Raw genomic sequence first — 72,089 nt, 5'->3', positions numbered from 1 at the left:
TTTTTAAACAGTAGACATCACCTCTGTTTATTAATGTATTTATTTATTTTGCTTGTGGAGTCTCTTTGAACATAATGCCACTCTTTTGGCTGATAAAAGCAGTCAGTATTGTCAAATTTGCAGTCAACAGCCACATCTCGTAAACAAAAAGAAATCTGGATGTGATTAGTTGTTGTATGGTGGCAATGAAGGGGGTGGGGATTAAAAGAGTTGTGAAGACTTTGGAAAGGAGGGTGATCGCTGGTATTTGATTTCATCTCACCACTGCAAGAACATACATTGAAGATTTATTGTCAGTTTTTTTTGTTTTTTTTTCCTGTTTTTCTGGGATCCAAGATGGCCATGACAGCTGTAGTTTATTCAGTGTTCACAAGAGACTACATGTAAAGCCAAGGCTTTAACCCTCCCCAGCTCCCATCATAGGATGGTTGAAGCATGCTGTTCATCCACACAGCCAGAGTGTATAATTTTGGCATCTACCTTAAATTAAAAGCTTTCTGTCTTTGGGCTTTTACCCATTGCTGTATTGCCCTGCAGGTGAAAATGTTATACATTGTCACAGGACCAGGGGATGGGAAAACTAACTCAGGTCAAAACCAAGGAAATCAAATGAACCAAGATACCAAAGCCCAATATGTTAACCAGTCTTGAAGTTAGAATACTAAGTAAAGAAACTTGCCATTTTAGCGCCCTTTTTGAAGTTCCAAAGCATGTTGCCATCTTATACGCCCCCTCGTTGATGATGTTACTTCATGTTACTTCTGTGTGTTACATGGTAGCAACGGACAGAGTTACTATCCACAAGATAGCTCCCAAAGTTACCATGAAATGAAGATACCCATGATAAACATTATGGCTGCAAAACAATAAAAAATAAAATGATAAAACCTAATATGAAAATAAACATAATACAGAAAAAAAAAACAAATTCATAACAGTTGCATTTTTTTGTCCATTTGTGCCTAATTTTGTCTGTTTCTGATATTTTTAGCACTCTGTTTTGGGTTAATGTTTATATGTATTGCTCACAAGCTGACTGTGCAGTGTTAGTTAGGTGAAGCAAGTCCTTGAAAACTCGGTTTAAGTTTACAAGATTTTACCTATCACTTTTCATATAAGTGTTAGTGATTTAATGTTAATGATGCTGTTGTGATCCTTAATTTTAATAAATGCATAAAATCTTTTCTGATTATTTTCCTAGAAATGTATATACAGAATCTGGAGTTTCCACATGCAAAGAGTTCAAATATTTGGTCAGAAATGGTAAATAATACTGTATTTGAGTAATGGGGGGTGGCAGTACACACTTTGGTTGTTATTAATGATGTCCTTATGTTTGAACATCTGAGTGTTGTCTTGCTGAAGCTGTCCAGACTTTGAACATTTTTCCAAACTAATCCACCTGGGAACATCTGAAGAGCATGAATTATGTGCTGTGCTCCAGTTATGCCAGGGACTCTTGTTGTGACAATGATGACAATGATAAAGATACTCGTCTCTACAGCTGCTTGTACATTCCAAGTAACACCAATATACAAAGCTAAGTACAGTGCCTTTTTTGTAATATTGCTTTTTTTGCCCTCCATTTCCTGTTTTAAGGCGTGTGTGTGTGTGTGTGTCTGTGTGTGTGTGTGTGTGTATGTATGTTTGTTTATGCTAGTATTTCATTTTAGATAAACTATTTTTTCAGGTACCAGTAAATTTTTCAGGTTCCAGTAAAATATAAAAATGAATCATTTTAAAGTATTGTTTAGAAAGATCACAACCATAAGGTGCTTTATTCAGCAATATACAGTACCAAATGATGGTGCTAAGTCATTGAACACATTTTTGAAGAGAACATATTTTTTTTTACCAGTACTGCAAAAATGGCACCACCAAAGCAAAAAGGTCTTGTGAAGACAGACGTGATCAAAGTGTTGCTTTACCATTTCTTCCTGTTAGGGTGAAAGGAAAATCCTAGGGCTTTTCACAGAAATAATGGATGTTTGTTATGTTTTTGAATTGCTGGATTATCTTCTTAGAAGTCTCAAATTCTTTAGTACATAAGCAAGAGGGAATTAATCCCACACTTGTAGTTAACGCTCCCTTTTTCCATTGTCAGGAAAATGTTATATATTTTCCTACTTTTTTTAAATGTTATCAATATATAATTGATACTGTATATATTATTGTTATCAAAGGGGCATGATTGTGTCTTCATTTTGTGACTTTATATACCTACTAGCAGATTACCCAGTGGCTTCGCTCACTGAGTGGAAGGGAAAAATTTGTGGCTCTAACGAGGCAACGGCATTAATGACCCAATTCTATGATAGATTTGCTCCTGCACTGTAAATGTTGGCATAAAGCCAGACTCCTCGGTAGCAGGCATGGTGCCAAACGATGTCATCTGAAAACACGAATTGTATTTTCTAATGTTCTGCAAAAATTTTGAATGTGGATTTGTGCCAGAAATAAGAGACAACGATGGTTCAGGTGCATGGCTTAAAGGTTTCAACTTGCCGTCTGAACAACACATCCCACATGATTCAAATGTAACCCTCTGTGCTTGGCAGTACTCACTCCATTTCTCCTATTGTAACTTTTGGATGTAGGCAATAATCTTTTTCAATGTTATAATTGAATCTCTCCATATACAGACCCTGATGCCTGTGTGACATGGTAGCCCGTGAATACTGCATCCGTCAAATTCGATTCTGTTCAGCACGTTGTTCGGGTGTTTGTGAGGCCCTTAATTGTGATTGTCATATACGTTTATCAGCGCGCCTTCTCTTTCGATCTGCTTCTGTCTCACTTTGTTTGTGTAACCTGACTGTTATGTTCATACGTAAGCACGTTGTTCGGGTATTTGTGAGGCCGTCAATTGTGATTGTCGTATACATTGATCAGCGAGCCTGCGAGCCTTCTCGCTCGATCTGCTTCTGTCTCACTTTCTCTGTGTACTGTAACCTGACTGTTGTGGTTATACGTAATTTCCATTTCAAATGCGAGTGCATTATAATATGTTCTGTGGTCAGGTAATTTCCGTTTCAAACGCAAAAAAAATGTTATATATACTCAGCAAAAAAAGAAACGTCCCTTTTTCAGGACTGTGTATTTCAACAATAATGTTTTAAAATCCAAATAACTTTACAGATCTTCATTGTAAAGGGTTTAAACAATGTTTTCCACGCATGTTCAATTAACCATAATCAATTAATTAACATGCACCTGTGGAATGGTTGTTAAGACCTTAACAGCTTACAGAAAGTAGGCATTTAAGGTCACAGTTCTAAAAACGCAGGACACTAAAGAGACTTGTCTACCGACTGTGAAAAACACCCAAAGAAAGATGCCCAGGGTCCCTGCTCATCTGCGTGAACGTGCATTAGGCATGCTGCAGGGAGGCATGAGGACTGCTGATGTGGCTAGGGCAATAAATTGCCATGTCCGCACTGTGAGACGCCTAAGACAGTGCTACAGGGAGACAGGAAGGACAACTGATCATCCTTGCAGTGGAAGAGCCCGGATCTCAATCCCATTGAGCACGTCTGGGACCTGTTGGATCGCAGGGTGAGGGCTAGGGCCATTCCCCCCAGAAATGTCCAGGAACTTGCAGGTGCCTTGGTGGAAGAGTAGGGTAACATCTCACAGCAAGAACTGACAAATCTGGTCCAGTCCATGAGGAGGAGATGCACTGCAGTACTTCGAGCAGCTCGTGGTCACACCAGATCCTGACTGGTACTTTTGATTTTGAGCCTCCCTTCATTCAGGGACACATTGTGAAACATTTTTAGTTTATGTCTTATGGTGTTGACTCTTTTAGTGTTCATACAAATATTTACACATTAAGTTTACTGAAAGTAAAAACAGTTGAAATTCAGAGGACATTTCTTTTTTTGCTGAGTATATATAGATGAAGGCTTAGATTGTTTCGATTTTTTTCAAAGGTGTCACTAATTTGTTGTAAAGGTCGGGCCATGTGTTTCTTATTTTGTTTAATGTCATAACATTCACTTCACAAATGGTGGCTTACACAATAACACCATCTAAACTTTAGGACTTTTTGTAGAGAAGAACTAGTGCTCAAACAATCAAAAATATTTATTTGCAAAAATCTCCAATTTTGAGTTTTATTTGATTTAGATTAAAATTCTAGTTTTGTGTTTTGGATTTGTTAAATAGATACAATGATCTCCTTTGTTAAAGACCTGACACTTTTGCACATTTCTGCCACTCTTCTATTTAAAGTTTGTCCACTTGGACATGGTGCTATGTAGATAGAGAAATATTATTTTCTTTTGGTTGAGTACTTCTTTGCAAACAGATATTTAATTAGACCATGCTAGCATTAATAAAAAAAAAATACTGAATAATAATTATTTACATTGTGTCATTCTCATTATGAATATTAAGATTCCAGTAGGAAGAAATGGCAACAAAAAAATATGTGAATGGACTGGGAATAATGATAAAACAAAAGTCAAAATGTGCAGATCTTTAAAGCCTGAAAGTCAGACTTAAAACTGCAGTACACAAAACACCAAAAAATCATAAGTCAAGAAAAGAATTAAAATAAATAAAATTCTATAAATAAACTTTTAATACAAGCATTTTAGATGTTTTAATCTTCAAAGTGCATCACCTACTTAAATAGAAGCAACCTACTGACAACACACACCACAACCTGTCACCAACTACAATACACAAAAAGGTAGAATCTAAAATGGTGACTAGAAAAATATAAAAAATTACAGACAGATGTAATATTACAAAGAAAAAATGAACCCCAAAATGAAAACTAAACATGGGGAAAAAAAACACAATTTCATAGCAATGAATAGGAATATGTGGCAAATAAGATTTAATATATCAACACATAAGATACCTTTCTAATCTTACTATTGAAAGAAAATAAAATAGATCAATCATTAATTATTAAACAAAATAAATTTATTTTTGGAAATTATTGATCAATGCTCATGAGAAAAAGAAAATAAATTCATAATAGGCTTGACATCCTAACAGTTCTAAGAGGAAGTTACAACTTCATTGGATCAATCACTTACTCCACCTGAACAATTGGCACTATAAAATCAAGGTATGCAAAATCTCCAGATCCAAATAGATACTCAGCAAAATGTTATATTTTATATCAAATCTAGGACAATATCTAAATAGGTTTTTCAGGGAAAAAAACAGACTTTAAATCTTATAGTCCCATTTTGGCTTTAAATACTGAAGCCAAGGGTTTTAGCAAATGCCTCTGCCATCTTTCTGAAAAAAGTGTCAGGGTCTGCTGTGGCTTTTTACCTGGATTTTTGTTTCCTACCTTTTTGTATTTTGTTTTCTTTTACTTTTCTATAACGATTGTATAATTTTCACTAATTGTTTTATCATGGTTAATTATTGCCTTTCAGTTTACTTTTATTATATGTCCTAATTATATTTTGCATATGGTAAATTATGATACTTAGTTTCTGGCCAGGACGTGGAGTGAAACCTCTCATTAGTTAATAGCCTTCAGAAGCTGTAATTAGGTTTCACGGAAGTACCTTGTAGAAATATTAACCACCTTGATGACACTGCTAAGTTGTAGTAGCATTTTCCTAGTGTAGTGTTTGTCTGATCCCTTTAGCATTGATTGGTGTGGTTAGCTTGGACGTTTTCTAACCATTTAGTCTCGGCTCTTTGTGATTTTTTGTTCATTTTGTGTTTATGATTGGGATTTCAGAGTCTGAATTTTAGCTTAGTAATGGTAAGGTATATTGATATTTTTTTCTTCCATTTCTTAATATTTTGGTGTTTTGCCTTTGGCATTTTCGATTATTAATAGGTAATATATTATTGGATTTACTTTTGTTAGTTACTTTTTCTTTTGGATTTATATTGTACCTTTTGAATTAGTTTCTTCTTATTTTTGTGTATGAAAAAAATACAATTTTTTTTTTCAAAATTGTTCCTTTCCATGTGTGGTGAGTCACTACAAAAAGTATTTAGAATCTGTTGTTTCTCAAAAATTATGAGAAGGCCTTTCATACACTTGAGGTGTGGGTTTGACTTAAAAATTATGACCTGGGTATAGATACCTCATGGTATCGGATGTTTTTGATATAATTTGTGTGGTGTAAGACAGGGTATCCTGTCATCTAGCCTTTTCATTAATGGAACTGCACTTTCTTTTACGTTATGTTTAGATTTGGCAAATTCAAAGGGGAAGCCCAAGACTAATGGTTTGCTTGTAGGCATACTGTAAGTGTGGGCCAATTAAGTCCATTTTTGGGCTTGCTTGGAGGCTGAAGCCTATCCCAACGGGATGCAAGGCAGGAAGCATCATTTGATAGGGCACCAGTTCATCAGTTCACCAGGGCTTACTCATACACAAATCGATATTCATCAACTAACCTAACATACATCTTTGGGATGTAGCAGAAACACCCACACAGACACCAGAGGTCAACATTTTATACTAGTGCTCCGATTTTTCTGTGTATTTGCGCACAGTTATGCATATATTTGTGAAATGGTCAAGTGTCTAGCTTGGCTTCCTCAGCACTTCACAGGCTGTATTGAACTCCTAGCCAGACCCATCTGTATTTAGTGTACAAAGTATGTTTGTGTTTAAGTAAAGTTTCTCCAGGTACTTTAGTCTTCTCCAAATGTCTTAGGTTTAACCTGGTAAGGTGTAAGGTAGTTTTGTTCTGTGTGGGCTGTGATGTGTACTATTCTGGCTTGGTTGTGATCTTTTGCCCAATATTTTTTCAGTTCCCAGTAATTCTCCAAATTAGACAGTACACTCAAAAATGGGCAGGTAAATTTTGAAGTAGGGATCTAAAATGTCATTGTGGGTCCCACATAGATTCAAATTGAAAAGGTAAGGCATCATCTAAAACACAAAAGTCAGCCCTTGAAGAAAGTAAAGTGAATGAAAAAATGAATGCGTCTGAATTATGGAGTAAGTAGATTACTGAGCCCACTGTCAACTGTTACAAACCAGTGAAGATTTTCTGGAGGTTTTGAATATCACAGAATCTAGTTCTATGTTTATTGTTGTAATTTTTTATCTCTAGATCAATTTCAAATTTTATTCACATTATATTTCTATTTTATCACATGACCATTTTGTTTTCCATGGGCACCACCATTTTGCCATCTTGTTGCCTCAACATAACACATTGCTGCTAGGCATCAGGTTTGCAGAAAGTGCACCACATGCAGTGCATCATCCAAAATTGTGGAATTTGTATAATAAACTACAAGTGTGCTTATAACTTTTTTGGGGTTCTGATTTCATGCAGTTATCCATTAGACAGATTTACAGTATTTTCTGTTTTTTACCCCTGCTACATAATAGGTTTTGCCAAATTTATCCCATGGTGGGACTGCATATCTGGCAATAGACCTGAAGGTGTCCCCTAGCGTGCATGCATGTGTATTGCACTGCTTGTACTGAATTTCTAAACAAACAGTAGGAAGTAGACGGATTTTTATTATGAGAGTCTGTGCAACAATATGTGGTGGTAAAATAAAAACATGCTGTAATGTTAGAGAGAGTGTCTATGAAATAGATGAATTCACAAATATGAGTGCCATCACAAAGTTTTCCTTCATCATGTGATTGTGTGTGTTTGCATTTGCTATATTCCAGCAAAGAAAGCATGTTAAACTTAAGTGCATTGCTTATAACCCACTTATTATGTTAATGTTCTTATTACCATGAAGAGAAATAAACAGGCTGGAAAATACCAACAGTCACTGCTGAATTGACATGCAGCCTCCAATGAGCAAAACTTGGCAAAGTTAAAAGAAAAACGGCAACTCAATAAACGCATTAACAAAATGATTTTTGCTGTCATGTCGTCGGCATTGGTTGCCTTCCATTTTGAGAGAGGTATGATTTAAAAAGAGGCAAGAATAATAAACAATCACCTTTAAATACAAGAAGTCATTTCTGCTAGTAATCAATAAGCCTAAATATGGATTAAGTGGGGAGGAAAAAGGGTGGATGGATTATTTTCGAAACATGGATGAATGGATAGATTTAAGACACTTTACCTCTGTTTTTGATCTAGAATTTATACTTCAGTATCAGATGGAATAAAATAATAATTATTAAACCATTTTCCAAGACACATTTCGTGAGATGATGTGTCCACAGTGCATTTTCATTTAAGGTGGGGTTGGGTTCTTATACATTTCAACATTAATTTTACATTCACTCTGCATTTCTGAGTAGTTGATATAAATGACAGTTGGTCACATTCTCTTGTAGCACATTTACAAATAAATAAAGTTCATGTATAAAACTAGTAAGAGAGGAGAGTTAGTACAGTATTTGAATAATAGCATTAAAAAAAAAAACAAAACACTAGCTTCACTGTTCCTTCCTGGGCCACCAGCCAGTAACTTCTAAGGCTGTTCTCTTTGGTCTACACAGAAAGAACAGTCTTTCACCCCCTCATTTATATTCTGGTACAAACGATTGTATTTAATATAACTTCTTCAGTTGACTTAATATTTTCAGTGAGTTACCTTTGGTATTACTTCATGAATATTGTCCAAACAATTACAAAGATTAGCTTGGCATTTATAACTCAGCAAAGGAGTTTGGAAACATGCAACATGTTACCAAAAGTGGAAGCCATGCAGGTAGAACCAGAGATCGCAGCTTCCTCTGGTTCCTAAATTCCTAAATTTCTTCTATAAGAACCGTCAGTATGAAAACTGCCTTAAACTAACTTGTCCACTCAAGGGAGCTAAAGGCCCAGCAGTGCAGGGGCACCAGAAAACACTAGGGGGAGATCTAGTCTGCTGTTTCTGGAGTAAATACTATACAGTATATGACTGTGCTGATCCTGGGGTTTACAAGCAAAGTGGGTGTGACAGACAGAGAGATGGTAAATAAGAAATACTTACTTGTGAAATGTTGGTGGGCAATTAATTAAGACCCCCTCCTGGATAGAGAGTGGTTCATGCCTATTTACGTATGCCCAGTAGGATTGTGAGGTTGTATAATTGTCACTTCACTTGTGTTTTCTTACACTTCTTATTTTCTTTCCCAGTCCCTGATTTGTGTTATTTTTAGTTAATAAAGATAACACTCTTTTTTGGTTGGCAGGACTGAGCTGTGTCTGGAGTGGAGATGGCAGGAAGTGATGGGGAAGATGGAAGTGGACATGAGATTGAAGTTCGGAACGGGACTGGGTTGGAAGACGGGAGCTGGTGGGTTATCTGGTGATGAGGACTGTGGAAGAGGAAACAAGAATATCAGGTAATGTTGAGCTTTGAAGGATGTCCAGTAGCTGGTATTAATCCAAATAAACTAACTAAAGATTTGAAAAAGGCATTAGAGAACACTGAGTGGGCCAGGCTGCTGAGAGATGGAGATCTATTGTTGTTTTGTAAAGACAGCAAGCATTGTGAGAAAACTCTTGGATTAAAACTGTAGGGGGCAGCAGAGTGATGCCAAAGAGATAGATGGAAACTTGATAACTTTGGGGGGTTATATTGGGTGTGCCTTTAGATGTGACCATAGATCAGATTAAAAATAGATTAGTGGGTGGAAAAGGCTGTCAAAGCCAAATGTTTGAAATGATTCTGTGAAGAAGTTAAAACAGATAGTCTATCAGTGTTAAATGGCAAATAGTTTCTGGATCGGTTAGCTTAGGATGTTTCAGTTATATGGTTCATGCTTATATGCTGCTCCCTCTACGTTTTTTTTTTTAAGTCAAAACTTTGGTCACATTGCACTGTAGTTGATATTCTGGGGAATTATGCTTATGGTAATTGAAGAGAAGATGTCAGGTCTAAATATATAAATCATGGAGCAGAACATATGGGATCTGTTGATAAATAGTGAAGGGATAGATCCGAAATGTCAAATGAATAATTGTATGACAAAAAATTTGTTGAAGTTGGGTAAACTGAAATTTTTATATTCATGGCAGATATGGTTAATTGTACTTTTGAAATTATGAGTAGAAAAAATAAGATTATATTGTGGTCAGCAGAAAAATATTTGGATATTAAAGAGTTGACTTGTGGAGTTATAAATGAGATGTTACTAAAGAATATGCAAGTTTATAAGGAGGATTGCTAATGGTGTTTGTCATATTACACTGGAGTGCAAGAAGCTTGTTGGCTAATGGTCAGGAATTCAAGAAATTTATTGATGGTTTGCCAAATGTACCAGATGTAATATGTGTTCATCCATCCATCCTTTATCCAACCTGCTTTATACTAACTACAGGGTCACGGGGGTCTGCTGGAACCAATCCCAACCAACACAGGGCGCAAGGCAGGAAACAAACCCCAGGCAGGGTGCCAGGCCACCGCAGAATATGTGTTCAGGAAATGTGAGTAAAACAATGTTTAAGTTTTAAGATACAATGTTACATTGATATAAGAAGGGATTGGGTTAAGTGTAATAGGAGAGAAAGTAGCAGCTTTTGTTCAATTAAATATTGCATGTAGGGTTGTAGAAAAATGCACAACATGAGTCAATTGTAGTAGTAGTTTGGGACAAGGATAGCACCTTAAAGGTAATACATTTTTATAATACTTATGAAAAGTTGACATCAGAAATATTAGATGGTGTGGCTGTAATCAGCTCAAACAAGGTAGTATAGGGTGAAGATTTTAATGCACACAGTACTGTATATTGTGGGTCTGTAATAATACCAGTTTGCTGTAATAATACTGATAGAAATGGGAAAGTGCTAGAGTAGTATTTGTTAGATAAACATTTTTTTGTTGATGGAGGGGGTACACATTTTATTGTTTCTAATAATTCAGTGTCTGCAATGGACTTTCCTTTGGTCTCACGAGAATGTTGCCTGTAAGTGTGATTGGGATATTATAAACAAAACTACAGTGGGAAGTGATCACTTTCCTATTAAATATAATATAGGGCTGAGAGTTCAGAGGAGAAGGCATATTTCTAGTCTAAGATGGAATGTTAGAAAGGCAGACTGAAATACATTTGGGGAGGTGAGTGACAGTATTTCTGCAGATCAACCGAACACCAAAAACATAAATGTGTATAATGGTACCCTAAGTACAATTTTCAATATTTATTTATATACTTTATTAATCTTCATGGGAAAATTGTCTTTTTGTGTGGCCTTGGGGCTCAGAGTGCAGGGTCAGCCATTTTACAGTGTCCATGGAGTAATTTTCAGGTTGAGGGCCTTGCTTCAGGTGATAAATAAATAATCAATTTTTAGACCTTGTGGTGGGAAAGGCTGTTCCATGCTGGATGGATGAAAGCAAAATAGCAGTTAAGGAGTGTAAAACAGCAATCCTGAAGGATAGAGGGAATTATACATACACTGTATATCATTGATACAGTATAAGCAAGCTTAAGGCATGGTGGGAAAGGTGGTGAGAAGTGCAAAGAAAACATAATGGAAGGTACAGTATATCATGATGGAATTATTAAAGAAATTCAAGATGGGGAAATTTGGGGTATAATAAGAAAAATGAATTGAGACTGTGGGCCTACTGGAGATGGAGAAGATGTGGTAGTTACAGACTTTGGAAAACTAGCGAAAACATTTGTCAAGATTGAAAGTTCTGGTGATTTAAGTACAGAGGAGAAAGCGAGATCACAGAGAAAAAATCTTGACCAGTAATCATCATATTCAGTAACTGAGGAAAAAGAATATTCTGATTCAACATTAGAAGCTGAATTTTCCTTGGATAAAGGAAGTTATTAAAGTTGTGGGACAATATCTGTTATTGTATGCTGTCGTATTTGTCGGATTCTAAACTTAAACTGATATTCAAATTTTTAATAAGATTTTGATTGAAAGGCAATTGCCACTTGAATGGAAATTAGAAATAGTTGTGCCCATTTTGAAACCTGGCAAGTATCAATTGAACCCCTCTAGTTATAGACCCATCTCTTTGATGTCTCATCTTTGTAAAACAACAGAGAGGATAGTAATAGCACAACCTTCTTACTTTTTGGAAATTTGGGGGAAATGAGTTCAATATCAGTGTGGCTTTCAGAAGGGAAGAATAACCATGGATTCAGTCCTGGGATTGGAGTCAGAGATTCATAAGACTTATATTAATAAAGAATCAATTGTGGCAGTATATTTTAAATATTTAGAAAGCTTATAATATGCTATGGATACAAAGGCTGCTGCTTAAACCAGAATGTTTAATTGGTTACAAGATTTTCTCTATGGAAGGAAGATTCAAGTTAAGAGTTGGTAGTGTGAGACTGAAGGAAGAAGGCAAGCAGAAGGAGGCAGTGGGATGTTCTGGACCAGTGGTGTAGTGGTGTCTAGAGTGGGTATACTGTAAATTTAGCCCCAAAATTTTTTAGCGGCCTACACAGTACAAGAAAAAAGTGCCCCGTTATTAATAGTGACAGTCTTACCTATTTAGTTCCCACTACAAAGGGACAGTACTATTTACATCTGCTGCCTAACTTCATTCACTTCAAGGATCATTATGAGAACAACAAACCAGAGATGCAAATTTTGCAGATCTGTCTTGTTCATAGATTACAGAGTGATTCAACTGCATAATGCACACATTTTCTTAATCCATGGGGAAAGTAGATTCTTTTGTAAACAGTGTCTTAGAATATCTAATCTGCAACAGATAGTGAAGGCCAGAGAGTTACACAATTATAAAATTAAAATGATTTGTCAATGGCAGTATGTGAAAATTACTGGTGGTGCAGAGGCCCATTTCATTAATAGTAGATACATTTAACATGAAGCCAATGCCTTTTCAGTCAGAGATACATTTATTTTTACAAAATTTAAACAGCCGATTTTCAAAATTAAATACTTGGATTTGACCATTCTGAATATTCATTAACTATGACAACAGAGAGCAATAACAAGTAATGTAATTTTTCATACTTTGGCAATGCATCCTTGTTCCTGTTTCACCCAGTGTAAAAAAGAAAAACACCCATCATACTCTTTTCAAGTAAATTCAAAACCCAATCCTAAAACTGAGAATAAAATAAAGAATTTGGGTTGGATATCAAACATATTTAGTGGATACCTATGTGTACAAAAATATCACATTATATTATATAACAATACATTCACAATAATGTGTTGCAAAATTACAATACATTAGGACCTCGGTTCACGACCATAATTCGTTCCAAAACTCTGGTCGTAAACCGATTTGGTCGTGAACCAAAGCAATTTCCCCCATAGGACAGTATGTAAATACAATTAATCCGTTCTGTATGTAAATATATATATTTTTAAGCACAAATATAGTTAATTAAACCATAGAATGCACAGCATAATAGTAAACTAAATGTAAAAACATTGAATAACACTGAGAAAACCTTGAACAACAGAGAAAACTAACACTGCAATAATTTGCGTTATAGCGCTACCAACCGCCGGCTAAAAGCACTTTTTAAATGAGTTTTAAGCACAGGGAAAAAAATTAACATTTGAAAAAATCCGGAATTTAATAAACCGCCAAGAAAAATAACATTGCAACAATGCACGCTACGAACAGATCGCTGGAAACAGAAGTGAAAACAAAATCAAGCCCAGTGCATTCTTTAACTGCCTTCCTACCTTAATGCATCCAGCTCTCTCTCGCCCTGCCTGTGTGTTTGCATCTCGGGCTGCCTCTGTGTGTGTGTGTGCGCCTCTCTGCGCTGCCTGTGTGTGTGCGCACGTGCGCATTTCTGCGCTGCCTGTGTGTGTGTGCACGTGCGCCTCTCTGCGCTGCCTGTGTGTTTGGTCGTAAACCGAGTTGTACGTGTACCAAGACGTTTGTGAACCGAGGTTCCACTATATGTAGTTAATAATACACAAATATATATACTAGAAATACAGAGTGCAGCAGAAATAACTCCCACATTTCTAAAAATCACTGTGGGGTTCCCAAAGTAGGTAGAGGGCTGCGTTCCGTTCCATTAGGTACGGTACATAATAAAGTTGTCAGTCGTCACCATACTGTGGTCGGGTGAGCATCGAGGCTTTGTAGTGGAGGCTTTTTAAAAAATGGTGAATCTGTGTCGTCTATAGGCATCATTGGGTCTTATTTTTTTGAAGAGGGTGGAGTCACAGTTACTGTGAATTCCAATCGATACTGCGACATCTTGGAGAATTTTCTAAGCCCGAAAATTGAAGAGTATGGGGAAGAACACAACCTAGAGGACATCTGGTTCCAACAGGATGGAGCTACGGCCCATACAGCATATACAGCATTATATATATATATATATATATATATATATATATATATATATATATATATATATATATATATTCCACCTCATTCATGAAGATGAATGTGATATACTTTCTCAATACAATGAAGGGTATCTAAATAAGTGCTTAAATTTTTGGCTCAAGAGAATTAACACCAGGTACTTAGATAAGTAGTGGTATACTTATATAAACATCAAATAACAAATTACAGATAAGAACGCAAGATTTATAGTCAATACAGATTTGCAAACCTGTCCACAGCTTGTCTAGACTTGCACAGTATTCTCCAGACAGACTTGCTTTCCACAGGCGTTTTCACCTGTTAATCTGTCTATACTCAAAAATAAGCACTGATGTAATGAAATATCTGCGTTTTAAAATGCAACCAACTGGAATTTGTTGACAGCTAGCAGCTTTGATGCTAATGAAAGTCAGTGAAGCTAACTTAACACTAGCCACAGCATGAGCAAATTGGAACAACATAAAATAAACAAAACTAAATAAAAAAGCTTCTAGTTAATGCTGTAGAAATGCTGCATTAACATAATTTACAAATCTTGCTATTATAAAGTACTCACCATGGTTGACGTGTTCCTCCATTAAATTTGCAACCTCAATTGGAGATTTAGTGCCTCCACTGTCAGCACCACCTCCGACTGGGGTTGGGGACTGAGAGGCTGTGGGCGTTGGGCTGTGGCTACGTGTCCGGCTGCATAGTAGCAATAATGTAGCTTCATGAGGTCGTTTGTTCTGAAAGCTAATTTTTTTTTGTATGGCTCGCTTCATTTTCACTATTAACTTGGTTATATTAACTTTTCACGTGAGGACGTATTTTGATGTGTAATAATGGACCGACAGGAAGGTGGCGGCAAAGGATATTTTTCCCGGTTTAGCAATGGAACGGCATGTTCCGGCCTACTCTGCCTCTGATTGGCATAATTCGTTTGCCCTAACCAATCGTTAGTTCTCCCAAAACGTAACCAAAACAGACGACAATGGCAGAAAAAAATCAACGTGCCTGCAGCACATAAATGCGTATCAGTGTGTCAATGTGGATGTAGACTGTCACAGTGTGTGGACTGAAAAGCGGCGTATACCCGCATATACCCTGTATTACACTGCAGCGTATACACTGTGACGTCCTAATAAGAAGTGGGTATACGCCGTATAACTGTGTATACCCTGGACTACACTACTGCTCTGAACAATGTTCTGCTAGGAAACCTTCTGTCCTAGCATTCATGAGGATGTTACTTTGACATGTACCACCTTCCTAAAGATTGTTGCACACCACATACACTTCTTCATGGCAATGGTATTCCATGATGGCAGTGGCCTCTTTTAGCAGGATAATGCACCCAGATACACTGTAAAAATTGTTCAAGAATGGTTTGAGAAACATGGCAAAGAGTTCAAAATGTTGACATGGCCTTTAAATTCCTCAGGTCTCAATCTGATCGAGCATCATGTGGAGTGCTTTGATGGGTCTGAGATGGTTTGGTGGCACAATGGGGACCTACACAATATTAGGCAGGTGATTGTAATGTTGTGGCTGATCAATGTAAACATAAAAAACATAATGCAACTGCTCCAACATCTGTATGTTGTATTAACCAACTGGCCATTATTTAAAGACTAACCCTGATTTCTGATGTCAGTTGGATTCATAACCAAAGGAGCTGCCCCAGTAATACGGAACACATATAGGTACAGTATTTGTATTTGTTAGTCCTGCTTAATGTATTTCCCTTTTCTTGTGGGATTATGAAATTTCCAGTTTGTTCAAAGAAAACTCTGATTTGCATCTTTAAGGAGTCGATGTTAGCATAGAAATGGACCAATTAGTGAAAGTTCTAGCAACCCAGAATTAGATATATAACCAAGGGCTGGTAACAGAGGAGTAGCGTAGTCCAATAAAGGGAAGCTGTTTACGGTGATTAAAAATCTTTCCAGGAGCTGAAACTGCAACTTTCTCTCAAGATAGCTTTGGAGGCCTGTAGACACTATGGTAGAAACTGATAGTTTTTGAACTTCTGTAATCAGTTGCTACATGACACTTTCATGCTTCTCTGTCAAGTGACAATGTTGGAACCCTCAGGACCAAAATGTTTTCTAACTACTAGAATGTTTAATAGTGTATAGTTTTGCCCTTAGTGTATGTATTGCTTGCTTTGGGGGAATAAGCTTGCAACACACATATTAACCTATTTGTAACAGTTATATGATTTTGAGAATACTGTACTGTGATTTTTGAATAATTTGATTGCATGCTAGATTATGTATTGCTAATAAGTCAGTGTTCTGCCAGAGTGGAATTTGGCAGGAAATTTTTGAATAAAAGATTTTGAAATGAAAAGAGAAACGTTTAGGTGGAAAACTTATCAAAGCCAAAGGGTTAATCAAGATATCATAGCCCTGAAATAGTTTTCTTGCTAGTAATGCAATGAAAGAATTTTTTAAAAATAAATCTAAAATTTCTGATGTCAGGACTAGTGTGCTGCACTTTTAAATATTGTTTGGGCCATTGGCATAACTATAGGTAGTATGGGCAAGGCAATTAGACCAGGGCCAATGGGGCTGGGGGGCCTGTGGTAACAACATGGTTGATGTTCTATATGTTGAATTGAAAAAGGTTAATGGTGCTATCATTCCAAAACTCCACAAAACTTACTGATGTTCACAAAACTTTTATGTAGCTTATGCACTTGACCTACAGTATGTCATTGCTGGTGGCAATTTTTTAAGTAGATTAAATTTAATTTGGCATGGTGGTGCGTAGGTGGGGGTGGGTTTTAATCTATTTTTTGCACTAGGCCCTATCAATTTCTAGTTGTGCCTGGGTGCTGATGTCACAAGATGCAACTCCCTGTTGTCAGGTAAAAAATACTTCCCTGTGGAAAATGGACAAGTAATTATGAAATGAAATATAAGAATGGATCCTTGACACTCAAAAACCTTGCGTCATAACACTAAGCAAAAATCAGTGTTGCTCATTGGACTCTGAACAGCTTTTTAGATTATTTGTTGCTTCCAAGTGGAAAGGCAGTTCCTAAATGTGCTGTTCTAGGTTTTTGTGATAGTTCATCAGAGGTACAAGATCTCTTCTGTGTTTTAAGATCTCCATCTTGAGATTGTAGTGAACATTCTGCTATATAGTAATTCATTAATTCTTAAAAGTAAACAAGAAGCAAAACCATTTGTAGCAATGTATATAAAAAAATTAAAATCAGTTCTAAAGTCCCAAAGTTAATTGGAGTCAAAAATTTTGATTTAGGAAGAGATTGTAGATTTAAATTTAAAAATCACTTGTAAAATTTCCAGTTATTTTATAATCCTAGAAGTGGGATGGTATGGCACTTCTCATTTCTAGCAATATTCGAGCGTACTAGCACGCACTATCCATTTCTAATCACAAGCTCTTGGATCTCCTGTATACTAATTGTGTTACCCAAAACACTCATTGATCCAATGTTAAAGTATTGCAGCACTGAGACACACACACACCCAGACACACATGCCCAAACACACACTTTTTGAACACAAAAATCTTAAGCAGGGGATACCAAATTACACATATTCACTTTAAACATGGTGGTGTTAACAGTAAAGGATGACTCATTTTTATTCAGTAGTTCTTAGTCTGCAATCATACATTGTGTAGTTTATTGTTAAGAAATCAATACATTTATTGTTTCTGATATAATGTGGAACAATGACAAATTGTTTTCATTTTTTAATTAATCTGATTGTAAATATTTTCACCTGTTAATAACATAATACCATCCTGAAACCTGCTTAATCCAATTCAGGGTTGAGGGGAACTAGAAACAACCCAGGCAGCATTGGGCATAAACCAGGGGCAGCCCTGGACTGGTGGAAGGGGAGGTGGCAGCCTTCTGTCTGTGACTTTAATCACATTTGAGTGGAGCTGTGTCATCTGAAACCTGTCTCAGTTATTGGCAAGCTGATCTTCATTGGCATTAGCCCAATACCTCAGATTCAAAGTATTATCATATTTACAGTAAATGCCTTACTGTTCTGGATTTTAACTGAGCGTGTATTGTCAAGAGCAGAGGCATATCAAATGTTATCGAATAATGACCTGAAAAATTTTCAATAAGAGGAGAGAGAGTGGCATTGTGAACATAGACTCTATAATTCATATGAAGCACAGTATTGTGGAACAGTCCTAGGCTCCTTGACAAATTATTTTTATGCTAGTTACCTGGGCAGTAAGTGTTCATTTGCTTGTGAAAAGACTACAGTATATAACATTAGGATAATATAAATCAATTTTGTTACAATAAAAAGTAGCAAAAAGTTATTATTTTGTGTGGAAGCCATTAATTGATATCTTATAAGATGACCAGCACAACACAGGTTTGGTTCCCAAACCACTCCTTCATGAAGCCCAGCTATTCTATGTATTTGTGAAATTTCACTAACAACACACCTGGACTCAAAGTAATGAGGTAATGATCAGCTGCACCAGATGTGTTAGTGGTGCAGTTGAATAAATAAATACTTGTACTGGATAGTAAGCACAAAGAAAAAGGTTTGGAAATGGCTAAGCTAAGCTAACACACTTTCACGGACATAAACTTCATAGCTTTGTGTCAACAAGTCCGCAGCAGTGAGAAATGGCACACTAAACCAGATATTTAAGATGTGGTGTTCATTCTATCCTAAAGAAATTTGTAATAAATTGGCAAGTTGAAATTAGAAAAAAAAATGCAGTGGCAGTTTGAATCCAATGAACACTACTTAAAGGTCACTATTTAAAATGGAAAATCCAGTGAGGCCCTTGCTCGGCACCTGGCACCAAAGGACACAACTAAACTGTTGTTTAGTTTAGTTTAGTTTAGTTTAGGTCAGTTTTGCATTGCCAATCCACCTAACCTGCATGTCTTTGTGGGAGTAAACCTGATCACCCAGAGCAAATTTATGCAGACATGGGGAGAACATGCAAACTTCACACAGTGAGCACCCAGGACACAAGCCCCCCATCTCCTCATTGTGAGGCAGCAGCGCCACCCCTATTAAATATCACAGTCCCATTAATTAGGTATGACCGCATGCCAACTTTACCAGTCAATTTCACATGTGCCCGTATTGGGATTGGCAAAACTCTACTGCAATTTAACAAAGCTCTTTTTTTAAAACTATGAATTTACGTGGCCCAAAGCAATTTGGCCCTTTTGTGGTGCCCTTTAAGTATCACAGTACAAGCAATTCATTAGGTGTGAGAGTGTGCCAACGTTGCCAATCAATCTGATCCATGTACTCACATTGGGCGAAGGGAAGCTCAACTGCAATTTAACAAAAGCATCTTTCTTGTAACAAAACTGAAAATGACCCATGCAGGTCCAAAATAAGGACTATTTAAAATAGCTGATCAATTTTAATGATACTAGTTAATATATGTATTGTTAAATATTTTATCTTGTTGAATAAGTTATTGATTTGCACAAGCTGTGCGAATAACAGCTGGCAGCTAAGAATCAAGTACTCGTAGCAGCCAGCCAAATAAGCAGCTAACTTCAGCTTCATGTTTGCAGGCTTAAGTGCAAATACTGTTAAAAAGTACATTTTTTAGCTGTTTTAATTTGCCACTTCTATCCACTCCTCTTCCTGCTTGCCACTGGCCGAACCTCACCAGACCCTGAGTTACCTTTTTGTCACCCCTTCTATTGCCACTCAAAATTATCTCCGATGAAGTTTCCACATGGAACCGATAGAGCTGATCTGCAACACTGTGCATATGTAAAACCAGTAAGTTTTGTTTGCAAAACCGATAGTGTCCATCTAAACCAGCCTGTTACACTCACGAAAACGGCATAGTGCACACATAAAACCAGCATAAGACTCGCATGTACTCAACCTAATGCATACTTAAACATGTTCATGAAACCGGAATATTACCTACATAAACCAATGTACTGCGGAGGCCAGTAACATAATCACCTGAACCAGCGATACCTCATTGCAAATATAAACAGTTTATATGCACACCAGTATTATACATAAACCAAAAATGTACAGGCACGAACTAGTACAGTATTGTTCACATGCAAATGTAAATCGATGAAAAATAATCATAAAATAATAGTGTGAACATGTAAACTGATAGATTATACACACAATTACATGATTTATAGCCTGTTTGGTCCCTCATATCTCAATCTAAGTTCAGGTGCAAGTTCAAATTTAAGTTTATTTCCACATGTAAAATGAAATTCTTTTTTTGTATGATGATAAATATGCCACTTTCCGAAATCAAACATCTTTGAGATAAGGCGGAATGGGTGGCTAGCAGCATGAATGAAAAATCTGTTCTTAAGTTAACATGGACCAAAACTCTTTCTAAGGTTCTTCTGGAGGTAAACTGGGGATTCCACTTGATATGAGCTAGGCATGCCTAATAAAGTGTCCACTAAGTGTGATCTTAATGTACAGTACATAAGTTACCATATAATAGAACTGTTATATGTAAATATTACATTAAAAACACAAGGAGTTACTTCAGTTTCACACGTCTGAATATGAAATCATCCATCCATCCATCATGTAACCCGCTATATCCTAACTAAAGGGTCACGGGGGTCTGCTGGAGCCAATCCGAGCCAACACAGGGCGCAAGGCAGGAAACAAACCCCAGGCTGGGCACCAGCCCACTGCAGGGCACACACACACTCTAGGGACAATTTAGAATCGCCAATGCACCTAACCTGCATGTCTGTGGACTGGACTGTGGGAGGAAACCGGAGCACCCGGAGGAAACCCACGCAGGCACGGGGAGAACATGCAAACTCCACGCAGGGAGGACCCGGGAAGCAAACCCAGGTCTCCTAACTGCGAGGCAGTAGTGCTACCCACTGCGACACCCTGAATAAGAAATCAGTTTATTTTAATATTGTTTTTTGCTATAATTTGGCATTGTTAAAGATGTAAATGCACTATAAGCATTAGTTTGTAAAAAGTCAGGGATTTACTGTATATAAAAGTGTTCACAGATAAGAGGCCGGAGTCCCAAGTGAATACCACAAGCAAATGTTTGATCTGTAATTGTCATATTTGATATTGATATTTATTTTAATAATATGAAATAATAATAATTCTATAGATGTATAAAACGCTTTTCATGCTCTTCCCTTTTGTTGTAAAAACCTACTAGAGGTGGTAGTAGCAGTAGTACTATCACATATACTGAGGATAATATTACAATAAACTGACAGAGACTGATTTGATCAGTTACTACTCAAAATAGAAACATAAATATTAAGCAATCTGAGTTTAGTATTCACATCAACAGTTGCAACTAACATCTATGAAGCACCACTTGAAGAAGTCCCTTTAGTCTTAATTTCAGATAGCAGTAATTTTGACAGTTCTAAGCTTGAAATACTCCCTCTAGTGGCTAAGGCTGAAATGGATTAGAATATTGTCCTTATTCCTCCTGAAGAATCACCGAAAAGGCAGCAACCAGAAGGTACAGTATGTTTATAGATAATTTCCTAGTCATTTTGAATCCAATGGCTATCCCTGTTTCACATTTATACTAATTATACATGGAAAAAGAATTGCTGGATGGCAATATGGTGCAGTTGTTAAGTGCTACTGCCAGAGATTCAGGCTCAAATCCTAGTGTGGGCAGCCGGTGGAGTTTGTATGCTTTCTCCAGACTTGTGTATTAGGTGGATTAGTGACTTGAAATTGGACTGATGTCAGTTAGCGGGCATGCGTGTGCCCTGCAATGGCCTGGTGCCTCAGTGTGAACTTGAACTTGATTACTAGGCAACAAGGTTGATAGGATTTTGTCATGGTGTTTCATCTATACAATATTAGAATATATAGAATTAAACAAAACAATATACAATATAAGACACTATCACAACATATACAGTAAACAAAGGTACATAAAACAATATACTTGTAGTAAATTAGTTAGGTAAGTCCTATATGTACAGGTCAATTTATTTCAGGAAAAGATTAACCATATTGACTATGGTACTCAGTGTCTAGTAGTTTTTGCCTTTAGTGACTGGTAATGTTTCCCCAATCGTAATAACAGAAAAAAGATGGTTGGCTGGGTGAACATAGTCTTTACTTATAATTCCAGCATGTTTCCTGACCTGTGATGCATACAGGACCTCAATGGAGTCCAGTTTCAGGCTTACATTTGTTTCTGCTGTCCAAATAACATGCTGTAGTTTATGTTGAATCGCCACACCAGACTGGTATGGAGTAAATGAGGATACTTTTAATAACAGCTGTATAAAACTGTACCATCATTGACTGGGATGGGTTAAAGTTTTACGTTGATGCTGCTAAGCAGTTATGTCTTTTTCCCAGTTCAGACTATGAGTGATAGTTGTGTCAAGAAATTAAAATGATTCCATCCATTGACGTAGTGAGGAGTATCTCTTAAAATCAACAGCCATTTATACTGTTTTCTGGGGATTCAAATTAAGGCTGTTGAGGGTGCAACCAACTGGCCAGCTGATCCACCTCCCTCTGATATGGCACTTTGTCCCCTATTTGTGGTCAGACCAATCAGGGTGTTGCCATCAGCAGTTTAACAGATGGGTCACGGGAACTGCAGTTATTTGTGTACAAAGACGAATGAAGAGCAGACAGAACACAGCCCTGAGGGAACCCAGTGCTCAGGGTCAGGGGCCCTGTCTGATATTCATTTATCTTCACTGTCTCATGTCTGTTTCTTAGAAAGTCAGAGATCCACAGACATGTGTTGGTTCTTGCCTTGCACATAGGAAAACAACTGCTATGCACAAGTGTTTTGAACAGTAAGTCACACGGCACGTCACATATCAAGGTCTTTACTTTGCCACTATAAATAGCAATTTAGCTCTCTTTTTTAAAAGAAACTGGACTCAATTGGCTTCCATGTGTAAGTCTCTTGTTGTTGGCGTCCTTCTTCATTTTTTGCAGTTTGTATTTAATTCATAATTTTAAAAACAACTCACCAAAACTCCCATGCATTTAAAAGTCCGTAAGATCCCCATGGTATGTAATGTTTCTGTCTCACCACCTGGAGACACTATTTTTTAAAATAAAAAAAATAAAAAAATTTAAAGTCTTCAAAATGTAACCCACCTGGCCTTTTGAAATAGAACATGTTTATTTTCTTGAACTCTTTATTAGGAAGAAGAAAAATGTATAAAATGAATTACATTTTCATAAATACAAGTGGAAACCAAAAAAATTATATTGCTAGTGCAAACTATGTGACAACACTAAGACAAGCAATTTTCTAAAACATCAACAGTCAGTCATTTTCGAACCTGCTTATTCCTGAACAGGGTTACAGTCAAATCAACATTATATACATATTGAAGAAAAAAAATTACTTATGTCATGAAATCTTACTATAAAAAACACAAGTAAAAAGTTTCAAAGACATAACAAAAAAAAAAAAAAAATAAATGTTATATTTATGTGATGGTATTTTTTTAGAAATTCTTTACCTTGTAAATCCGAAATTGTTTTATGAGATGTAAATATCCATGGCAAAACAAAATGGTGTGGTTTTTTTTTTTTTATTTGACAATTGAAGCCACCATGTGTTAAATGTCAAACCTAAACAAATAAAAGCCAATTTTGTTATGTGTGTAGTTTATTACATCTTGATAATGACTACTAAAATGTTATGGATGGTAAAAGTTCTAAAAATAACAGGAATTTGTCAGGCAGTAATTAATAGAAGGTGTAATCACGAGCTTGGAAACCTGCACAGTTGGCTGCAGTCTCTACTTAGGGAGGGAAAGAGCTGTGTATTTTTGTAATTGTATTTCGCTTTTATTTTTTAAGCTCTGTCCAACATAACCAGACTAAATGGTTTTCTTTGTCCTGCTTTGAAGCTCTTTGCTTGCAGTTTCACTGCTTTTAATTAGATAGTGCTTTATAAAATGCCTGCACTGCCATTTTCTTGTAAGCGACTTGCTTGCAATAATAACATTGACTTGTTAGTAATGCCAGCATGAGGTGTTTACCCAATGTAAAATATGTACATTGGCCTAGTTAGCTGCTCATTAAATAAAGTGGAGGCAAGGCAGCTATTCCAGTTCCCAAAAGAACTAGTAAAATGTAATCTCCAATGAAACCAGTGATGAAATGCATTCCTGGGTGTCCAAGAGGTTAAATGCAGCTCATTGCAAGAAAAAGAGAAAAACTATTACCACCTTTCAATTGAGTAAACAGTGTCATTAATGGATTAAGGACATGTTTGAAAAAATGCAAATATTATAAGAATTTTGATCTTGTTATTTTCCAGTTTAAGACCAAGAATAATTGATAAAATGTTACCATTTCCAGTTATGTATGAACATAACTGTAAAACTGAAGTCAAGCTCACAAAAATCCACTAGAGCTACATGTAACTTATATAAACATTTAAATGTGACTTCTATTCTCAATCCAAACAAAGGAGGAAACTTGAGCACGGGTGGTATACAACATGGCCAAGTGACACTTCAATGTAAAGGGAGAACTACAGTGAAGCAGTTGTGTGACAAAACAGTCAAAAGTGCGCTCCTCTGATTGAAATTGCAAATTTTTAGAACAGGAAATATGCAGTAGCATTGATTGTTGTTGCTTTAATGTTATTTTTCCAGTTCCCTATAAACAGTACACTTTATGCCTCTAATGCATTATGAATAGGCTACATCTATCTATCTATACAAATTACATAATATAAAATTGCTAAAAGTCTGTCTGTCGGGCAAAAGCTCTTACTTCTGGCACTTGAAGCTTCATTTTTGGTCTCAATTGTCATATTTATGCCATGACATGTGCAACATGACCGTTGAATTGGGCTTCTCACAGTCAGAGGTGTGGCAGTACACCTAGACTGACAGAAAACTCACTGTTGTGCATGCAAGTGACTTAGCTGACATGATAACAATGGCGAAGTGATCACGCTACACGTCTGGCATAAAGACAAAACAGAGGTGAAGATACGCGGCATACACAAGGCATTGCTGGCAGGAACCATAATGAATTCAGCCACTTTGGGTCTTTCTCACTGCAAGTGACAGTACTTGTAATAATAATAATAATAATAATAATAATAATTCTTTGCATTTACATAGCGCTTTTCTCACTACTCAAAGCACTAAGCAATTGCAGGTTAAGGGCCTTGCTCAAGGGCCCAACAGAGCAGAGTCTCTTTTGGCATTTACAGGATTCGAACCGGCAACCTTCCGATTGCCAGTGCAGATCACTACCTCAGAGCCACCACTGTCATGGTATGCACCATGACAAAAAGGAAATGCATAGCGACATGGCCATACTCAACTCCAAAAGGCTCATTGCGCAAACTGTGCTGCAGTGTTATTTGGTGAGTGTCAAATAGAGGATACAAACTTCACTGCAAAACTAAGTGATGCACACCATTATGCCTAGAAGAGGCACTACACCCGTGACTGCTGCTGTGATGCACACTGTACATGCTGTCAGACGTGCAAATGGGAGACAGTTTAAATGCTTGAATAATAATATTTCTCCACCAGACTAGGGGTTGGCGCTGTACTCTAAATCTTTCTCCCCTTTCCCTCTGCAGATCAACAGAAGCACTTCTTTTTCTGCTTCAGCCATCCCTGCCTCCAAATGACATCACTTCTGCTTCCAGTCCCTCTGAATCCACCTCTTTCTGTCAGCCTGCTTTGTAACCACGTTTTGCCTATATAGTATTAAGTGAAGGATCAGCCTCAACTTCCACATGATGTGCAAGAATAAAGGATTTAGAATTTATAGTCAATACCAATAGCTCCTTAGCTTTTTCATCCATGGGATCCTCTATTAAAACTCCATGACATGGGTTATCTATGTTCAGATGAGTTGAGGATGAAAAAGAAAAACACCACATACAAATACCCGATTTTCATGGCCTGAATAAACTGATCTCTCCTTATTTCCTTACAAAAGTACAGGATTTGAAGAACACATACAACCCTTACATCCAGGCTTTTAAAAATACAAGTTAAAGAAAAAGAAAAAATACAATCACTGACTGAAGGTAAACAAGTTCAAAAGCTGAAATAGTACTTCCTCACTGCTTTTACACAAGACAAATGTCATTATAATGCACAACACTTTGTACATCTTAAGAACACTACTTAACTACTAAAAGACTTTGTAACTTACACTATTTACAACACATATACAATATGAACAGCTCCTTACTTTTTGCATCCATGGGAGCCTCTGTTGATAAATCCCAAGATGTGGTGCCCTTTACACAAGTCAAACAATGTTATAATGTTCCAATGACACCTATCCATTTTAAGCCCTCTTGTCAATACAATTGTTTTCCATTCCCTTTTTATATGACGACTTGTGGCCCTAGTGTTCCACTAGTAACCTAAATAAAAAGAAAAAGCACAGCACTCAAACATTGCTGCTGTATAAACTGTATATTTTATCAGCTAAAACAAATGGCGGCGTCATTACTGGGGAGGAGTCTTTTTGCTCATCAGTTAGTAATCGGTGTCCTCACTTCCTTACCCATAGTTGTTAAATATGTATGACCATCCCACGCAGCTTTGCCCGCGTATTAGTGAAACAGAACAGTGAGGAGGGCCCCACCCAGCTCACTACACCTGATGTCGCTTTTTCCCCCTCCCCACGGCCTGCAGCCTCCATCTCGGATTACTGCAAATATAATCGCTCCAGCAAGCAAACTATGATTCTTAGTGCAATGAAAGAAGTCACAAAATGAACTGGAATGTTCAAGCAAATTATAGAAAAGATCTAAAACCGTTAAGTAGTTCTTTCATTCGCTAAACTAAGCGGAATTAAGGTTATGCGCCAAGGCAGACACGTGAGTGAGGAGGGCCCTGTCCCGAGTTTCTCTTGGATTCGCACTAATAAATAGGTACCACAAGCAAACTATGATACTTAGCTCAATGAGAAAGTTGCAAAATCAATGGAATGTTCAATTATAGAAAAAAAAAACCCGGATTTAAATCTGTTAAGTAGTTCTCTCATGAAAAGTGGACAGACATACAAACGGGTCTAAAAAAACTATAAGAAATTTCATGCTTGGACCATGAAATTTTTTAAACCATTTCTTAGCGAGCACCTATGGGCCAAGGGCAACCTACATTCCAAATTTCAAGTCTCAAATCCTCATGGTTTGGGAGATTTCATGATGAGCGTGTCAATTGTATTTGGCTTTATATATATATATATATATATAAAAACACACATACAGTGGGATGCAAAAGTTTGGGCAACCTTGTTAATAGTCATTATTTTCCTGTATAAATCGTTGGTTGTTACGATAAAAAATGTCAGTTAAATATATCATATAGGAAACACACACAGTGATATTTGAGAAGTTAAATGAAGTTTATTGGATTTACAGAAAGTGTGCAATAATTGTTCAAACAAAATCAGGCAGGTGCATAAATTTGGGCACCACAAAAAAGAAATGAAATCAATATTTAGTAGATCCGCCTTTTTCAGAAATTACAGCCTCTAAACGCTTCCTGTAGGTTCCAATGAGAGTCTGGATTGTGGTTGAAGGTATTTTGGACCATTCCTCTTTACAAAACATCTCTAGTTCATTCAGGTTTGATGGCTTCCGAGCATGGACAGCTCTCTTTAACTCACACCACAGATTTTCAATTATATTCAGGCCTGATTTTGTTTTGTTGGCACCCTGCCCAGGATTGGATCCTGCCTTGTGCCCTGTGTTGGCTCGGATTGGCTCCAGCAGACCCCCGTGACCCTGTGTTCGGATTCAGCGGGTTGGAAAATGGATGGATGGATGGATAGATTACAATCTGTCTTGGAAATTACTGGGTTGCCCTGTCATGTGAATGAGCAAAGCCAAGTAAATTCTGAGCATTCTCTCAGCAAAAAGAAGCTTGGATCATATCCAGCATCTTTATCAACCTTAGTTGTCTTTCCACACAAATTACACTATCAACACATACCCACCAAAAAGAATCAAAGTTAATGTTTAGTAAGATCCCATTTAATCTTTTTTGACTTTACATGTATACAGCAAATGTATATCAGATAACAGTATATAAAAAACAAAAAGGAACAAAAAAAAAAAAAAAATCAGCAGCAAAGAGACAGATTAAAGGCCTTCAAATAAATTTTACAGTTAACAATTAGTCTGTAATTTTAGAAGTATATCTCAAAAAATACATCTGTTATTAATACTCAAATACAAATGATTAAAAATGTATTTTGTTACTACTACAATAACATACCATAAGTTCATATTTTTCCAAGTAATCCTATTTCAAAGCCAAATAAATTAATTTTAATTAAAATATACAATTGAATATATGGTACATTTTGATTAAAAATAGAACTACACATTGCATTATATGAAAAATTATTACAAAAAAAATGGAGTGAAATGCAGTCATAACTACTTAACTTTACATCTTGATAAGGGCACTTCTTTAATAAGGTATTCTTTTAAAATATTTAAGAACTGCACTGCTGTAATAAAAGTTCCAAGCATAATTAGTGTTCAGTAAACAAGAAATTTCACATAACTGTTTGCTAGGGTTACAGAGTTACTTGAAAATTATTTTGAAATGCCCACCATGATTCTCAAAAGGGAGGTGCAATTTATAAAAATTAAGGACACTTATGTAACAAATTATGTAAACAAAGAGAACCATTGTGCTTTCCATTTTGGGTCAAAAGCCAGGTGAAATGAAATGTCTTACAGTATCATCAGATATAACACAAATAAAAAACAGCCTATGCCAAACAGTTGCTAAGCAAAACCTTTTTCATGCCAACCTATTTCAATCTCTAGTGATAATAATTACTAACAGTTCTATCCAAGGCCCTACTCAAGTGAAACTGACCTCAATTTGCTGTACTATTTGTAAGATAGGGTCTATAAATGGTGGACTTTAAAAAAAATGTTTTTATGGAATGCAATTTTACAAGGGCTTTTATAAATAAAATGACAAAGCTTACCCTTGAAAGAAATTAACCATACACATGAACAAAACCATAAAATGTGACAATATGTCCCTTATATGGATATGGAAGATTTCTTAGCCACCATCTTGTGAACAGTTTATTCCCAAGAGTTTCCCATGGATTAAGACTATGTTATGCAGAATTACATTTCTGAAAACTGTTCTTTTTCATGAACTAAAGACATCCAAAAGCTAAAAACACAAACTGATTTTGTCAGTAAATATTTTAAGGTAGTGAAATTAATAGTCTACATAAGTGAAGAAATGCTATTGAAGTACATTTAAGGATGTCATAAGCTTACCATTTTCGATAGCTTCCTTCATACCATTTTTGTATTTACTACAATTTTATTCTTAAAACATTCAGACATTTTAACAACATGAACATAGTACATAACATGGACATCTCCTTGAAAGGAATCTTAAAATCTGTTTGAATTCATTTGTAATTCAATCACAACATGACTTTAAATTTGATATTACAAGTGAAAAAAAAATTCCAACTACAAACCCTTTCTGTGTCAGTGTAATTTGACATTTCACACCTCTGTGCCAGAAAAAACCAGGAGCTCCCAAATCTAATATGGAAACCAAATGTTATTGCACTACCCAAATTGTGCTCATACAGTAGCCTTTGTGTTGGTTCACTGTTTTGATCGACGACCTAAGTGAACAGATTCTACTTCACTGTTGGTCATCTTCGCCAGGAAGGGTGAAAAGGAGGAGCGCACAGTGCGGTTCATAAGTGGTTGCTGTGGACGAAAGTTATTAACCATGCTCTTTTGTTCTTGCTCATCTGCAGATGTGAAGAGCAGACTTCTAAATACTGCCAACTGCAAATGAGACAGTAAGAAATTCATCTTAAGAAAAGCTCTCAGTCAAGGTACAGGATGTCAAAAATGAATAGTTTAAATACAAGAAATATGCTTCAAGTAACTGCATAAACACTTACATGAAAAATCATAAATAAAACTGAAAATTCATGCATGAAGAACCATGAAGTACATGGTTGTTTATGGGGAGTTCAGATTTCTGCATCTTATTCTTTATTTACCAAGAATGTTGTGGTAACAGAGTCAAGCAGGTTTAATTACTGTAATGTTAGTAAGGTTTTAAAAAGATTTCCGATTCTAATTTGCAAACCTTTTAGTTTCTACTATGTGAACTGGGTTAATTAATACAGGTATATGCTTTATACCAAGGGTCCTCAATCACAGTCCTGGAAGACCGCAGTGGCTGCAGGTTTTTGTTCTAACCTGGTTGCTTAATTAGAAAGCAATTTTTGCCAATAATTTAATTTCATGGCTTTTTAGTGCTTTAACTCTGCTATGTCAGGTAATTCTCACATCCTAATTTTTTTCCCCCCTTTCTAAGGATATCATCCAAATGATTTGAAAGCTAAAATGGATAAGTAATTCTCAGTCCTTCCAGTATTTAATTAAACCCAATAGTGCATGATAAATACACACAGGTGTAAATGGTAACAAGCTAAATGGAGAAATGCTGGTCTCTTTTGTCATTTGCATGTTATTGCTAATTAGGAGCAATTAAAAACCAAGAATACAGCTGTTTAAGACTAAAATAAGCAATAAGGGTTCAAAATCTTAACATGCGAGACAACTGAAGTGAAGCAGAAGTGTTAATTGAGCAATAAGTGCTTCGTTTTAAGCAGTTGGGCTGGAGCAAAAACCTGCAGCCACTGCGGCCCTTCAGGACCGTGATTGAGGACCACTGCTTTATACAGACATCATCTATTCTGTTTGATAATGCCTATCCTCATTGAGTTAATGTAGTTAGCGGTCATTCCCACTTGAACCTTCCATAAACCACACAGATTCTTGAAACTAGTTTTGTTACTTTTCACCAGAAGGCAATAATATTGCTGTTATTGGTGACATCTACATATATAGCAATTGTTTTTAAAACTTGAAAACAAAATAACCAGTGGTGCTTAAACTGACAGCCCAAGTTTTAAGGTAACATGATAGCCTAAAATAAATTTGACTGCACATAGACTAAAAGCCATGTATATTTGCTTTTGCAGTTTGATCAAAAACAAGATAAACAGTGCCGTAAACTATAACTCAGAAGAATATGCACAATATTTTGATATCAAACTTCCAGTAACTTTAATCTTAATTTTACATTAGTAGCTGTTTTCTGTCTCCAAAATAGTAACATACCTACAATTAAAAAAAATGCATTGGCTGTCCTTTTCACAATTGAAAATTTAATTATTCTCCCGTATACCCTTAAACTGACTCAAGCAGTTTTCCTTCAAATACTTGATTCTATTGGTCTTTTAATATGTAAAAAATACTATATAAATAATAACTGATGTACTGTAAATTTAAAATTATACATCATTAACACATCATTAATGTTTTTGATGATCCTGTGAAATTCTCTTAGAACTGAGACAGTTACTTCAACAATGGATGTTAACTCCGGTAACACAGTACGGACACATAACAGTTTTCCTTTGAATGCTATACTAAGTAAAAGTTGGCTTTTTCCTGACAAATCTAAATATTTAAGTTGACAACCCTGTTTAATGATTTACTTTATTAATAAAATTTATCAAAATAGCCTGGAGCAGAATAGACAAAGGATTTTTCACTTTTGCTTGCAACCTCACAAGCAGCAAAGAAATTACAGAGTGTTCTGTCAAAAAGCCTTTACCGTATTTGAACTCTGTGTCTATTTAGAATTGATGGAAAATATTAATGATTACTGAAGAAACTTCTGAAGACTTAACAAAATAATTTTTTGAAAGTTGAGATGAATTTACTATTATTGGAGCTCACAGACAGTCCATTTTCTTGAAAAATTCCTTGCTGCCTTCAAATTCATTCCTGACCTGAAATACATGTCTATCTAATTTTAACTTCAACAGGATCTATCCTTCTTCTTTGTTTAGACCTACATCCACAAATGATAATTCCAGTGGATGCAGAACTCTTAAAGAAAAATTACTTTATCTCCTCTTTTTCCATCTACAGTCTGGACTGTCTTCCCCTGGCTAGGAAGTCCTTCAGGAATGCCCTGTCTCAGCTCTCCTCCAGAGTCTTACATTGAAAATGTAAGAATTTAAACCAATTTCCAAAATAACTTCTTACCAAATCAGAATTTTTCATAGGATTTGGAGAAGGCCTATAAATATTTTGGGCACTTCAAACCATAGTAAAAATATAAAAAAACAGAAGTTCAGAATGTCACCCTCACCCACGTATTTTACCACATATACATAATTCTTAGAATACTACCAATAAATTGTTTCTGTTCCTTTCTTCCATTTATCTTACAAGGAAATTAAAGATAATAGTATGGAGAAGAAATAATAATATTAAACTTTCAGTATTAAAACACATCTAATTTTAATGAAAAATATACTATACTCAAATATTGTCCATCTAAAAGTAGAAAGGTACAATCTCACTTATTTTATTTCTTTGTCAAGATAATCTCCATTTGACTCCTGTCAATACTATGGAAAAGCTTTAAACATTGGGAAACTTAACGGGGGAAAAAAAACAGACATATTGCAAGTAATTACTGTCTGCCCTAATGGAACTGAAAAAGCACCAGCATCACCAACCTGATCATGACTGACTTCTATTGGTCTTTTTTTGATAATCCAAGAAACAGACTCTGTCAGTGGTGGGGTAGTAAGCGATCCCTCATATGTCCAGTAATCAGGGCAAGTAGGCAACATGCAGGTCGGGTCGAAGTTTGTGAATTCTACAACACTATCCTGAAAAAAGGAACAAGCATCGGAGTATACAACACACAAATTTATATTTAACAAAATACTTTAAATTCTCCTAGAACCGTATAATGGTTTAAGATAAACAGATTTTTGTAACAAAATTATCAAGAATACCCTACTCTTTATAATGTGCATACAAATTCCTTTTCGCTAGGGTGAAAATTTACTAAAGATGACATGTACTGAATAAATAAAATACTGTTGTTCTTGCCACCCGTTTTAAAATATAATCTGGTGTTAACAGCACATAAAAATATTTTATCGAAAGAAATTTTCTGTATAGTTAAGCATAAGTACAGCTGATGCAAAAGAATGCCTTGTGTCTGAATCTCAAAAATAATCTAAAAGGAACACTTGCATTCTGAATGTAATCTATGTCTAAAAGCTCAAAAGCTGTCAAAGGTGTATTTATTTAATAGTCTGCTTTTTTTTAGTTTTTACATTATAGTAAATGCTATTTTACACTGAGCAGATATGTACTTTTCATTTCCATATGTCTTCATTGTCATCTTACTTTGTGTCTAACAGCAGGCAATGCATCCACCAACTTCTGCAGCCCCTCGTGCCTCTTTCCAACCTGCAATAATATAACATTTTAAAACATTTAAAGACCCAATTCTGTTAATCCTATAATATAATAAATATGATTATAATATACTGCAAATTCAAATATTCCTTATAATACTCTATTATTCACTTTAGAAATATGTGAATAAAGTTACCTCCAATTCCACCTAAGCTTTAAAGCACTTGTGGTGGATTGCCGGCATTTTACTCCGGCCCTCACCCCCAGGCCACCAGGAGGAGCTCTCCTGACAGCATGATCATACTCCAAATTCCAGCAGGGCATCATGGACTATGTAGTGTTTATACACAGCCCTGCTGGATACCTTGGGGGCCACCAGGCGTCGCTGTAGGGGGGCTCGTAGGCTCTTATGTGCCCTATGACCCGGGAGTGCGTCATGGTCACGCGACAGGAAGAAACGACGTGCTCCCGGGTTGAAGAAAAGGACTGTTTACCCTGACCCAGAAGGAATAAGGAACTATGGACTGATTGGGCAGGAACACCTCCGGGTCAGGGGCTATAAAAGGACTATGGGCCAGTCCAGACACTGAGCTGAGCTGGGAGGTAGGAGGGCGAAGTGTCTGGGCGAGGAGGAGAGAATATTGTAGTGTGGTTTTGTGATTTATGAGTGCAGAGTGCTTGGTGCACATTGTTATTATAATAAATAATAACTGTGGACTTTTTACCTGGTGTTTGGAGTGGTACCTGAGGGTGTTAGAGGTGGACCACGCCTCTATCTGCTACACACTGTAAAAGAAATCTACAAAAATACACTCTCGTTTGTCCTATTGTAATGGCTGTAGCTGTCATGCCACAAGAAGCTGCAAGAGTATGCCATTAATAACAAAGGACAAGGGTTGATCAAGCAATTGGCATTGCTTATGATGATTGTTCTTGATTACCACAACTCTGATAATTGCCCATGACTCTCCGGGGAGGAAGCTCTGTAAATCTTCCTCCATCCATTCTTGAAAAAGAGAAGCTTCCCCCAATTCTGATGAATGGCCGTGTCTCTAAAGGGGATCTGCACTGTCAATCAGCCAGGAATTCAATAAGGAATAAAAATTATGAAGTTCTAGAATACACCTCAGTAGCCTTTTTTTGGAACTTGACATCAAAATATATTATGTCTCAATGGAGTAAGGTGCTTATTATTTTACATTCAGCTCGTGTCAGTTTCATTGCTTCAAACCCTCATAGGCCTACATTTGCATTATTGTGTAAATGTAAAATATGTATTTCAAACATAATACAATTTAAATTATAAATAAATGCATACCTTCAAAAAAACAGCTAAGACTGCCAAACCATTGCTCTCCATAATAGCTTCTTCAAATTTAGTATATTTCGCAGCATTCCAGTGAACTAAATGAAGCTGAAATTGACACCAACAGAATTTCATGTATAATACTATAATTCAAAATCCAGAAAAGATGTTACGGATTAATTATTCAAATACAAACCATTTCTAAAAAAAATCTACCCACAGATACTATAATGTAACGATAAGCAGCACATATGTTTTGCTTTCCTTAGAACAACTGGAAAAATTATTTAAAACAGTACAAAGTGAACAGTTTTGTAATGGCTCCACATTTCCAAGACTTTCTAAAAAATTATCAAATTACCATTTTACTTAAAAGTAGGTACCCTCATTATACAGGGGATTCTACCATAATTAAACACCACATTATGCAGAAGCAGCATGGCTGAAAGGGTTGCAGGAGAAAAAAAAAAATCTGACTACCTAATTTTATCCATACTTTAAATCAGACTCACCCAATCTTTAAAATGTATGAAAATGAAAACAAATACTGATATTCACTTAGAAAATATAGGTTAGAAGAGAAGTTTGATAAAGAAGTTAAAACCATTTAGTCTATCAATCTTATTTAGTTTTATAAAAACTGCTCCAACATTGTATATCCAGATACTTTTGAAAATTCTTATGGTTTCTGCTTTGAATACATATTGGTAGTTTCCTTTAGATTTCAACAACTCTAGATTAGGTCACTATGCACTCTATAATTGGCACAGCTTCTAGTGCTATTTTTTCCTGCGGCATGGTGAACTGAACTGCTCATGTCTTCCACATGCTATCTCATTACTTACTTCATTATGCAGCCTAAGTAGAAATATCTTATTATATTTTAAAAACTTTAGAAAATAATTCAACATTTTAACAATTTTAACATAATCTTTGTCAAAATCAATTTCATTAATGGAAAATAGAAAAATGCAACAATTCAAGCACAAATCCCCAACAGACGTCACAGATGACCTCATCTTTTTTCATGTCCGACCCTGACATGAAGCCCTTATTCAGCAAGGCATTTAAAACCGGCTTGAGGCTGAAGAGGAAAATTTAGTTAGTATTTGTACTCCTGAGAACTTAATTCATAGCATCCATCACCAAATGCTCCATATAAAACATACATTTCAGTTAATTTAGTGCTATTTAAAGCTTAACTATCATACGTTGCTTAGCAGGGCAAAAATGTATCAAATATGTAAATTGATTTGATGAATCGGAGAAACAACACAGGGGAAGTTAATCCATTTTAGGGAATGTTTTGATTTCCACTGTGGTCAATGTCTGTGGGCATTCCACATTCTTCTGTACCTACGTAGGGTATACTCTTCATACTTAGTTTTCCAGGTGGCACAGTGGTGCGGTAGTAGCGCTGCTGCCTCGCAGTTAGGAGACCTGGGTTCGCTTCCCTGGTCCTCCCTGCGTGAAGTTTCCATGTTCTCCCCGTGTCTAAGTTGGTTTCCTCCGGTTTCCTACCACAGTCCAAAGACATGCAAATTAGGTGCATTGGCGATCCTAAATTGTCCCTAGTGTGTGCGTGGTGTATGTGTGTGCGTGTCCTGTGGTGGACTGGCGCCCTGCCTGGGATTTGTTCCTGCCTTGCGCCCTGTGCTGGCTGGGATTGGCTCCAGCAGACCCCCCTTGACCCTGTGTTAGGATATAGAGGGTTGGACACTGACTGACTTAGTTTTCCTCCCACATCTCAAAGTCATGCAGGATTAAGTCAACACTCTAATAAAGCCTTGTATGGATAAGAATAGATATATGTATGGGTGTATTATGTATTGAGACGGCATTCTGTCCAGGGTGCTGTGTCTTGATATGCATCTAATGCTGCTTTAACTAAATTAAGCAATTTCAGGGAATGGATGGATATATGAATCTTGATGCTAACAATTCAAATGGCAATCAATAGAATCAGAATGTTTAAACATTTTAATGCAGGAGCAACAATTAAAAAAATAAATAAATAAAAACTGAGAGGCCTGTTGGGTTTTTAAGTCAAAATTTGAAAAACAAGCTAGATAGAGTTAGAAAGAGACTTTTCAAATGACAAGAACCTGAAAAGCTAAACAAAAAGTTTCCCAGTACAAAGGCCAGAATCAGAAAATACCAACTATCAAACAGGTTCATTCATTGTGCATTGAACAGACAAAAATTATGGAGTACTGGATGAACAGCCATATAATCCAGCAGCAGAAACCTAAAGATATGCCCCAATTTCCTACGGTCCAGCAGCCATACCACCTTTACTTCAAAACAGGTCATCTACCTGAAGCTAAGCATGTTCCAGCCAGGCCAGTACTTGGACAGGAGACCATGCAGGTTAGGCTATTTGGTGATATTTGGTGAGGTAGATGTGTGTGCAGTCTTTTGGATAAGACACAAAACCGAGGTCTTGACTCTATGTGGTCATTAACACTAGAATCCCTGAAGCCTACGAAAAAATTAAATCCCGGCCCACCTTAAATACCTTTCGCACCTCTCCATTACCATCTTTTGTTTTGTAAATGCATCAATCAGCACAAGCAGCAAGCATCCTGTTGTCCAATCCCCTGCCTTGATGGAGCTCAACTTGGGCAAAAAGCTCTCCCAGCTCAAGCCAATGCTCCTTATCTGTGTGCGAGGTTCCTGGAGTTGTATAGGGTAAATAATACAGTATATCGTTATTTGTTATAAAAGACGCTGATGGACAGGTGGACCAGGATTACAAGTTTTTTCGTAGGCTTCAAGGATTCTAGTGTTAAAGATCTCTGGGCCTCTTTCGAAAAGAGTACGGTTTATCCCAATGTCCTGGATAAATTGTCCATCATGGTTTTGGTTGGTTTTGTTCCCCTTATCTTCCCCTGTCTCTATATGTCTATTTGTCTTACCATTTCACTGCCTACTATCTAATGTGTTGTGTGCGTACTAGCACAATATTGAGAACTGGGGCGGAGTGGTGGCTCTGAGCCTAGGGATCTGCATTGGCAACTGGAAGGTTGCCGGTTCGAATCCCATAACTGCCAAAAGGGACTCTTCTCTGTTGGGCCCTAGAGCAAGGTCCTTAACCTGCAATTGCTGAGCGCTTTGAGTTGTGGGAAATGTGCTATAATAATGCAAAGAATTATTATTATTAATATTAAATACAAAATGTATGTTTGTAAAGTGTTTTGATGTGTAAGGAGTTAACACCTGTTGCAAGAAAAAGTGCTACTAAAAAACTTCCATTCATGCCTGCATCTTTTCAGAGAAAGTTTCTCACTTTGAAACTCACCAGCCTCAAAGCTAAACACACTAAATACTGCCAGAACCAAAGTTTCTTATGATGCTGAGCACAAGCCCACCAGATTGTTAAACATCTTCAAGGTATCCTGAAAAGCCTCCAACTTCTAGCACTGCTAATAAGGAAAGAACACTTCCACACAGACCACCCTGAATCCAAGTTTTGTTTGTTAACCTTTTGGCAACCCACACACCTCAACATCAAGTGCAACATTTTTAATTGTTACAGCTGAAAATCCCTCCTTAGTGAAACTGTGGCACAGAAAGATTATAGTATATCCAGTTCATTGTTATAATAGTGTGAAGGAAGATTCCTTGAATCAGTGTGTATAAGTAGCTAACTTACTGAATTAGTCTGTCTTTATTTTCTCAAATCCAAGGTAAGAACTACAATTTGTGTGGCTTATTAAAACATTTTGTAAGGATTTCTTATATGTAAATATTACTTTTACTTTTGCTAGATTGTAAATCTCCCCTACAATTATGGAAGAGATTGAAAACATAGAAAATATACTTAAATTTGGAGTATTTATTACATTAAAGCTACAATGAACATCGATTTACAATAAAACAGAGTAGGCCTGAACCATGTGGCAGCAGACTCTGGACAAACCAGCATATTAATTCTGTTAGACCTCAGTGCAGCATTTGGCACTGTCAGACATGACATTCTACTGTCCAGAATGGAGAACATGCTGGGTATCTCTGGCACTGCCCTCCAGTGGTTCAAGTCCTATCTGACTGATAGGCAAGAGTTTGTTAATCTTGGCAACAGCAGGTCCAGCATAGTGCCAGTCATACAAGGAGCTCCTCGGGGCTCTGTCCTCAGTCCTCTGCTTTTCTGTATTTATATGCTTCCCCTTGGCCATATTATTCGTAGCTTTGGACTGGGTTATCATTTTTATGCAGACGATACTCAACTCTTTCAATATTAAAAGTGGAACTTCAGAGCTTTCTCAGCTCACAACTTGCCTCAGTGGAATTAAAACTTGGATGGAGCAGAACTCTTTAAAATTAAATTGCAACAAAACTGAACTCCTGCAAATTGGCACTAAAGTGCAACTTATTTCATCAGACCTGCCTCTACTGCAAAGAATCTTGGTGTCATTTTTGATTTCTCCCTTTCTTATTCCGCCCAAATAAATCACATTAAGAAACATTCTTACTTTCACTTCCGTAACCTATCACGTGTTCGCTCCTTTCTTTCCTTTTCTAATGCCGAGAAACTTGTCCATGCTTTTATCACATCCTGCATCGATTATTGTAACTCCCTACTGGCAGGTGCTCCTTCTAATCTTATATCACAGCTCCATCTTATTCAAAACTCGGCTGCAAGAGTCCTTATATGGGCCAGCAGCAGCGAGCACATAACACCCATCCTGCTTCGCCTTCACTGGCTCCCTGTGTCTTACAGAATTGAATATAAAAATTCTACTAATAACCTACAAAGCCTTAAACGACCTTGCGCCAAACTACATCAGTGACCTTTTCCATCACTGTGTGCCTGTCTGCCCACTAAAGTCCTCTGATTCTGGTAATCTTGTTGTACCCCACACTAATCTACACTCCATGGGTGACAGGGCTTTCAGCTGTATAGTGCCCACGCTCTGGAATGACCTACTGAAATTAATTAGATCAGTTGACTCCATGAATTCTTTTAAAAAAAAAACAACTCAAAACTGTTCAGGAAGGCTTTTAGCTCTACCTGACTTTATTACCCCTCTCTCAGTTTACCTCTATGTCAGTTTGCTCATGTAACCTGTATGTGTGTGTGTGTGTGTGCTAGACCATCAATTATATTGTCCATTAGGATTTTTTCTCTGAATTTACTATGTTACTCTTGTCTATTTATTTACCTGGTTTAGTACAATGCTATGTACTGTATGCCCTGCTGTTTTTTCTTAAACTCTGAAGTGCCTCGAGCATGTAAAAGGTGCTATATCAATAAAATGTAGTATTATTATTATTATTGTTTATTGTTATAATCCAAGGACACGGGTAAAGAATTTAAATTGACAATAATAATAATAATAGGGAAAAAAAAAATCATAAACCAAATACATACACAGAAAAAAAAACTATGTATTAAATGGCTGCATGAAAATATTTCTATATCTGTCAAGTCCAAAAATGATAATTATAGCATTCTTGTTTAGCTGTTTTTTAAAACAGCCTACAGTCTGCTGTGTTCTTATGCTCTCTGGTAGGGCATTCCAGAGCCATGGAGCAGCAGCTGCAAAGGCTCGGCCACCCATTGTATGAAGTTTGGTCATCGGGGGGAGAAGGCAGTAGGTTTTTGCAAAACGGAGGTTTCTTGCATGAGATTGTAGTATAAGGAGTTTCTTCAGATATTGTGGAGCATTTTCATAGATACACTGGTGAGTAAACAAACAGAGTTTGTATTCAATACGAAAGTGGATAGGGAGGCAATGAAGTGACCAAAGGATTGGTAAAATGTGTCCATATTTCCGCACCCTCATCAGGATTCTTGCAGCAATATTTTGAATTTGTTGGAGCTTTTGAAGGCTCTTGCTGGGGATCCCAATAAGGAGTGCATTACAATAATCCAGCCTGGATGAAACAAAGGCATGGACCAGCTTTTCAGCATCACAGAGGGAAAGGTAGGGACGGAGTTTGGCTATGTTTCAGAATGCAATTTTACAAAGGTGATGGACATGTGTATTAAATGACAGATGGGAGTCTAACTTCTTTAATTACTTCTTTTATTGATGCTGCATTTGGACATAGCAAGGCAAGTCATTACTTCACACAACCAACCAAGAGTCTCAAAGTCATTCCTGTGATTACATTTTATATTCAAATTAATAATAGACATCCTTAGGTTTCACAAAATAACTGAACTAAATTTAAGTCAATTTAACGCCACTTAAGCACTTTTGGAATGTCCAGACTGTGGCTGTACAAGGAGTCTTTCTAGTGCAAGACTTTCAAATTTGGGATAGTCTCAATTATTTATGAATCCTTTCTGGGGTACACTAGCTATTCCGTCTCAAACTGATGATAAAAATGGAATTAAAACAAATGGCAAAGAGTAGGAAAATGAGTTTGCAACCTATCACAACCTAAAGACAGTTTCTTAAAGTGATTCACTTTCCTTATTACAAATAGTGTATTCTGCATTTGTTATATTCATGTCAGAAAATGTGTGTACAAGTTCTGAAACTATTTAATTTGCAATGCCCTGTTCGTTGGCTTTGTCTGTTAATGTGCAAAAGGTGGTAGTGTAATAAAGTATCTTACATATTATTGTAAAGTAATGACAGCACAAAAGTAATTGTCAGAAAAAGCTACTGGCAACTCACCTCTGCAGGGTAGACTTTGCTATCTACTGTATGCTCAGATCCCCACAAATTATTCTCCCCCCAGTGAAAATGAAACTGGCTAAGCCTATAGTGATCCACCAGTGGTCCGCCACAGATTCCTGAAATAAGAAAAAAAAAAAATAAACAAACAAAATTATATATATATATATATATATATATATATATATATATATATATATATATATATATATATATATATATAAAAATGGGGGTGGCTACGGAAATTGAACTTAGGTGTGATACACCACAGTTAGGTTATTTTTTAACAAGAGGGCAATTACTTGTATAGTGGTGTGAAAAACTATTTGCCCCCTTCCTGATTTCTTATTCTTTTGCATGTTTGTCACACAAAATGTTTCTGATCATCAAACACATTTAACCATTAGTCAAATATAACACAAGTAAACACAAAATGCAGTTTTTAAATGATGGTTATTATTTAGGGAGAAAAAAATCCAAACCTACATATATAATTAATCACATCATACTTTTGAAACTATTTGATTTTTTTTCCCCCCAAACAAGGGAAACTAAGGGACTTCCATTTCTTTCAGTCCATAGAAACTGACACAGCCTTTTAATGTGCCCTTAGCAGTGTCTTACTATGTGAAGGCATATGGGGTGAGGAACCTTCACACACATACAGTTTTCAATTAGATGAGCTCACTTTCAAAAAATCTGTTTCAACACCAAGGTGGCATAAAAGAAAAGGTACAAAGTTAAAGAATTCACCACAACATAAAACTACATTCATGCCCTAGTATTTGTTTACCATGGCTCAATTTAGCAGAACTCCTTTCAATGGATTAAATAATGAAGATGTTTAAAGTATTGATAAAGAATACTTTATAACACCAGTTAATTCTGTGGGGCATCAACCACCTTTTTAAATAAACTACGCACTTCTCAGATAGTGTATCAGAGTAATGCTGGTATTTTATTTTAAAAAAAGCTAGTAGTGTACTTTTTTCTTTTTTTAAGTTGAACTAGGTTCAATCCCCTGTCTAGGAATAGATGCAAACAGACAGTACAGTAGGTACAATCTTATTGCGTCTTTATGAGTTTTCCTCCCACATTCTAAAGAAGTGCATGTAACTTAACTATTGACCATAAACTAGCCTGATGTGAGCTATATGGACTGGTACCTTTGCCCCAGTTTGTTTCTTGCCTTGTATCCAGTATTTCTGGGATAGTCACTGGCACCATCGTCTTGCCACGCTGACCTGAGTAAGTGGGTAAGAAAGTAAATCGATTGATGGATGGATTACTACATGATATGCACATGCCACATGTTTTTTTCCATTCAAACATAATGCTACCTTCCTTCCACAATGTCTAGCAATGCTTATGATAAGCCATTATAGACAATGGAAAAATTCACATTCATACACCCAAAACTGAAGGATGGATTGCACTAAATCTAGAAGTCACAGCTATGTAGACAACACAAGTTTTGGTTACAACAATTTGAATCCTAATTAAAATGAATAAACTACTAACCAGTGGTCACTTCAGGGGAAGACAAGTGGGATAGCATGTTTGTATAGCTTACAGCTTTTCTGTAAATTTCCTTTTAAAAATGGCAACCAGAAATGGGAATATGTTTGTTTGATGCATTTTGGGACAACTCCAATTTTACTAAAATGTCTGGTTAGAAACACAGACACCTCCATATCAATTGCATCTACATCTCTAATGGCTACATGCACTGATGTTTGAAATGCTCTGCCTTCACATCACAATTGCTGTAAATATGCCCACTTAGCCCATTAAATACAGACTCAAACTATTTTGTAACTGCAGATTACTCACTGAAAGCCTTAACTACAGTCTAGAATGTCTGTGAAAAGAAAATGCATCGATCATAGACAACACCAGTAAACAGATTACTAAGAAATGAAAGCATGTGTTGAACTTTCTCCTACAAGTAGCTACTAACTGGGCCATTTCAATAATCAAAATGTCATGTTATTATTTAAATCATCAAACACAGCTTCAAACTGTATTAACAACAGAGTCAGAGATATAATTTTTTTCATACTCTAACAATCTCATTGCAATATTCCCAGCTTTTACATCTTAACTTGAGACAAATAGATTTGATGGAAATACAGGGTGGTCCAGATCTAATTATGCAGATCCAGACCATCTGGATGACTTTGATTCATGCGGGGACGATTCCAGTTCGGCGCGAAGGTGATTCTTCATGTCGTCAATTCACACACTTCTTGATGGTCTAGGATTTTTCGGGCGATTTTCTATGTAATAAACTTAATAAGTTATAGCTTAATGAAAATTGCATAATTAGATCTGGACCACCCTATAGATGTTTTGGTAACATGAAAAGCCTTCCTTTTTTAGGATTAAATGTAAGCTCAAGATTTGACTACTACTACTAAGATCTGTGCAGAACTTTTTTAAAACCTGTCAGGATCTAATCAATAACATTTTAGAATAAGCTTTTAAAGCACTGAGGAAAAAGATTCTCTTCCCATTTCTTTTTCTTTTCCATTTATCTTTATTCACTTATTCATCTATTTACTTATTTTCACTAGCTTTAAGTTTTACTCTGCTGGCCATGCTCTCTTTCTCAGGGGTGGGGGTTGATTTTTTTTCGGTCCTATTTTTGTAAAAATTGATCTATTTGTATGGAATGTTGTGTGATTACAATAAAATCAATAAAATAAATTAAAAAAAAACAATAATAATGCTAAGCTGCTGGCAAAATGTCTTGCCCAGTATTCTCAAACGTTTATCCTCAAAATTAATTCAACCTGATCATTCCTGTTACCCATTTCCTGAAGCTACTTGCCGCCTGCTTCACACTGTTGATGCAGCCCCAACTTTGTTGTCTCCAGCTGCCCTTCACTCACTAAATGCAGAGAGGTCTTCTCACTGTATGAATTCAGTCTTTCTTTGAGTAGTTTTGGTGTAATGGTTTTCTGAAGGAATTCATTTAATATAATCAAGACTCTTTAGTCTCCTCCTTTCAGCAATTATGTTTACCAATTCCAATATCTCCCAAGCATTTCACATTTATAAAGGATGCCAGGACATAAAAACTAAATACTGCAATAAAGTTTCACTAGACGCTATTGCTTTGAAACCCTACAGGTAGAAGCTATCGACAAGGGACTACTTTTTTTTTTTTATTCATTTTATTACAATCAATACATAGCAATCAAGTTTTTACAAAAAAAAAAAAAGAATTATGTTATTAAACTACTTTTAATATACTGTAATGCTATGAAATGTGGCAACACTCGCATATTACAGCGCAGAGGGCCTAGTAGCTCTTTTTTCACTACAGATACTTTGCTGAGGCAGCTCAACTCCTAGCTAATTTTACTAAACATTTAAAATACAAGTGAAACACCACTTATACATTTAACATATATTGTAATTAGTATTATAATAATGTGCGATTTTCACTGTCCTAAGATGGACAGGCCTCAAAATACCAGATAACCAAGAAATTCACTGTAACATACTGTTACATAAAACCTCTGTAAACTCTTTTTGTAACCTTGAATCTAAAGTTGAATGTGTCATTAGCTTTTAGAAATGTGATAAAGCCTTTATAGTACATGCTTCCAATGTTTCTAAGAATTATGTAAACAGTTTATTATACTTGAAATTTGCAGTCCTTTCTGTAAATTCTGACAGACACAAGGTTTTGCACAGAATGGAGGGGTATAATTGAAAAATCCTTAACATTAACAGAATAGAAAATTGTAAAGCTAAGAAAATAGTGTTCTTTGTATTTTTAAAACCTTTATATAATAAGGGCAATGATATCTTGATTATTTTTCTTAAGTGATACCAACCCATCTCCTTTCTAACTTTGATTTTACATGTCTAACAAAGCTACGTTTTAAATACGATTTTGGGTGTTTAGGGGAAATAAAATCACTAGCTGTCTTAAGCAAAATTAAAAAAAAAAAAAATCAATCAGTACAAAAAGCATCAAAAGAAATAGGTTTCTCCAAAAAATAAAAAAGGTTTAATGATTATTTTACATACATAGAGAGATACCCACTATGACATTAGGAGCCATCCATCCATCACTTTATTCTCAAAAAGCATCTCACTATGAGATTACATGGATCATAATAAAGCTGTGTATCACTTACAGAATTGGAGTATAGGATTGTTTAGCTTATTATGTGTGTGATCTTGGTGAGCAGCACCGGTGTTCAATTACTAATATGGAAATGATAGTAAGGGTACACTTACTTTCGCAAATCTTCTGCAGGTTGGCTTCTTTTTGATTACAAATTGAATTCTAACTACCTCTCGTACTTAAATGTTTCTAGACTCCAGTTATCTAGTGACACAGTACAATTAAACCCAAGTCACCATTATAGCTTAGTTACCACTGCAAGGTCAGAACGCATAATAGACAGCGCCATCATTTTCTTTCCCCAGCTCCAGACAAGGCACTTTCTGCTACTAACAATCACGCTGTCTAACAGAAAATATAACAGGGAGCATGCCTTGTGCAGTCCATGCTGAAGCAGGGTAAAGAATATTCTGGAGATGGTGGTTTGGGACAGGCTTTAACTTTGTCCTCTGCTTTCTTGCATCTGTTCCATTCTGCCATTTCTGTTTTAAGTGCTGAAATAAACTGGATGTGCCGACACTTTTAACTACTATTGTTTTTTACATACTTTTCATTTTACTTTAGTTTGCTCTACATCCAATCTTTCAAATCTGAATCCGTTGCAGACAGCCAACATAATTTAACAGCCTTTTTTGAAATGAGCACATTTGGCAGAGAAGCACCACTTGTCATATCCTTCACATTAATATTGTAATGTTGCACTGACAGCTCGCTGTGCAGGAATTAAAGTTGCTAATTGCATGTTATATTGTGTTTTTGCTGAGATATCTAAAATGAGCAATTCTGACACCGAAAAGACTTTTTAAAATTATGAATATAGAGCTGTTACAACAAAAAACAAACTCTGATATACGACACCAAATAAAAACAGTAAAACACAAAAACTTTAAAAGTTGCAAATGAACAAAGTTTATAAGTTACTTTGGACTTCTTCTTGATAAAATCTAACATGAGTGTAAGTACAGAGACATATTATGATGGAGTGACAAGCAGACATTTGGAAGATCTTGATGGGAAAAGACTAGAAAGCTCTGCTTTACGTAGGCCAACATTTGTTCATCAAACACGCTGTGCAATGCCTCTTTTCACAGTAGAGCCTTTAATAATCAAACTAGCAGGCTGATAACATCCTAACTGCGCCCAAGCTTTTCAATTAAGTTAAGAGTTCACACATGTTGATCTTTAAAAATGTAGACTAGAACATTATCTAATTTAGTGAGTCAGCCTCACTGATATGTCTCCAAATGAATATTATCAACTAGCAAATAAAACCTAATATGTAACAGCTTATTTGTGATAACTGAATCTAATCATGGCTAACAGTGCCTTTGGAGAATATTTCTTTTTGTAGACAAAAAGCTTTTAGTGGATGGATTCAAAAAAATGAAACAGAGGACTTCTGACACATATAATACAATGGTCCTTTATCTGAGCTATGGCTTCTGTACTAGAAGCATTTAAGTTTTTGGCGTACAAAAAACTATGCAATCATATATAATATCACACACATGCACTTGAGAGGTAGTAAATGGGTTCAAATTGGAGTATTAACAAATAGGACCAGGGGTTGGTGCTGAACTTCCAAGGAAAAGACTAGCTAAATCCGTCACTTCCACCTGTTCCTGACCTCACTTCCGGGCCCCTACTGATGACATTACACCACTTCCTTTCCTGCAAACATGCCCTACCTGCTTTCCCCGCTATAAATGTCTGCCGTTTACCGGGGCCGGCTCTACGCTGGGGCAAGAGGGGGCAATACTCCCTTAAATCAAACTTTTAGAAGTTGAGAAAGAAAATAGATTACCCACAAACTGAATATGGACAAGATTTACTACAGTAGCTGAAAAATCCACTGGAAATGGCACAAATGAGATGATAGGTTTCACCTCTTGTTTGCTCTTTCCCTCCGTGCTCTGTTTGTCCGCAGCTCTCACAGCAGTCAGCACAGATCCCCCACTCACCCTCCCCCCAGCTAAACATCCAATCACTGTCAGTATGCAAATGATCCAGTGTCAGATTTCTCAGTAGGCTGGGCAGAGCAAAATGAGCTGCGCAACAGCGGGAGGCTTTGAGGAAGCTGCAAATCTCGGTCGTCAAAATCATAACGACTCGTGAGATAATTAACAATTAAAAAATACATCTACATTTGTACAGTCAATAGGGGACTAGTCCATTGTTCTTCTCACAGTTTCAGTCTGGCAGAGAAGTGTTTCTTTCTCGATCTTACAAGCACCACTGTGAGCCTGTCTGCTGCACAGAGCCGACTGGAGGACCTGTGTCTGTCTGTCAGACCCCGATACAAAGCCTCGCCCCAGCTTTCAACTCTGCACTCAACAGTTTTCTCGTTTCATATACTGATGTAATCACACAGATTTTAGTAAAGCTTATTCACTTTCCACCCCAGCTTCCAGCAGCTCACAAAGGGAAAGTTAATGCTGTGAGATGCATCCTTTTTTCCAAGCTTTTAAAAAGTGTGGCGCTGCTGCTGCCTGTACCAATGGCAATAACAATGATGCTGCTGCTGGTACATCAGAGACAGCAGCTAGCATGTCTACTCCTGTGGCATCAACAGTCACTGCTTCTCCTGTACCTCTGCCAACTATTGCTGCCCCAAAGCAACCCGCTCAGCTACCCAGTGACTTAAATGGCAATACACCATCCCAGCCAATACTGGGTAGTTACCCCAAACGTGTATTTGGTGGTACAACATTAAGATTATTCAATCCTGCCTGGTACCGCACACGACCATGGCTGGAGTACTCTGTTGTGAGGGACGCATGCTTCTGTTTCCCCTGTCGGAAATATGGCAGCACTGTTAATGAGAGGGATGTAGTTTTTACCTTAACTGGTTTTAACAACTGGAAAGCAGCACTTGATCGAGACAAGGGGCTACAGAGGCATGTGTCCAGCCACAACCATGTGCATGCTTCAACAATCTGGACTGAGCATAAAAGCAGAGAGGCCACAGGGGAGACAGTGGATTCAATGTTGGTTGGTAAAAAACAACTTGAAAAAAACCATTACTATGTCAAGAGTATCGGTAGTGCTATAAGGTTTCTCTGTGTAAATGAGTTGGGGCTCCGTGGGACGACAGAAACCTTGAGACATGATGCAGCGGGCAATGATGATGACATTGCTTCAGGCATTTTTCTAAAACTGATGGAATATACCTTAGAGAAGGACAAGAAGCTAGCAAGCATTGCTAAGGGTATCCCAAAAAATGCAAAATATACATCTAAGGATATCGAAAATGAAATTATCCAAACACTGGCTGACATGGTGCTTGGAGAGGTCAGGAAAAAATATGAAAGTGCTGATTCTGCAGGGTTTTGCCTCAAAAGTGATGGGACCAGGGATAGGTGCAATGTGGAAGATGTGTCTGTGATAATACAGTTTGTCAGAAATTCCATGCCAGAGGAGCATCTTATTGGGTTGCTTAACTTGCAACAACTTGATGCAGAGAACATCACCTCTGAGATCCTGTTCCACCTTTCTGATGCTGGCTACAATGCTGACAGTATACAGTACTTAGCCAGTGTTATGATGGGGTTAGAGGTGGTGTACAAGCTTTACTCCAAAACAGGCTTGACAGATATGTCCCATACATCCACTGCTGCAACCACCAACTGTACTTAGTGGTTGTGCATGGCATGCAGAGTGAGCCGTGTGCAAAAAGATTTTTTAGCCTATCTAGTTCACTCTACAACTTTTTTCACCACCACTATGTGCTCAATAAACACGAAGCACCTTGTCTAAAAAGGCTGCTTGAGATCAGATGGACAAGCCACTATGAGGTGACAAGGTGCACTGTGGACATATATAGGACTTGTATTGAAGTGACATTCGGCATCTGTCAAGCGTTGAAAGCATACAACCGGTTTCATCGATAACTTCACATCCAGCTTTTGAGAGTTTAAACATTCATAAATATCAAAGTGTCCACTACTGAAATCGTCACCTGTGAATCTAAGATGTTTAAGAGGCATTGGCGGTTGTCAAAAGGTGTAAAATATTTGGCCATTTCGGTACAGTTGAAAGCGACAACCGAACAATTCAGCGGCAGCCATCAACTCACATGCAGAAGCATAGGTGAAGGGCTTAAGCATTTCACTCTTATAGTGCTCCGGTGTAGTACAATTATCTCCTGTACCGTCATCAGTCCACAACTTGAACCTGTCCCAGTCATTCAATACATAAGACACAATGTTCCTCTGGATATCAAGAGTGAGTCTGATATGGCTGTGCAATATGTAACAAAGAGAATGGAAAAGGCAGGTGCCATCTCCAGGCATGGAAACCACTCGGTAAGTGACAGTTCTTTGATCTATGGTGATCACCTCAATAGACATGTTAATGGGGGTACGGTTGAAACGATAAAGGAAATGGGTACCTGAACAATGTAAAGTAAGTCTAAAATACCTACACAATAACTATAATCGTAATAAATGAACAATAAAACAGCAGAGAAGCCGTGGATTAAATAAAAAGGCTGCAGTTATCAGCAGGGAGACGTGAATCCCGTGGCGAAGCAAGGAAGGGAATGTACAGACTGGAGCGACGGACGGCCTTATATAGGCAGGCAGCCAACAATGTGGGAGGCGTTGGGATGGGGACCCAACGCCTCACACGTGACCAAGCTGCAGGCTATGGACGTATATATGTACGTAAGTAGGATTCAGTTAGCGTTGGGAACCCATGTACCAAATTTCTTGAAGATGGGCCCATAAGTAACAAAGACCATTGGAAAGTTCAATATGGCAGCCGACAGTGGTGTCATACCACCGAAATAAGCACGTACATTGGTTTCAGTTAGCGCAGGGAAGCCGCCCACCAAATTTCGTGAAGATGGGGCCATAAATAGGAAAGGTCAACATGGCGGACGTTGTCGACCATTACGTGTAGAATTTCGAAATGAAACCTGCTTAACTTTTGTAAGTAAGCTGTAAGGAATAAGCTGCCAAATTTCAGCCTTCTACCTAGACAGGAAGTTGGAGAATTAGTGATGATAGTGAGTGAGTGAGTGCTTTGTCTTTTATTAGTATAGATATAGCATGTGAAATGTTCAACTTTGAAATAGATCCAAGTTTAAAATAAGCAGTATATCCACATTCACTTTCGTTTAAATGAGAATATTTCTTGAATTCTACTTGGACTTTATTTTTTAGCTTTATATTTCAATATTTTGAATTCATGGTCAAAGTAATAATACACTTGGACATATAGCACTTTCCAACTTAATAGAACTTTTAACAAATGATACCTACTGGTTTGTAAGTGTTATACTGAAGATGAGAGAAACAGGACTGCTGTATGATTTATAACTGATAGCCTATTTTTATAGTTTGCTACTGCAGACACTTCTGTTGAGTGGAATATAGCTTGAAATAATCCTAAAAATAAAATAAACAGAGTGCTGTGTCATTGTAAGATTTTTTTCTCTTATTTTTAACATATTTAAATATGTAAGAAGTAGTTGACCCTCAGGTATTTCACCTCATCAAATCTGGCCACCCTTAAAAAAGTTTGGGCATCCACGCTCTAAGGAGGGCAAAAAAAAAGACAGAAAATGACATGTTATAAGGAAGCAAAGAGAAATGTACTACAAAAGCAGTTGTGAAAGAGTAAGTCGTCAAAACGACCAGAGTATACTACAGAATGAGAAAAGAAAGAGAATAAATAAAAGACTAATTGCTGAAAGGAACATTATGGTTGATAGTAATAGGATTAAGGACAGTTGAAAGAAAAACATGAAGAAGTTGCTGAATGAAGAGAACAAATGAAAAAATTGTTTATTGTGAGAAAATAGGAAAACAGATTTGTATGTTTTCAAAAGAGGTAGTTGCAAAAACACTGAAAAAATTAAGCAAAGCTGCTGGCGCAACTGGATAGTGCTGGAAACATTGAAGGCAGCAGAAAGTGCTGGAGGTGAAAAACATATGCAAATAAGCTCATTCCAGTATACAAAAGAAATGTTGATACATTGTAGTGTGGGTCATATAGTGTGATCAAGCTTTTGGAGCAGATAATGAAGGTGGCAGAGAGAGTGCTAGAGAAAAGAAAAGGGGATCATGTGAAAGTTAGCAAAATGCAGTTTAGTTTTATGCCTAGGAGGTGTAGAACAGACACAATCTTTGTAATCCAACAAATAGAGGAAAAGCATCAGGCAAATAGAACTTGCATTTGACAAGATACCACAGTGAGAAGTGGAGAGTTTACCATTAAGAAAGTTAGAACAAATGGTTAGTGTCTGCAATGATGTCAATGTAAGGGAGCACAAACAGTGGTCATAACATCAGAGTGAAAGTTTTGAGGTGGAATTCAGGTTGCATCACCCATCCATTCTGTGCCCATTGTGTTTTGTGATAGTGATAGAGGTGACCAGAAAAGTGAATGAAGGGTAGAAGTGGGAGCTGTCGTACAACAATAACCTTTGTGGAGCACTGCCGGCTTTTCATGCCGGTCCTCACCTCCAGGCCGCCAGGAGGAGCTCTCCCGACAGCAGGATAGTGCCCCGAAGTCCAGCAGGGCCTCATGGACTTTGTAGTATTTATACACAGCCCTGCTGAATACCTTGGGGGCCACCAGGAGTCGCTGTGGGGGCTTATGGGCTCTTTTGTGCCGTATGACCCGGGAGTACGTCACGGTCATGTGACATGAAGGAACGACGTGCTCCCGGGTTGAAAAAAAGGATCGTTTGCCCAGACCCGGAAGGAAAAAGGAACTGTGGACTGTTGGGACAGGAACACCTCCGGGTCAGGGGCTATAAAAGGACGATGCCTCAGTCCAGACACTGAGCTGAGCTGGGAGGTAGGAGGGCGAAGTGTCTGGGCGAGGAGGAAAGAGAATAGTGTTGCTGTGTTGGATTTATTTGTAATTTATGAGTGTAGAGTGGAGGGTGCTTTGTGCACTGTATAATAATAAAAAGAATAGTTATTATACTTTCACCTGGTGTTCAGAGTGGTACCTGAGGGTGTTAGAGGTGGAACACGCCTCTATCTGCTACACCTTGTATTAATGGCCAAAATTATATGAAATTGAACGATAACATACTGAAATAAAGAGCTAGTTTGGCAATAAATGGCCTCAAGGTAAATGCAGGAAAGGTTTGTAGGTATGGAAAGTTGGGTGCATGGCCACTCAGTCTCATTAATATCATGAAGCATTACAATAATGAACACCCGGCTAAAATATCTATACTATGTTTTAATTTAATATGTAAAATTTGCATTTTGAAAAATGCAAGATCATTTTTGAGGCAGAAAGGAAAACGGAAAACTAAATAAGATAATCAAAATTTGTGGTAATGCTTTCTTAGTTCAGATACTGCAAAAATGCATTAATTTACTCTTCTGTGACAAGACCTTAAAAAAACAGACTTCCTTTTGTGTTAATAACACAAAGCATAAGTAAAGTGAGCATTTATTTGAGCAATGTGGCCTACTAAAATAAACCCCTGCTCATCATTCCAAATTAAAGTGACAAATATTTCTCTTGAATTTGCATACTGTAGTATAAGATCTAAATCCTTCATAATCATTAGTCATTTTACCAGTGTATCAAAGGCACTGAATATGCCACACTGCACAGAGATGAATAACCTATTTACTTTCTAACCATAATCATGACCAAAAAGGCCATTGTTATAATTTGGTAACATAGTAGTACATTGTTGCAATAACTAAAGTGTTACCATTTTTTTTTTTTTCCCATTGAACATGGCTTCAATGAAAGATAAATTTCAGATTAAACTGGACAGAAATAGTATTACAGGAACAGAATTTATATGAAGAAAAATATCAGTATAAAGTGATTTTAGTTAGTATTTCAACACCTTCTTATATATATTGCTGTTTTTTTTAAGAATAAAAGAAAAAGATTAACCTTGCATTGAAACAAAAATTAATTCAGTGCCTAAATTTAATACATTTACTAAAAGTTAGAAAAGTTAACATCTGTTATGAAGCACTATAATTTTAAATCTATGACAAATTACAAACAATCAATCAACAAGCCATTCTAAGCAATAGTTGTATTAAAGCTTCAACTAGCCTCCAATTAAATTGAGGCTGTCATGAAGATTAGGTAGACATTGAAATCTACGATCAGGAAAAAGGTACCTCTTCCATATGCAAGAATCATTAGCTAAAACAAATAAATATAAATGTTCCCTCACTTGATTTATTAGTGGAGTCCTCATATTCTACAAGGAAGGAATATCCATTGTTCCATATTTGACGACAAGTTCTGCCATCATATCGTATACTGAGGGGCTGCAGAGTGGGATCAAAGATGCTGTCTCTCAAGTGGATATTGATTGGTGACTGACGGTTTCCCCCAGGTGCCTCAACAGGAGTTTGCCATAGTGGGTGCACTAGAAAAGTAAAGAAAAATTGAATAAAACTATATAATTAAAGCTATAAAAATGAATCTTCGAGTGTTTTTTAAATGTTGATTGATGAAAAGCGCCCACGCTTTTATTTTAAAAGTGATGTATGAGAGACTTTGTTTTTACTTTTTAGTACACTTTATATATATTTTCAACTTTTTAGTCTTGGGTTTGTTTTAGTATAATTTTGTAATCAATATTTTAACACTTCCTTTAATATTTCTATCCATTACCAATGCCATCTATTGGTGAAATCTTGAACTATTCTTCATAAGAATATTTCATTTTTTAATTAACATGGATTAATCGATCAATTAGTGAAACTGATTATTGATTCAGGTATTGTAATCGGAAGTGAGTAAATGAGCAAAATTTCAACTCATTTGGACAATAGGAAGTGGGTTAAATATCGATTACAACATTTGTACCAGACAACAAAGAGGTGAAGTTAAAATAAGCATGGTAATAATAATAATTATAATAATAACAATAATAAAAATTTAATCACAGATTTTCAGGTAGAATAAAAAGGACCAGGCTATTTTCCATGGCGTTTCCAAAAGCACATCTTGTGGTCATCTGCTCCAACAGAGAAGTGGAACTAATTGCTGCAGATGATTAAATAGCCCAACCAGTGAAGCTTAATACCACAACCAGAAGAATCCAGTCACAGCAGTCTGTAAATGGAAGACTGGTTTTAATATTGTGAAAAGAAGCCCAGTCTCCAAGTGGTAACCCATCAGGTCGTGAAGGATGCTGAATTGTGTAAAATGTTGTTAAATGGCTTAAAACATATTACACTGGTCATGCTATTTTATGGTGTCATTAGGTGCTTTCCAGAACACTAATGACAGGTGCAAGAACCATCCTACAACCATCAATGACAATTTATTCCTTTTTTCTTTAATTTTATTGTAATCCATACAAAGCAATCAAGTTTTTACAAAAAGAAAAATTGAGTTAAGAACAGATTGATCCCCACCCCTGAGAGAGAGAGACCAAGCCAAACGGCGTAAAATTTAAGGCTTGTAAACATACCTAAATGAATAAATTCTCTGTGCTTCATGACCTTATTTTAAAATGTTACTGATTAGATCCTGTCACTTTTTGAAAAAAGTCTGTACGGATCCTCTAACTGAGGATTTGATTTTTTCCAATTTCAAATAATATAACACATCGCTTCCCACTGACTTAAAGAGGAGAGTTTGGGTTCTTCCAGTTTCAGAATCAGTCTGCGTGCCAGAAGTGTAGTGAATGCAATCACAATTTGTTTGTCCTTCTCCACTTTAAGACCCTCTGGAAGAACCCCAAACACAGCTGTTAATGGGTTAGGAGGGATTGTGAGTCCAAGGCTGTCTGAAAGGTAATTAAAAATGTTGGTCCAGAATGATGTTAATTTGGTGCAGGACCAAAACATGTGACCCAGTGAGGCTGGGACTTGGTTGCAACGTTCGCAGGTTGGATCTTGCCCTGGAAACATTTTGGAGAGTTTTAGTTGAGACAGATGTGCTCGATATATAATTTTGAGTTGTATAATTGTATACTTTGTGCATATGGAGTTCGAGTGAATTCTCTGCATTGCTATTTTCCACTCCTTTTCTGATATATTAAATGAGAGATCTTTTTCCCAGTGTCCTCTTGGATCTTTGAAAGGGAGGGATTGTAAAATGATTTTATATATTGTAGAGATGGAGTCTAAGTCCTTGAGATTGAGCAATATTTTTCCAGCATGGATGGAGGAAGATGAAGAAAATCTGGAAGGTTCTGTTTAACAAAGTTACTGATTTGAAGATAGTGAAAGAAATGTGTAGCTGGAATGTTAAATTTGGAATGTAATTGTTCATAGGATGTAAAGACGTTGTCTATATAAAAGATCTCTAAGCAAGTTAATTCCAAATTTTTTCCAGATATTAAAAACTGCATATGTTTGTGAAGGTTGAAAGAGGTGGTTCTCTTGTAGAGGTGCCACAGATCGAAGCTTCTCCGTCTTAAAATGCTTTCTCTTTTGGTTCCAGATTCTAAGTGAGTGGAGCACAATTGGGTTATTTGTATATTGCCGATAACATGTATTTATTGGAGCACAGAGCAAGGAATACAAAGAAGTACTGCAGGATTTTACTTCTATTGCAGTCCATGCCTGTGTATGTTCTTCTATTTGTGTCCAGGTTCTTATTGCCTGTATATTTGCTGCCCAGAAATAAAACTGGAAGTTAGGTAGACTTAGGAAATGACATTATATTCCTAGCAGTGTATACAGTACATATGGCCAACAAGTACTATGTAATACATGTTTGGTTATTCTTGATATGTAAAATCACATCATGTCAGCATGGTGTACTTGATAATTTGCTTTTTACAGCAAGCTCAAATCAGTAAAACTCTAGGGGTGGGTATAAGATTAATGGTCAGGCAGACCTAACCATCTGTATACCTAGACAAGATGACCTAGCAGGCCAGTTTTAACCATAATGGAACACTTCTTTTGAGTGCTTGTTTTGTTGTCACATAATTTTTCTTTCATATTTAACAAACATTACCTTTTATTTTAAAATTTACATTTAATCACCCCCCCCCCAAGAAAAAAAAACACAATATTTTAGGTTTATCTAGAACAAATAGCTCCAGGTACTGCATGAAGATACTCCATTTTATCCATTATTCAACATTATCTACTCTAGCATCATAACACATTTTATAGGGTCATTATTGGTAAATGTATAGTGAAATTCTTACTAGTTAAAGAAAAGGTTTTCTCAGTATTTCAGTTTCACTATATTTAAAGAAATGAAACAAACACAAATTGAAGGTGTGTCTTCTGATTTTTAGGCAGTAAACTCAATTAAAAAGGCAACTAAACATTTTCTTTGTCATCTTCATTGTTTGCTAGGCAAAATGTGTTTGCAAAGCCAACAGCATTAATAAAATACAAGATCAGTTACTGATTTGATGCACAATGTAAGCAAAAATAATCCCACCAATAAACAAAGATCCCAACAGTCTACTGAAACAGAAAAAAAAACAAACTTGGTAATTTGCTGCATTATAGTAACGTTGTTACGCATCAGAGCAAAAAAATATGAAACATCTATAAATTATTTTATAAACTATAATACATTATTTCATAATTACTGTAGTGTTCATCACAATTTGCCCCATATGTATGCATTATTTGGCAGATTAACATTTAACTTAGTGTTGCATAGTGGAAAAGCAGCTGTTGCAATTTCTACTTCCTGTTTTTCTGTTTTACTAAACATAACATTTATTTTAAAAAAAGGCAAGGAGAAACACCCAAAAATTATGCAAGTGTCACAAATAAGGTAGTAAGATGACAAACGTGTAAAATGTCGGGAGAGGGATTTAGCTAATTCAACAATCAGCAGATGCAAATAACCATGAATTATACTTGCAGAAAATACTACAGGTCAAAACATTTCCAACTATGGGCTAGCAAAGCATCTTAAAGAATGGGATAACATTATTGCATCATGAGCTTAATTCACTTCATACTCAAAAGCAACCACCAAAATATTGTAATACTAATAATGCAATTAAAAAGTTTGTTTCTTATTCTTTGCTAGTTCAGCACATCGCATATATAAAGAAATAATACAGAACAATCTATTGCAGTTAATTTATTGTATTTAACTATTAAGAAGAAAACCACTAGTTTAATATTATGAAATAATTCAGATTATTTTTTAACTAAAATTACCCTTAATTCCAATTCTAGAGGTTTTCCAATACCAAATACAGTTGACAACCAGATTTAAAGACACAGGGGACTGATCATTAGTGCATTCAAAGTGCACTGTAATCATATGACACCTGCCTACAGATGTGACAGTTGATTCAAAAAGACCTTATTATGTTAGATTTGTTGAAACTCTTTATTATAAAATATTAACCAAAAATACACAATCCTAAATCTAATCTTTCATAAATAAGTGTATCACTATTTTTCTTATGTTTAACAAGTCATTATCTTCATTAGATAGCACTGGCCACATGAACTGTAAATTCTAAAATAAAAAATGCCCCTTAAGGAACCCAGTGACTGCATTTAATTTTGTTTGAACCAAATTTCAAAATCAGAGTCAAACCCTAGCACGTATCTGCAATCCTTGTTTAATCATAAGGCACCATTTTGAGCTCTCATTCAGTATTCAACAGTTTGTTTTCACTTTTCCAAAAGTTTATCATAAAGCTACTCTATGGTAAAACTGACAATTCATAATATTTATTGATAGTATTTGTCTGTTCATCTTATATGACTTACCTCTTACATGTTTGAGGTACATTTACTGCATATTTGAGCAGGAAAAAACAAATTCTAATTAATCTAGCATAAACACGTTAGGTTTTACTTGCACTAGTATGTGACAAGAATATCTGATTGATTACTACTAAAAAGAAAATCAATACCAAGTGTTCAACCAGTCAAGGTGAACTATCAAAAAATGTGTATAAAATCCAGATCTTTCTAAATATCTTATAAAGTTTTGTTTATATACCAATGCCATTTTTTATGATTTTGTAGAATGGCTTCAGAAAGAACACACCCTATGAAGGATGATGAGGCAGCAACTGTAATTGCAAGGGCACTACTATAATGCAAGACAAGAGCTGGGTTGTAAGACATCCTGGTGGCAAGTGTACAGGAACCAGTTGGGTGTGTTCAGTCCCAACACTATAATTGAAATCATGTAAACCACTGTGCCTGGGGCATCTATGGGTATGAGGCAATAGAGATTATTCAAAGAGTCCCCCATACCACTAGATGGTAGCAGGGAGACCAAAAACAGCATGTATGGATCCCTATTCTTATATTTACGTGTAAAACACAAGTTACCTGTTACAAGCCTAACCTACTGAGTGATGTTCTAGGAGAATAATCCAAGAAGTTCCTAGCATTATTCTTGATCCTAGTAAATATTCTACTCACCGACGTAGTTAGGGTTTGGGGTTTAAAAGGCTATTCCAGACAAAAAAAGCCTTTGAAATGGTAGTTAGGTGGAGGGTGGACAAAGTTTCAACTGGTGGGAGGAGAAGAAGCCAGAGAGCAAGAAGAACAGATGGACATGTTATAAAGAGGCAAGACAAGTGGGCAAGTGCTCCAGACTGTCCACAACACAGTCTGGGATCAAGCCCTATTTCAGATACAATAAGTATTGGTCTTTGATTTTGTAATTCTACAGAATAAAGCACAATTGATACAGGATGGTCCTTATGTTTCTGTTCAAGAAGCTCTACAGTATGTTTGGTACCTTTTCAAATTGTTTATAAAAATGATCAATCTGCAAGCATGATCTCACCATTCAGTGACTTTCAAATAGCATAATGTAGCATTTTGCTTCCAGCTGTTTACGCAGTTTGACCTAGCAACAATGCCAGTATATTGCCTGTATCAGTGCAGTGTGAAAAGGTACTGGGAAATGATTGGCACTTTAAAAACGACTTTCATTAAACACCACAATACATCATGCATACTGTTTAGCCACCTTCCATACTTCTCAGTTACTGAATCATGAAGAGAAAAGGCTTTGTTTTGCACATCCAGTTCTCTTATCTCCAGTCCATTTTGCTAAATTTTCTTTAATAACAAAAAGGTATCCTTACCAAAAACAAGTCCATTCTAAAGACACATAACCCACATATGTAAAATAGTGCATTCTGAAATATCTAGAAAAGGAAATAAACAACTGCCCCCAATGTTTAAACACACTATGATTGTTTCTGTCTTTGAAGAATAGGAAGAATGTTAGCATTACAGTAACCATTACTGAACTCACACTGTTGCTGTTTCACTGTAATTGTACAGCAATACGATTATATCCCCATTCTATTGTAGAAATCCCTAAACTTTTATTATTCCAGATGCACTTGGCAACTGTACTTTACAAGGAACAAATCACCCACATAACATCAATATATGATGCCTATGCACAGGGTTACTAGATTATAAATAGATACCTGCATTTGCTAAGGTGGCATAAAAGAGTACTTACTCAATTCCACTGTGTTTACAGTCTTTTAATGGCACTTTTTCACAGGTTGTAATGGTTTTAAAAGAAACACTCCACACAAAAATGTTTTTTTTTTTTAATAATATGTTACTTACCCCATGTATTTTTTAAGAAGTGACAGGGAAAAAAATTAATCTCACTTTTTTATGGGAGAAAGTAAATAACAAATATTCACATTGAATGAGATCCAATAATGACCAATTTTAGACAACAACAAAAGATGTAAAGATGGGAGGAAACAAAAAAAATCTCACATATATTACTTGTGTTGCATAATCCACATGTCCATTATCCATATGCTGAAAACATGCAAATTACATGTACTTTTTCCTAAAAACTTATTAAGACTTACTTGTGAAAAACTCAAACAGAAACAGAAAATATGCATTCCCATAAAACTGCTTTTGAACGGAAGAGCTGCCTTCTCCCCCTCATTCACTGGTCAAGAATCCAGGCTTCAATTCAAAAGCACAGTATTAAGAGAATGTGTCTTTCCGGTTTGTCCTGTAACATATAAAGTAACCTACAGAAGAAAAAAAATCATAAAGTGCCATATAAAACATTTAGCATGTTTTTTTAACATAACAAATATTTTTGGGTGGAGCATTTCTTTAAAACTGACATCTTATAACTAGCATATTATATCTTTCCTATTTTGTTTTAAAAGACAAATGTGTTACTTTTGGGTATGATATGAAATTAAACCATGACAAAGCTTTTTAAATTTTTTTGTTTCAAAGCCATATCAGCATGGGTTAGCTTATCTAGGTGTGGGTATTTTTTGTCAATTCATTTATTGTACTAATAGAAAAGGTGCAATGAAGCTCATGTTAATCCTTTTATTCTTAAATGATGTAGTCAATGAAAGAAAATCAAGCATAAATGAAAACAAAGCCCCATGCCAATGGTCAACCTTCCAGTTGAAATGCACAAACAGCCACAAGGCTGCTGGCAGCTGGTGACAGCTGTACCTACAATCTTCACCATCTCATGTACCACATCAAGAACATACGAGTGCTGTATATGCAATGGACAACACTCAATAAATTTTATGGGTTGAGTCTTTAACAGAATCTTCTCTGTTACTCTCATTACATACTCGGCCCTCAAGCTGAAGTCAGTCTAGTCACATACGTTTTCGGTAAAGCTGACGAGCTCCTTCTAGACCAAAACCAAAAGCAATGGAAAAAACAGGCAGACTGTACAGTAAAATTGAATTTCTAGGTATACTCTATGTGAAATCCTTACGCAAAATAACTGAATACATAAATCCTGACATGTGATTTGTATCTTAATACCTGCATTTTCCAGGTGGCAGACTCGTAATAGATATGTGAACGAGACATCTAAAACCTTACCCTGCTCAATTTTTGCCATGCATGAATACATACAATGTGCAACCGAAATATTATTGTCAAATACCAATGAACACCCATCTAGAGAAGCCGTAACGACCAATGTTGTTTTGAAAATCAATGCAATCTATTGTTTTCTATTAGTATTCTCACTCATATATTGTAAATGCACAATTAAGTTTTATTTTTCTAATTTGTAAATCATAGCCTTCAGTATGTGAAAGCATTGCCTATTACTGAAAAAAGCCACATGTATGAGTTGCTGCTGGCAGTCATTTCCCTACGTTAAAAGTAAAAAAAAACAAACAGATGAACTTACTCTGTTCATGCCTCAGTTTGTAGGCGCAGGTAGCCAAACTACATTGCCTGACAGCCGTCCAACGAATACATCGCACCGCCCTGCCCGTGTTTTTCGCAAAAATAGTGACCACTGTCATCAACGCAACCATGATTTCCGCAGGTAACAAACGTGCACAAAATAATTCCACGCCAAAAAACAAAACAAAATGAATGTTAAAGTCACTGCAAATATAAGAGGAAACAGGGTTGGAGCACGCCCCTTCCCTCTCTAGACGTTTATCATTGGTTTTAATATTGACGTTGGATAGAGGCGGAGCATACTGTTGCTGCGTCAGAGGTCGTATGTACATAGTCAGTTTTGTTTATTTATTTTTTTTTGTAAGGTTTGTTGTTCAGTTATTCAAGTTGCTGTTACGTATACATCGTGCCCCGATGCGTTATGCCCGTCACGTACGTGCTTGGTACCGTCGACCGCGATGCCTCTTCATTCTTTACGGTTTATCAGTCTGAAGTTGAACAGTATAACAGCATGCCAGCCAATCGGCGTTGTGCAATCGGGGGCGTTCCTGGAGCTGCATGTGAAATACAGAACGGTTTTAGGCGAGGAGCGAGGCTTTGCAACATATTTGACAAATGGTAGTTAAAGTAATTAAGAGTAATTAAACAAAAAAAAAAAAACTTTGTCAGGACTCAACTGTTTTATTTAAGGTTGTACTCGATTACCTCCGTTCGATTTGTAAACACGAAACATTACCTGAATTTCATTAGCTTGTGTAGCTAAAACAACGCCAGCATTAAGGCGAGCACAAGTTAAATACATTTTTACAAATGTCAAGTCAATATATTTTAAAAAGTAAAGCAATAACGGCAGATTCAGAAACAAAGTATTGTTTAGTGTGGTTCGGACCCCTGTTTAAAGACGATTGTCCGTTGAATGAATTAAGGCAGAGATTATGTGTTGTCATGTAGATGCCAAGCTTTTTTTTCCAGATAATGTGAGTAATTGTACCTTTAATTGATCTCATTTAATGTATTTAATAATGTTTACACCAGAAACTTTTAATTTTTTTTCATGGCTGCATCTAAAACTGCCAAAAACATAAACACAGAGACAATAGGATAAAAATTATATAAATGTTTTTTAATTAATATAACTAGAAAAAAGTAGGCCTACTATATAAACTACTCCTAATGGTTTGCCAGTTGAATTTTACTTAGACAATTACATCGTGCATAATGAAATTCTACACCTCTAAAATTGTTATAACTTTAGACATTTCTTAAAGCCTCGGTGTTCTGCAAATTTGTTAAGTAACTGGCATGAGTCTTTAAACTAACCTTTTTGATTTACTTAAAGTACATTCTACATATAATGAATGTCTGCCATCAAGTGCAACGATTTCTGATTTCATTAATATTATCCATCTCTTGACACACATACCAAATAATCCATATACACTAATAATTAATCATTTTTCGTTAATCAGATTGGAATGGACTGGCATCCTGTTCAGGGATTGTTTCTGCCTTTCACCAGATGTTTACTGGGATAGCTGCAGCTTCCCCACAGTCCTGAAGCTGAAAGTGATAATGGACTGAATCACACTGTCTGGGTTTATGGAGGAGACTTAAATGCTGATGGCATTTACAATAAATATTTTTTGCATTAAATGTCCACTTTAGATTGTTATCTAGATGAGTTCCAAGTATTTAGTCACAAATTCTACCTTCTCTTCCAGAACAATGAAAGGTGAGCATGCAGACTTCTGCCATTGTCTACTGTTACAACTACAAATGTGACACCTTCAGTCTATAAAATAATTTTTACGCTGACACATTTGTTAATTTCAGTTATTCTAATTTGAATCACGTTATTTAAATCCATCCATCCATTTTCAAACCCGCTGAATCCGAATACAGGGTCACGGGGTCTGCTGGAGCCAATCCCAGCCAACACAGGGCACAAGGCAGGAACCAATCCTGGGCAGGGTGCCAACCCACCGCAGGACACACACAAACACACCCAGCACACACTAGGGCCAATTTAGAAACGCCAATCCACCTAACCTGCATGTCTTTGGATTGTGGGAGGAAACCGGAGCACCCGGAGGAAACCCATGCAGACACGGGGAGAACATGCAAACTCCACGCAGGGAGGACCCGGGAAGCGAACCCGGGTCTCCTAACTGCGAGGCAGCGCCCGTTATTTAAATTTCCAAGATAATCATAATATATGCAGGTTGCTGTTTACATTCCTATGCAAACACTAAATGCACCAAATATTCTATTGGATTCCGGTTGAATGAGCTATATCTTACAAATGTCTGGAAATTAGATCAGAATCGCATTTAAAGTAATGCATAAACTTAAAATTAAAACTTCTGTTTAACTTATTTCATAGGTAAATGTTAGTTGAACTGGCCTAGCAGCATTTATAGCAGGACTCAACTGCTGTAGGCATTGCCTCATAGTGACTAAGGAAATGTGGTATTCATTTCTTACTTAATGAAAGTCAGAGGATGTTACTTAACCTGCTTGTGTTTCTGTAATAAAAATATTTATGGAAACTAATGAATTCTAATCTTGTCAGTTGCAATGGGTAAAGGCCTCTTCCAAATGCAATATCATATTGCATATTGTAAAAACAAGCAAATTCTAGAATCTTGAAGGCTTAGGTCCAGTAGGCTACCATCTACTAGGAAAATGAGGCTGGACCTGGCCAGGATCCAAGATTAGGCCAAGATTCTAACGTGTTTGCAAGCAGTTTGTGTAGGAACTTACAGACTTAGGTGTGACTGCTGATCCTAATGTTATGTGGGAGACATTCTGTGACAAGACCCTGAAGGTTGCTGAGGGGTGTGTTGGTGTTATTAGTGTTCCCAGAAGGAAGTGTTTCATCTCGAAGGACACCCTGGGTATCATCAGGGGGAGCTGCAGCGCACAACACCTCTATAGTTATGACACTACAACCATGTGGTGTGATTCCTTGAGGGTGATCCGGCTTGCGGTAGATAGATGGTCTCTTCCAGAGGGTGGGACTGGACCACGTGTCTGCCTGGTGGGTTGCCAACCGGGGTCCTGAGTTATTTCATTGTGTGGTGGGTACGGCAATGTGCTGTACCAGTGCATGCTCTCCAACCTGACCTCACCTGAAAGCTAGATACATATATTACAGGGTTTTGGCTGGTACTTTAAGTGTTGATTTATTGACACATTATTTATTGTTTTTTTTAAATGGTCTGGCTATTCATCTATAGGTTTACTTTTTTTTTTTTAATCCTTGGATAACAATTTTTTTTTTTATGTTGTTGTTATGTTTGTATACAATTAGATAGAGGCTTTCTGGAAATGGTTGTATTGTTTTTGGTAACAGTGGATTAAATGTTAATCTGCTCTGTAATTATTTCAACTTTTATACCATAATTCAAATAATGAATAAGGTAAGCCACCTCTTTATAATGCTGAGTGTGACCCTTTAGTGCAATAAACTGTTCTAGAAAATGAAAGATGGAAGTTGCAGTTCCTTATAGTTCTCCATTTACAAAAAGTAAAGTATATACCATTAAAAATAATTTCAGATTAACATCATTATACATTTTGAATAAATATAAACTAGCATTAATAACACTATAACAGAAGTATACATCATGCTTTATTAAACCAGGTGACTGTGATATGAAAAGTGGACTTCCTATAAGAATATGGCGTGGAAAAGTGACCTCCTGTAAGGAGACTGCAAGATCAAACATGCTGTGTGAAGTATAAGAAGCACAATATATCCTTGCAATACAGAAGAAGAGAGCAAATCTTGAACAGTTTGATCATTCAAATGTTTTGACAAGTAACTCATAACATTCATGCTATTTGTTCATTTATTTTTTATGTCTGGTAAATCAGGAGATTCTTCAGATATTATTAAAATGTGCATTGAAAAGTGAGCAGTTTTCTAAATGTGCTGGCTGGATGGGGTTTTAATTTCAAATGACAGTTGATGTGTTTTGGAACACACAATGCAGAAAGCACACAACAGTGTTTCAAATTCATTCAAAGTTTTTAAAAGAGATGTATATTCCTAGAGAATCATGCATTTTCTTATTGATAATAAGAATGGACCCTGTAATGCAGCACTGAGAATTTTGATTTCAGAAAGCTCTAAATTGACTAATTTATGATATTTAAGGCCTGTTAATTTTCAGCAAACCACTTAAATCATAAATGTTGACATACTCAATGTACACACTCAGTATTCCACAGCCATTGTTGCCTTTTAGGTAGCAGACAAAATTCACATGCAAAAGGGTCAACAAGGGTGACCAGACAATGATTTGCAAGGTATACATGTAATGTCTGCTGGAAAGTATCCTTTGACAATGATTTACTTTGAAAAACATTCTACAGTATGTAAAACTAGTCCAAACAAACAAAGAAGAAAAAGCAATCTTTACCACGTTTGTTTTGATTGTCAGTAAGTGCAAAGCATTTCATTTTATCAATTTCACCCTGCCCTAATAACCCTTCATCTACTTATTTAAACAAATGGCATTTAAAATAACAAAAACATATCTTTGTACTAACAATTTCAGAATGTTTTAGTAATGGAATGTACTGTACTTTGTGCTACTAATTCACAAATTGGCACTGAAGAAGCTGCTGAATCTCTCCAAACAAACATCTTTCTAAAATCGACTGTAGCATTAATTTTTTTTTTTGTTAATTAAGGTAATGAAAAATATATGTAAGACAACATATAGAGTGAAAAAAATGGAAAAACAGGGAAAAATAAATTGGAAAACCCCATTGCACACACTGGTCTCCTTCCACCCCTGGACTTTTCACACGCCTGAAAGATCTAGGTCGGTCTATCAGCTTCTAGGCTGCCTGCCATGAAAACGCAAAACACAAGCAAACTTTTTAATTTTGAGTGCTTTCCCCTTACAGATTGTGGGATAACACCTGATCTCCTATCAGTCTTGAGAAACATTACACTTTAAAAGGGGTTCAAGGCCATTTGCCAAACCTGTTTATCAGGAGGCATATCAACAGTTCTTGTTCTCCAAAGAAATCAGATCTGGAGTAATTATTGCAGATACTAGGCTAACATCATCCTTGCAGTGGTATTTTTACCAGAAAGAAATATGATTGTCCATTATTTTCTGTGGCCAATGTCTGTCCCTTTTTTCCTGTGCTCAATTACTGTTAGTTTTAACTATAACAAGTTCTTCCTGTTATACATCCCTTCACATCTGATAAAACAGAGGTACAGCCTGATTTATTTTTGCTTAACTAAGGGAGGAGGCCAAATGAAAACCAAAAAATCGTTGTAAAAATCCACATATGCATTTTTTTCTCAGGATAAAATTTGAGTACTATGCTTTTATGAAAAGTATCATAGAGTACATTTTTATTCGGTCCCATCTGTGAAAAGCTCTTTTGAGATGATCCAGTCCTCTGACTTTTTAAAATTGTAATCAACAAGATAAGGTACTTTACCTTGCATGTCTTCACGCAAGGTCATTGTCTATTTTGAGTTTGCATGGATTTTTTTCCAGCTACTGCAGCTTTTCTACTAGATGAAAAATGCATGTTAATGTACTGTTAGAGATCTGGCCAAAAACCTTTTTGAGCAAGACCAGGAGATGTACATAAAAAATATAAAACATAAAAAGGTAGAAAGTGAAATGAAATAAGAAAGACAACAATCATACTCCAAAGAACAAGAGGTTCAAAACCAAAAGTACACATGAGAAAAAAGCATGATTATAAGCTTTGAGTGCTTTAGAGTTTTGGTATCTACACATCGGATAAGGATTTGAATTCATATCTATCCTTTTATCCTGTTATGGTGAATATGCATGGGTCACAACCTCAGAGGGCATGCACCTAGCAATGTTGGAAGCTGACCTAACAACGGAATTAAATAATGGTGGCATTTGAGGACCCAAAATCATACTAATTATGATAGTTACATTAAATGGCAACTTTGAATTGTTGTCTTGCATAAAATATTGCTGAGATACTGTAGATTTTGTAGTTAGTCCTAAAACTGACAAAAAAGATTTTAGACAGGAGATGAAGGTACAAATGTGGCTTAAATAAAAGAATAGTTGTATGAAAAGATCAAAAACATCTGCAAACAAAGCCAAAATATGAAGGACATAGTCAAAAATGAGAGCCAATAGTCCTAACTTTAACTAAATATTAATTTCTCTAACTAAATATAGAGTGCCTATAAAAAGTATTCACTCCCGTGGGGTTTTATGTTTTGTTGTTTTATAGCACTAAATCACATTGGATTTAATTAAACTTTTTTGACACTAATCATTGAAAAAAACTATTAGATGTTAAAGTGAAAACAACTCTCTAGACATTTATTTAAATTTATAACAATTATTAAATACAAAATAATCGACCGTCTAGGTATTCACCCCTTCAAATCAGTATTTATCAGAGGAACCTGTGGCAGTAATTTAAAGTTTGAGTCTTTGTATATAGGTGTCTATCAGGCTTTCCCCCAATTTTTCTTTGTAAAACTGCTCAAGCTTTGTCAAGTTGCATGGGTATTGTGAGTGAACAACTATTTTTAAATCCAGCCATTAATTGTCAATTGAATTGAGATCTAGAATCTAACCTGGCCAAGAGGGACATGAAAATTGCTGCTTTTAGACCATTCCTGTGTAGCTTTGTGTTTACAGTTTTGGTTGTTGACTTGCTGCAAAATAAATCTGACAAGTCACCATTTTCTTGTAGAATGCAGCAGGTTTTCCTCCAAGATTCCACTATAATTAACTGTCTTTATTTTCTACCTTCCCAGTCTCATCAACATTATGCTGCCACCTCCATGACTGATGATGGTGATGGTGTGTTTTTGATAATGTGTAGTGTTTGGCTTACACCAAGCATAACATATAGTGTTATGACCAAATTGTTCAATTTTGGTCTCATCTGACTAAGAAAACCCTCTGCCACAGAATCTCCAGCTTGCCTTCTGACAAACACTAGGTGAGATGCATTTATTGAACAATGGCTTTCTCTAGCCACTCTCCAATAAAATTGCAACTGATGAAGAATCTGAACAACAATTGTTATAGGCACAGTCACATAGTTGTCTTAGATCACTTTGTGGCATCACCATTAGTGTTCTCTTTGCATGATCACTTAGTTTTTGAGAATGGCCTGCTCTAGGCTGTGACGATGCGGGTCCGGCTCCAAGCTCCCTTCTAACTATTGGGAGCCTCTTGAACCAGCACTGTCAGTAATGTAACTAGATGACCTGGACAATGAAGACAACAAACGATGCAAGGGGAAGGTGCAAAGTGTAAACAGTGCTTTTATTAAAAAGAATCAAAACCAGTGTCCATAGTGCGGTTTTCAAAGCTTCATAAACAATCCATAAAACTAGTGAAAGATGCAAACATTTAAAACCAGGCTAAAATTAGATTAAAATCCTATAACAGACATTGGAATCCCACCAGCCCAGCACAATTCATCCCCAGTCTCTCCAGCACACCCAAGGCTTTCTCAGCTGGAGAGACTTCAGCCGCTGTGGTCCTCACACTACTGACCCCCATCTTGGCTGCCTCCACCAGCGTCTGCCAGACCGCTTGGGATCGGTTGTCCTCCCATCTTTCTTCTTGCACACACAGTCTTCCCTCGGATCCCTAGGGTGGATTCCTCCACTATCGAACCCACTCTTCCACATCATCAGTGGGTGCGATTTTGTTCCTTGAGCATCGATCACTCGCTCTATCACGGGACCCCTGACCATGCTGGACTCTCTCATTTCTCTCTGCCCCCCATTCTGCTGTAGCTGTCCAAGCCATTCCTTTCTTTCAGTTTCTTTCCCGTCCTTCTGTGCCAGCTCATACATATATGGCTCCGTGGGCGCAGCCTCTCAATCGCACACCACAGGAAGTTGATTAAGCAATTGAGAATAATTGCACCCTCATGTGCATATGCGACTCACCCCAATTACCTCATCAACTCCATGCGGCTGTACGATTGCGCTCTCAGAGAGTGACACGGCGAAATGGATTATTTAAAATCTGGCCATTCTTTTGAAGCCGCGGACCCACTATACCACATGGGTGGATTTAGAACTGTGGCATATTATTTTATTTTTTTATTGATTGACTTAACTGTACTTGAGGGATATTCAGTAACTAGGAATTTTTCTTGAATCTATCCTCTGACTGATCCTTTTCAATACATTGTACTAGAGTTATTTGGAGAATTTCTGTGTCTTCATCCTCAAATATTTGTTATAAATCTCACTCACAAGAAGTTGGACTTTCCAGATACAGGTGTATTTATTGTGCAGTCACTTAAAATACCTTGACTGCAGGTGATCAATTTACTAATTATGTGACTCTAAAACCAATTGGCTATGCCAGTGATAATTTAGTTGTGTCGTAGTAAAGGGTGGTTGATTATTATATGATTAACAACTGTAATAAATTAAAACTAATTTGTAGAGATTTGTTTTTACTTTGATACATAATAGTCTTTTTTCAATGATTAATGTAAGAAAAAAACTAAAACCATTGCTATTTAATGTTGTACCACAATAAAAGATGAAAAAGTTCAAGTATCAGTAATTGTCCTAGTGGTCAAGTGAAACCAGCCACAAACAATGAATAATCTACATGTAGTTTCACTTACTTCAGCACTTAAATGTTTTTGAGCAATTACTCTTAAATTACCTTCTCTTGGAAGTTACATAACTCTTTAATCAAAATGGTATCAAGCAGCAAGGGGTGTGAAGAGTCTCTGTTCCACCACAATAAGCATAAAGGGCTGATAGTTAACCAGGGGCCTCATGTATAAATGATGCATACACACAAAAATGTTGCATACTCTCTTTTCCATGCTTACTTCGAGATGTATAAAAATTAAACTTGGTGTAAAGCCACACACATATTCATGGCAGCCTCCCCCCACTCCATTCCATCTGAAATAATGTGGTGCAGAGGTGTCACCCGTTGCATGGCTGCACTTGGGTCCTAAGCTGGGGTCCTGGGTTGGTTTGTCATGTGGTGGGTGTGGCAATGTACTGTATCAGTGCGTGGTCCTAACCTCTCTCTCTCTCTACCATGTACACACTTTTCTGCTTGGTTTTGCAAATAGGTGGCACCCAGCGTCAAAGCAGTGTTACTGTTACTATGTGGTGTCCCTTTATTTTTTACACTGGCATCATTGACGCAGGATTTATCAAATGCACTGAAATTAATTTTATATCATTTACAAAGTTAAGGTACTTGATTGTAAGAATTTTGTACCAATATAATGGTGCACAGAATGGCCAAACCATTCCAAATACCATAGCTGCTTTAGCGTTGTTAGAAGACATCACAAATGGAAGAATTAAAAGACAGCGTGTATTCATAGATTATGATAACTAGCTTCTAAGCTGATTTCAATTTCCAAAAGCTATCCTCTTGGCACTGTGTGCTGAACCAGCGCCAGCTTTACAAAGGCAGACTTAAGAAATTGTGCTCTACCTGCTTCTTTGCAAGATCTATGTACTCTCTGGTGTTTAGCCACAGGAGCTTTTCAACGTGAAATTGCTGACTGATTGGGTATTTATCAGTCATTATTGACTTGTGCCATGCCAGCTGTATAGCATGGTATTGTCATCCAGATATATAAGATTTTCTTACACTGTACACTGTGTGCACAATTATTAGGCAAGTGAGTATTTTGACCATATCATCATTTTTATGCGTATATTCCAACTCCAAGCTGTATTAACTTGAATGCTTATTGGATTTAAGCACGTCAGGTGATGTGTATTTGTGTAATGAGGGAGGGTGTGGCCTAAGGAGATCAACACCCTATATCAAGGTGTGCAGAATTATTAGGCAGCTAGTTTTCCTCAGGCAAAATGGGCCAAAAAAGAGATTTAACTGACTCTGAAAAGTCAAAAATTGTAAAAAGTCTTTCAGAGGGATGCAACACTTTTGGAATTGCTAAGATATTGGTGTGTGATCACAGAACCATCAAACATTTTGTTGCAAATAGTCAACAGGGTCGCAAGAAACAAAAACAAAAGATGCAAATTAGCTGCCAAAGATTTGAGAAGAATCAAACGTGAAGCTACCAGGAACCCATTATCCTCCAGTACTTTCATATTCCAGAGCTGCAACCTACCTGGAGTGCCCAGAAGTACAAGGTGTTCAGTGCTCAAAGACATGGCCAAGGTAAGGAGGGCTGAAACCCAACCACCACTGAACAAGAAACATAAGTTGAAACATCAAAACTGGGCCAAGAAATATCTGAAGACAGATTTTTTTCAAAGGTTTTATGGACCGATGAGATGAGAGTGACTCTTGATGGACCAGATGGATGGACCTGTGGATCAGTAATGGGCACAGAGCTCCACTCCAACGTGGAGGTGGGGTACTGGTATGAGCTGGTATTTTTAAAGATGAGCTAGTTGGACCTTTTGCATTGAAGATGAACTCAAAATCAACTCCCAA

General features: G+C 36.6%; 1 protein-coding gene across 1 annotated transcript; it reads right to left on the bottom strand.

Moving 5' to 3' along the window:
* Nucleotides 1-27,917: 27,917 nt before the first annotated feature.
* Nucleotides 27,918-61,894, bottom strand: ca5a (carbonic anhydrase Va). Its single transcript, XM_039763528.1, has 7 exons — nt 61,634-61,894; nt 53,721-53,918; nt 41,404-41,522; nt 34,784-34,879; nt 33,454-33,516; nt 32,769-32,924; nt 27,918-30,003 (listed from the first exon to the last, which is right to left on the bottom strand). Exons 1-7 carry the CDS (start codon nt 61,761-61,763, stop codon nt 29,815-29,817), a joined length of 951 nt encoding a protein of 316 aa, XP_039619462.1. The 5' UTR covers nt 61,764-61,894; the 3' UTR covers nt 27,918-29,814.
* Between the last annotated feature and the right edge of the window lie 10,195 nt (nt 61,895-72,089).

Source organism: Polypterus senegalus, chromosome 9 (assembly GCF_016835505.1).
Source record: "Polypterus senegalus isolate Bchr_013 chromosome 9, ASM1683550v1, whole genome shotgun sequence".
Taxonomy (NCBI): Eukaryota; Metazoa; Chordata; class Cladistia; order Polypteriformes; family Polypteridae; genus Polypterus; species Polypterus senegalus.
The sequence above is the reverse complement of the archived record's forward strand: the minus strand, read 5'-3'. Positions and strand labels throughout refer to the sequence as shown.

Bases quoted from the DNA above. Each gene is read 5' to 3' on its own strand.
- ca5a (XM_039763528.1), bottom strand. From the start codon at position 61,763: ATGGTTGCGTTGATGACAGTGGTCACTATTTTTGCGAAAAACACGGGC. The intron at 53,919-61,633 runs GTAAGTTCATCT...TTACTTTTCTAG, and splicing joins CAAACTGAGGCATGAACAGA to TGCACCCACTATGGCAAACT. The intron at 34,880-41,403 runs GTGAGTTGCCAG...TGTCAATTTCAG, and splicing joins GCAAAGTCTACCCTGCAGAG to CTTCATTTAGTTCACTGGAA.